The sequence below is a fragment of the Chiroxiphia lanceolata genome, chromosome 1 (assembly GCF_009829145.1).
Source record: "Chiroxiphia lanceolata isolate bChiLan1 chromosome 1, bChiLan1.pri, whole genome shotgun sequence".
In the NCBI taxonomy this organism is placed as follows: Eukaryota; Metazoa; Chordata; class Aves; order Passeriformes; family Pipridae; genus Chiroxiphia; species Chiroxiphia lanceolata.
Genome location: NC_045637.1, coordinates 39,871,831 through 39,932,973, shown reverse-complemented (window position 1 = coordinate 39,932,973; position 61,143 = coordinate 39,871,831). Strand labels below are relative to the sequence as shown.

The 61,143-nt window shown below is 39.3% G+C and overlaps 1 protein-coding gene and 1 long non-coding RNA gene across 5 annotated transcripts; one reads left to right on the top strand and one right to left on the bottom strand.

The window, feature by feature from the left end:
* Positions 1 to 15,967: 15,967 nt before the first annotated feature.
* On the bottom strand, positions 15,968 to 30,141 carry LOC116782001 (epidermal retinol dehydrogenase 2-like). 3 transcript variants are annotated; one of them, XM_032677967.1, is made up of 7 exons: positions 30,013 to 30,141; positions 26,712 to 27,055; positions 22,209 to 22,340; positions 21,147 to 21,246; positions 20,049 to 20,193; positions 19,357 to 19,485; positions 15,968 to 18,754 (listed from the first exon to the last, which is right to left on the bottom strand). In XM_032677967.1, exons 2-7 carry the CDS (start codon positions 27,030 to 27,032, stop codon positions 18,661 to 18,663), a joined length of 921 nt encoding a protein of 306 aa, XP_032533858.1. In that variant the 5' UTR covers positions 27,033 to 27,055; positions 30,013 to 30,141; the 3' UTR covers positions 15,968 to 18,660. The 3 variants fall into 3 exon arrangements, with proteins under 3 accessions (XP_032533858.1, XP_032533863.1, XP_032533873.1); XM_032677972.1 differs by lacking the exon at positions 30,013 to 30,141 and adding an exon at positions 29,882 to 29,998; XM_032677982.1 differs by lacking the exon at positions 30,013 to 30,141 and adding an exon at positions 29,851 to 29,870.
* Positions 29,916 to 37,608, top strand: LOC116782020. 2 transcript variants are annotated; one of them, XR_004355061.1, is made up of 3 exons: positions 29,916 to 30,459; positions 30,677 to 30,778; positions 33,784 to 37,608. It is a non-coding gene; the product is annotated as an uncharacterized LOC116782020 (long non-coding RNA). The 2 variants fall into 2 exon arrangements; XR_004355062.1 differs by having other exon boundaries at positions 33,787 to 37,258.
* Positions 37,609 to 61,143: the final 23,535 nt, after the last annotated feature.

The window sequence follows — 61,143 nt, the reverse complement described above, 5'->3', positions numbered from 1 at the left end:
TTGGGTTTATCTGAAGCTTTTGAAAGGCAGGGAGTTGCATCTGCTGTGGCTGTGAATCTCTTTCATGGTCTTCACCTAACAAAACTTCTGCGCTCGTGATCAAGGGCATAACAAGATTTTGCTAAAACTTCTGCAGGGCAGGCAGGATAAATTTACAGTATAAAATGTTATTCTGCTCTAATACTTTTGTAGGCAGCCCTTAGGTTAAAAGTATCTGCATCTGTAGAGTTAGTCTTCAGAAATAGCCATTAAAAAAGTAATCATAGTGTGAAAAAAGATTGGAAAAATAGTACACTATTGCAGGCTTTTTTTTTTCTTCTTGGAAGAATCTGAGGCAACTGGAGGAAATAGTTCGGTAAGTATCAAAGTAGTAAAAAGTAAAACAAGCACACTACTTCAGAACTTTTAAATTTTTATTACAGCCTATTTGATATGAAGAGGAGGGAAGTACTGCATTTATATTAGCTAAATGCAGTGGGTTCTTAAAACTTCAGTATATGTTTTACTACATATATGATATCATATGTAGTAACTCAAACCATCAGATTTTTGAATAAGTAATTTTTCTCCATCCTTCAGGTTTCTGCCTTGATGATTTCTATCTCAAAATCCTTTTTTTGAGGATTTTCAGCACTATTCTTCCAATCATTACTCACTCTTAAAAGTCCCTCTACCCTTGAGCTACCTCTTTACGTATTTTACTTCAATAAACAGCTATGCAATGCAAACACTCCCTTATATCAAGAGACTTTGGCAGAACACAACAAAATTCAGGATACAACAAAATTGAACTAGTGTCTGAAAACAGAAGACAATTGCAGTATAAGGTGATGTCTAATGACAAAAAAGATTATGCTCAAGGTAGAAATGTGGTACTGACTAAATACAGTAAAACCAGTTCACAGCTGTATGACAACATTACACTTATAGCAGAAATAGGGGCCATCAGTTCAAGCTTGCAGACATAAGTCTTTGAAGAATCCAAATGCTTTAATTGATGATAAAAGATGCCAACTGTTTTGTCAAAAAAAAAGATTTTACAGCATTTTCACAGAAATGGCCTGCTGGTAATATTTTGTTATTGTATTGCATGTGGATCTAAAGGTTTTTTTTTTCTTGCTCTCTGTGGACCTACTTCTAAGCAGTCCTTGGTGGCAGTTTCATGCAGCTGGTGAAGTGAATGTGCTGCATATGACAAGTAGGGTGACATTTTCTCCTGATTTTTGTTAAATAGTGGAATCAAATTAAGTTGTTGCATTGGGCTGTGTTAGTCATACAATGCTTGCTTCAATGCATAAGTAACAAAAGGATGGAATGGAGATAAGAGGATAAATTCTTAAGGTGGGGGGTGCACTATGAATTTGCCATATCCTGCAATATCAGTCTTCAGAACTTCAGCTCTGTTTCCTGATGCTGAGTGGATTTGAACAGGTGTTACTGATAGTCTAAGAAATACTGTATTTTAGTATTCTTCCATTTGACTGCCAAACAACTACGATAGTTCTTAAGTTGAAGATGACAGTTCAAGGTCTTGGGCTGGTCCTATACAGGATTGAAGAATCACTTTGACTCTCAGATTTAAAATGAACAGACCCTTAAGGATCTACACCTGTTGTCTGTCTTCGTGTTTAGACGTCTAGAGCCTGTGCCTGCCAGACAGTTTGATATTAGAAATCCCTGGTGCTTTATGTTCTACCTTGCACTTTGATGCTGACAGTGCTGATGGACTGTTTGTTCCGACCTCAGCACTGCTGGAATTTATGGAATAAATATTTCACTCCCATCAGCCTTGCAGACTGACTGTGAAGTCTGCTAGTGTGTGGGTGACCAGAAGGAAATTTATTTTTCTTCAGGGTGTTGCTTGATGGTCATCTTTACAGTCCTTCCCTTGAGCAACTGCCATTCCATCTCCCTTCTTCCTGCCTCCACCTGGTGCCTCTGTGGGATCCCCACCATCAGTGCTAGTGCAGAGCTCTAGTATCTGGGGCATGTATCCAGCTGCAAAATAGCAAAGGGAAAAGGAGAGAACCTCTGGGCATCTCTCTGGAGCTGCAGCTACACCCTTGTACCCCTTCAACAAATGCTGAAGTCACAGCTGCTCTCACAGGTCAAAAAGACTTTCTATGTTTGAAGAAGCAGCTTAGCTGTTAAAAGCTGTGAGTACACAAGGGCTGTGATTCTTAGAATCATAGATTCTATTTTCCTGGAGGTATTTCAAATACCTCCAGGAATGGTGACTCCACCACTTCCCTTGGTAGCCTGTTCCAATGTTTGACAACCCTTTTGGTGAAGAATATTCTCCTAATGTCCAATCTGAAACTCCCCTGGCAAAACTTCAGGCCATTTCCTCTTGTCCTGTTTGTTACTTGAGAGAAGAGACTGCTTCCTATCTCACTACAAGCTCCTTTCAGATGGTTGTACAGAGCAATGAGATCCCCTGCTGAGCCCACTTTTCTCCAGGCTAAATACCCCAAGTTCCCTCAGCTGTTCCTTATTAAACTTCTCTCGAGACCCTTCTTGAAGGATGTCTAGCTTTTCTGGCCTCCTTTGCCCTTCAGGACTGCCTCCAAAGAGATTGTCAACCAGACTTCTAAACAGGCCAAAGTCTGCCCTCCCAATGTTGAAGGTGGCAGTTCTTCTGACAAACCTCTCCTCTACCCTGCCACCTGCTCTCTTACTCTGAGACTTGAAAACTGTCATTTCATTGTCACTGTGTGCCAGGTGGCCTCTAACCATCATGCCCTTCTAGCATCCCCCAACAGTCCTCCTTTGTTCACAAACAACTACAGTGCCTTCCCTAGTCGGCTCCCTCACCGGCTGTGTCAGGAAGTTTTCTTCTACACGCTACAGGAACTTCCTGGACTGTTTTTTCTCTGCTGTGTTATATTAGGTGTCAGGCAGCTGGAAGTAGATAGAACCTAGAAGGAGCCACAATTTCCTAGCACTTTCAGCTAGGCAATTAAATAGTCTTAATAATGTGCCCATTTTTTCATCCTAGATATGATCACATTGCAGTTAGGTGCTGCAAGTACACATGTATGAGGAGCAGAAAAACACTGAAAAGGCTCACTGGTAGGTTTTTATCTACCTCTGTGTTAAAATGAGTTTACAGGTTTCTGCCCTTTAAATTTTAGTGTTCAAGACCCTGAAAATCAATTATATTAATAAATACTTTAGCACCTCAGCTCTTTTAGGGTTGCTGTGGGACAAGAAGAGTTCACAAAATGCTTTGGTTTTCTGCAGTGTAGAAAAATTCCCAGCCAGGAGTGGTAGAGAGCATCAGTATATCTCCTGGTCTCTTCCAGTTGGCAGCTGGAGGAGGTCAGCCTGCCAGAAAAGCAGGTGAATATTTCCAAACAGCCAGCTGCTCCTTGAGTCACAGAAATTTCATTCTCTGACTCAAGTGGGTACAGATCAGCTCAATTTTATACAGGTCTGGAAATGCAGGCTGATCGTTTCTGGTTGTGGTAGGGAGGTCATTTGTGGCTGATGGTGGCTGGTTGCTAGTTTGCCTCTGTAAAGCCACGAGAAGCTGACATTGTTCCTAAATCAGCCATTTGCTAATTTCAAATGTTAATTGATTAATTTGTTTTTGTTCACATCCTCTATTGGGTCTAGAATTGCTGTTCCCTTGTAGAGAATGATTTTTTTTTTTTTTGTGCAAGATTTTCCTCATGATTTATTTCCAGTTCAGCTTCCATATTGCTAGATTCTGCACCAACCCAAGAGAAATAATATTCGCTTTTCAGTAAGGGATTAATACAGTTGATGAGATGTTTCTGACACAGGAGGTTCACAGATGTTCTTGCACAAGCCTTTAGAAGGACATTCGACATGTGGCGATGCAGTAACATATTCAGCAGATTTTAGGTAAGCAAATTAACTTAATAAACCACTTTTCATCGAACTAGTTGGAGCCAAATCAGGTACTTTGCCAAGAAATCTATGTTTATTAGTGCAGTATAATTCGTTGCTTACAAAGCTCTTTGGCTAAGGCAGGGTTTGTGAGGGGAACGAGCGGTGGTGTTGGGAGGTTTCCTGCCGAAAGAGGGCGGCTCCGCTGGGAGCACAGCAGCAGCGCTCACTGTTCCTTCTCCGGGTCCTTAAGGAGGGGATCAATACTGTGCCACACAACCCATCCCTGAAGCTCGAAAAAAATCATCACTTGAAATGAAAACCAAAGACAGGTGAGCTGTTTGGTATGCCAGTTTGCTGCTAAGGGGGGCTGGACTAGGAAATTGTCACAGCACCAGAAGGCATCCTAGGACTCTGCTTCCAGTCTCACGGTAGTTTCGGGGGTTTCTGACAAGGGCAACCATTCACTGAGTTAAATTCACATGCATAAGCTCTTTTGTGGGTAGTGAATGCCTTGGCATATGCAGAGTTCTTCTTTTAAAAGCCTATATTCAATAGAGATTTAAACATCTCCACAGCAAGTCATCTCTCTGTATCCCCAGAGACTAAGAACCATAGAAGTTGGGCACTTTTTATAATTTAAGTGTGATTTCTCTAAAGGGAGATGATTGCGGAAAAGAAGAATTTTTCTTTTGCCAGAAATCACCTCCCTATATCACTGTCTCTACTGGAAGATGTGTGTGGTATTTGGGATATGCTGTATCTTCACAGTGGGTCTTGGATGTGCCTTGCATTTTGCCCAACACAGAGCCTATCAGGCAGCTCACAGATAGTGTTGACTCTCACAGTATTTATCCAAATGACCTTAAAATTACTTAAAGAAAAAAAAAGGTCAGTCTTTCCCACCTCAGACCCCTGAAGAGTTGCATAAATATCATATTTCTTTAAGAGTTATATAGGAAGAAGACTTTATTTATATTCCCCTTGTTTGTAGTACAGGAACTGTTTAATATGTCCTGCTGTTTCTGGATAGGTAGCACTCTCCCAGTGTCAAACACAGCTTACTAGACTGCCAGTGACAATTTCACACCTTATTATGAAAGTCCTTAGCATGGCTTTTCTCAACATAAGGCATCCAAAAGCTCCTTGTTTCAGCACCTGTGATCCCACTTTATTATTTCTACCCTTATTACATCACCCAACATATGCTACTCTGTTTTGTTAGGTGGGATCCGATAAGTCTTTTGTGATGTTATGTGAAATAATAAGGCAAACAAATATTAGGTGTCACTACTTCAGCCACTGGAATAAGAGTTTTGTTAGCAAAGTGAGATAGAAATTAATTTTATTTTGAAATATTAGCATTTGGTTTTGAGGGTATCTGCTTGCCAAGTTAATTTTATGTTTCTTAATATACATATCCCTTACACTGTACCATCATTTCTTGGTTTGTAAAGCTGAAACAAATTTGGTACTCTTCCTAGTCACATAGTTTTTGTTAAAATGGAGTTTTGATTTGGTTCTCTTAAAATTAGGAGCATATTTTGATTCAATTTGATTGTTTTTTAAATTTTAGCAACTCTGAAAACAGAAAAAACTTCTCAAAGCGACTTCTTAAAAATATCTGGACACTTCAAAATAAATGAAACAACACCAGGTAGTTATTCTTCAACAGCCTCATTGTATTTTAATCTCTTCTTTTAACAGTATTATCCACTTTTTAAAAAGCAGTATTATCAAAATAACTCGATAAAGACATTTCATCATTGCATCCATAAGCTAATCTTGATTTTTTTGAGATACATCTATACAATCTGGCCTAAAAATCTGAGCCAGCAACTTAAATGCATGTGAATGCTCATTAATTTTACTGGTGGATCTGAGCTAAGCTGTGGGCAGGGTGTATCTCTGAGCTGCAGTGTTGAACCCTTCTGGGTGCCTGATGGGGAATAAGTTTTCTTGTGTGAGATGGATGTGAAACACTTGAATTATGAAATACTAGCTACATGTAAGGAAATGTATTGCTTGTGTCAGTGAGTTTAGAGATTATTTTTCTTTCAGATGAACCTCAGAATGTCACAAGTTGCTGTACGTTAGGGAAGCCTTTTGAAATGTTCCCTCTGTGCTCAACAGAATCAAGACTGTTGGAGAAAGACTCAAACGTGATATCCTGCTGATTAGAAGGGGTGTCATCTGCTCCTAAAAACTCATCTAGGAGTGTAGCAAACAACATCACTGAATATTAGCTTCACCTATAGACATCAAAAGAAATCCACAACCTCTAGCCCCCAGAACAGTTAAAGAGTATTTTGATTCAGTAAAGACAGCAGTAGGAAACTAATGTAATTTTTTCTATTCCCAAGAAGCCAGATCACAAAACTGGTACTTTTCTTCCTCAGGTATTACAAAAACCTAATTCTTGAGAGGAAAAAAAAGATATCTAACAAGTCTCTCTGTGCTCCTTATATATCTGCCCTAATTTTTGCCTTACTGTCAAGGACAGCTAAGATTTAATTGACCACAAGCAGAAAAACAACTTCTAAATTCCTCACAAAGACCACATTCTACCAGCTGGTAGAATGAAAAAATATGAAAAACCAAAAAAAAATGCAAGTAATGGCAATTCCAAATAGACCATCTCCAATCCTACTATGAAGACAGGTAATTTCCCAGGTAAACCTATGCTAATGGTTTAATTGTTCAAACTTCTAGGCCTCATTCTGCTAAAAAACAAACAAAAGACAGCCCACCAAAAGGAAAAGTAAAAAAACAAAACCAACCAACCAAACCCTGAGGGGCAACTAGCACACATCTAAGTAGGCATGTCCATGTCAGAGTTCACTGCATGTGTATGATCATGTGCTTATTTTCCCTCTGGTGAAACAATCACATTTTAGCTCTCAAAACTACAAATGTTTTCCCCCTGTCTTTGAGACTTGTTTAAACTATTTGGATGTATTAAGTATCATTTGTGAGAATAATTCAAGCAAGCAGAGAGAGAATGGGAAAAAAAAAAAATATTTTACAGTTTTTACAGACTTGTTTTAGTATTTAATAACTTAATTATGTTTTTATCTTAAAAAAATCCTCTAGAAGAGAGATTTTATTGCCAATGTAAAATCTGGGGTTTTAAAAAAAAATGCAGACCTAGGCCATAGATACTTCACTCTTTTGAATAACTTTTAGAAGTTCATATGCACTTCTAGTATCAAAGTTCCCAAGTCAGCAAGTGGCAAAGTCTGGAGCCTCGATCACCAGTTCTATGTTCCATTAGAACACATGGATGGGGAACACTGCAGCCTGTGCCCTATTTGTGGTAGACATTATGACATTTCAGACAAGGTTTTAAGAATGGAAATATGTGATTTTAGGTAGTGTTTCTTCCTTATATCTGTATAGGGAGTGTCTCAGGGTATGCTCATAGTATGGAAATGCCCAATCACTCAATACATCTTAAATCCTGACCTTTAACTGTTCGTATCACACTCCTGATGTTCTTACACCTTCATTCAAGTTCCTCAAGAACCTGCATCACATGCTAAATTCTGCCTCCTCCTCCTCCTATCTGGAGAAGTTGGGACAAAAAAAGAAGATATGGGAATATTTTGCCTCTACTCCTGTTCTCTTGGGAAACTGAGCTATTTCTGGGAACCTGGAGCCTAGTTCTAGTCCAGTTTTCTTGTCCTGAGGTAAGCCAAAGTTTGCCTTTGAGAAGACAAGTATGTCCCCTCCATTCACCCTCACCTGTGATGGCAGAAACTGTTTTCAACCCAGGCAAGTGCAGTGGATGTTCCTGTTCTGTGGAAAGTACAGATCAAAGTGATTTTTGAGACTTGTTTTGACTGTACCAAAAATGTTCTAAAGCATTACACTGTCTGTGAATTTGTTCATTAACTCATGGTGCAGGAAAAACAATCAACTGTGTACCTTTATCTTGCAAAGTTTGATGGTTTAATTGTTCATTGCAGCACATGGAAAGCAACTAATTATTACCAGTTTTCTTTTTTCTTTAAGTGGTACCTGTCATCAATAAGCAAAACGTTTTTAGATGAGTTAAACTGTAGAGCTGATCTCTCTAACAGCTCACCACTGTCAAATAGGGAGACCCCGCTCCCTTTGCCCCATCCCATTGCCTAGGGACATTTCATCTTTAGCCTTCCACAAGTTCTCACACTTGCTAGATCCTTCACTGAACTGATCACATTGCTAACCAAGCAGCTTAAAGGGTACAGCTTCTGTGTTGTTAATGGCTGCTCTTAAGTAATTTCACACTTAAGCAAGTGATTGTGCAAGCACTGGGACTCATGAACCTCAGGCACCAAGCAGTATCTGGTTACAGATAACCATTTGTGATTGCTGCCCTTCAGTTATGGACATTCAGGCCAGGTGACCTCCCATTTAAACCTGGGTTACCACCAACCAAAGTTATGAGTCAAGACTGCAACAGCTCATATCCTCTATGGCTCACCAGAGAAACCTCTAGCACCAAAAGACTCCAGTTGCATGACAGTGGGTTCAATTCCAATTTTTCCATGTAACTGTTTAACAACAAAAGCCTGCAAAAAAAAAAAAAAAAGCCTGACAAACCAATCTTATGAGTACTGCTTCCTGTTTTCTGAAGCTAAACTCAGAACAACAGTTTGTGTAATGATGATGAACTGTTAAATAAAATTAAGTCCCTTTCCCTATGGACTTTGTAATAAAAATTGTAAACAATATTTTGCAAACAAAGCTGCAGGACTATGGGCTGTCACTCCCAGATGGCATAAATTAGTGGAAGGTTTGTTGTGCTTCCCTTCCCAAGCCATCCACCCCTCCCTGGGTTTTGTATGTGCTAGCCTTGAACAGGGATGACTCAGCTGCTGGTGAATCACCTGCTGAAGTGCTGAAAGTGCTAGCTTGGCTGCATTTCCTCAAGCAACAGTGAACTATCAAGGCAGACTAGCAAGAAAATAGTCTTCTGCAGCTGGGAGAATTTTCCTGCTTGCACATCTCAATGTGCTGCAATTACAGGTGGTTGCACAGATATTACTGTGACTTCAACAATCCCTGTTGAGATGTTGCTTGCTAAAATCTTCCTTGTGCAATTGCTTGTTCATGACAGGGCTTTTCCACAGGCATTGCTCTAAAGCTTTCTTTAACAGAAAACCAGTTGGTTAATAGGTCCTGTACACTATAACTGGAGAAATACTGGTCAGGGATGTTTCACTGTTTTCCTGTTGCTGACATGAAAAGTAATGGAATATTCCAACCAGAGAGATTGTTCCAGAAAAGACATGAGGTCTAGAAAAGCCTTCTGAAATCTTGCTGTTTCAAATTACTGTTTTCTGGATTGATGATGCTGGAGAAAGACAGGAGGAAAAGTAAAAACTGCATGGAAAGCTTTGCTGGACTCTACATCCCCACAGGACTGCATATATCCAACCAGCTGCTAGAGAGAAAAATATGGAGAACCTATTGTCACTGTGTGGTAAGTCTAAATGTCTTTTACAAACAGAGACAGTTTGAGAGATACAAATCAAGGCTGGCTTGCCACAATAATTTTTAACTAATGTGATTGATGGGCCTTTTTGACTATTTTGTTTAGTACTGGTATCTTCTTTGCCTTAATAGTCAAAGAGTTACAAAATCATTTAGGCTAGAAAAGACCTCTGAGGTCATCGAGTGCAACCTTTGACCAATCACCACCTTGTCAACTAGACCACAGCACTAAGTGCCACATTCAGTCGTTTCTTGAACACCTCCAAGAATGGTGTCTCCACCACCTCCCAGGGCAGTCCATTACAATGCTTTAAAACCCTTTCTGTGAAAAAATTCCTCCTGATGTCCAACCTGAACTTCCTCTGGCACAGGTTAAGACTATGTCCTCTCATCCTGTTGCTAGTTTCCTGGAAGAAGAAGCTGGTCCCCACCTTGCTACAAACTCCTTTCAGGTAGTTGCAGAGTATGATAAGGTTCCCCCAAGCCTCCTTTTCTCCAGGCTAAACAATCCCAGCTTGCTTAGCCACTCCTTATAAGATTTGTGCTCCAGACCTTTCACCAGCTTCATTGCCCTGCTCTGGACACACTGCAGCACCTCAGTGAAGGGGCTTGAAGTGAAGGGGCCCAAGACTGGACACAGCACTCGAGGTGTGGCATCACTAGTGCCAAGTACAGGGGGACAATCACTTCCCTGGTCCTGCTGGCCACATCATTCTTCCTACAAGCCAGGATGACATTGGTCTTCTTGGCCACCCGGGCACACTGTTGGCTCATGTTTAGCCAGCTGTCAATCAGCACTTTTCCACTTGGGTTACTTTCCAACCACTCCTCCCCCAGCCTGCATAGGTAATAGCAGTGTATAGTATATAGCAGTAGTGTATAGGCCAGCTGCCAGTTCTCAGCAACAGCAGCACCAGCCTCCCCTGCTGATAAGCAAGCAGACAATGGGAGGAGATTATGTCCAACCTCTTTTGTGGCCCTAAGCATGAACCAGCATGTGAAGTATCATGGTCCCTGTTTAGCTGGTTGACCAGGTCAGCCTTTCCCAACAGATATTTCCTATCATCATCTTTGTCAGGGTCCTCTGAGTCAGAATCCTCTTGCAAACCAATGGTTGCACAATGATGGTTAAATTCTGAGTCATGTAGGATAGGGAAAAGAGTGCCAAAAAGGATTATTCAGGTTACATATCTGTGTAATTTCTCATTGTGACAAAGCCAGAGGGTTCATCACCTGGCAGGACCAAGGTAAACAAACAAGTCTATTTCTATCAATTCTTATTTTTGGAACAAGTCTGATTAATATTAACATTCTTTTGGGGGAAGATTCAAGGATATGGCAGAATCCCCACATGAGCCAGGTTTGCTCATATAATGTCTCAATAAGCCTTCAAACTAGTCTTACAAGAAGCATATTGTTTGAAAAACAGACAGGAGATTTACTCAAAGGCCTTCCTTCCTTCCTTCCAGTATTCCTTCCTTTCCATATATTTTCATGAACATTCCACATCAGTAATATTAAAAAATATTCCACTGTCTGGAAAAGCAGGCATTGGTCTTGGTGCTGTTTGAGGTTCTTACACGCAGAGGGGGTGTTCCAAAACATAACTGCATGCAGAATGCAAATACCAAAATATTTGCAGAAAAGCAAATGCAAGGGTACATACACATCTCTAAGTGCTGTGTAATACTGCCTATTCTAACACCATTCCAGCTTCAGTAGAAAGCTACTGCTAACCTGTGTGCTTAGTTGCATGACAGCACACACAAATCTTAGATACAAACAATTATTATCAGCATTGTACTGACTGTGATTTGCCTTTTCTTGTCTTTCTACCTCAATTTATTTTCAAACCATAAGCCACTTTAGTGTTGAAAGTCTTCATACCACTGAAGCTAACTATTTATCATTCTGTCAACTTTATTCTAAAGTTAAGCATAATATATGAGTATGTAAGTTTACAGGTATTATGTTTTTCTCCTAAGATAATTGCTTTTGTTAAGAGGGATCTTAAGGGATTACAGTCCATTTACAATCAATCCATTTTGCTAATCTTTAAAAACCTCTAAGATAACTGCTGTCAATTTATATCAGTCCTTTCTCTACGCTCACAAAATACAAAGGTTCTCAATATTTTCCATCCAAGTCTCCTTACAGTCCAGCTTGGGAGTGGCAATAGGATGAGAGCCAAGGAATTTCCAGAAATCTTGAAATGCTACTAAGTCATTACTGACGCAGTGCCATGAATACTTACTTGATGAAAGTTAGATGCAGGACCATTCTGTCCCTAATTAGCAGATATTATCAGTGCATCCCGTCAAAAGTCAAAGCTTCTTGCTTGCTTACAGACTGGGGAAAGAAAAAGGGTAGTTACTTCCCCATTTAGGAACAAACACAATCTTTCAGCACTCTCTGACCTCAAATAGTCTCTGGAAGAGACTATTTTAGCTACCACCTTTTCTGAGTCCCTTTCTCACCTCCAGTCATTCTTCATTTAGGTTATATTTGGTTTACAGTTTAAAAGATTAATAGATCTATTGATGTTAAAATATCCTTTAAAAATATTTGTAGGTGTATTAAGTCTGGAGACCAGTCTTGTGGCAGACTGTCTTCCAAAATAGATTTAATGGAATACACAGACATGAAGCCCTAACGAATGCCAAACTTGATAAGTCACCACAGAAGCTCTAATGGTTTACATGTAGGAATGTAAGAATGGACATTGTAGATTTCCTCAGGGTGATTTTCAAAGTGGCAAGATCAAATACTTCAAAGTAGTTAAGAGAATTTGTATTTGGTTGTAAAGGCATAATTTATTGCTTTATTACACCTCCTCCAAAATCCTTAGCCAAGGAATTGGCGTGATCCCTGAATTTCTCCCTCAGCTTGTTCTCTTGATCTGCTTGTACTTTTCATGCTCTTTTCTGACTATTAAGAGAACACTATTAAAAAGGAAACAATCAAATAAACAAATCAATCTATAACTCAGGTGGAGAACATGGATACATATTCACAGTATGTCTTTGTGGCTTTATCTGCTGTAACAGAACAAAATAAAAAACATATACACAGACAACACAAGAGAGGCCTTCACAATGGAAATAATGCAACAGCTCTTTCTATGAATGTGAAAAATCCATTATTTCTGCACCATGTTCTGAAAAACTATGTTTAAAACGCTAGGCTTGTGGCTGGCTGAATAAAGAAAAGAGATGTGAACATGCCACTGTCTCCTTAGTCCAGGTTCTTAGCAGTCAGGGTGCTGGCCCATAAAATGCCTGCTATTTTGAAAGAAATTATTTAATCTGACAGGGAAAGCATTGCACAGGCAAGTCACTATCTGGCTTCAGATGTAAATCTCGAATCTGCAATAGCATACCAGATTGCAAAAACCAGTTGAAAAGACTTGTCTGCCTCAGGAAGGAGGCATATTGCTCCTTCACTCACAACAGCTCTGATCTACCTCTTTCTATCTCTGTACAGGCAGAATACAAACAAAACCTAAACATTATAATTAATATATGTATAATTGAAGCATATATATATATATATATATGTATGTTTATATATGTCCTATATTCCGCTTTTCCAAAGTGCTTATTCTCTTTTAAAAAATACCTCGTTTGAGACTCTAAAACACAATGCTAGTCTACCATTATTTCAGCTCAGGAAATTCTCTAGACCAGTAAAACAGGTCCAGTCTTCAAGAATCCTGTGGACCAAAAGGAAATTTTATGGTACTTCCCATAAGGAGACTATTTACCAACTAATTGCTCATCACTAACATCACCCTTCCCTCTTTCCTTGCATCCTCCATGTATTTAGTGGACTCCCATTTGAACTGGTGAATTAAACTTCCTCACTGTTTTTTCATGCATTCTCCCATCTTTTTCCCCAAGGTGGTTTTCTACTTTGGATACCATAGTTCTTTCCCAAAAAAATGTAGCTGCCTCTCTCCAAATCTAGGAAAAAGTAGATGACAGGACATTATTTCTTGAATGTGAAGTGATTGTTTAAGTGCTCTCTCCCCTTTGAATGGAAGCTGAAAACCAGACCCATTTTATATGGGCAGAGTTAAAACCACAAATTAAAAGCAAAGATACTTTGTTTTTTTTAATTATCTGAAGACTAAGGACCAATCTATAATCCTTAAAATGTTATTATAAATATTACTGTAGATAAAATTATCTGTATCTAAAAGCATGACTGAGGGCAGTCAGCCATTTCATTGGCAATGTGGGAAAAAAAAATTGAATAAACTAGTTTCATAGCTCTTTTCCAAGTCCTTGGCTCAGAAGCAAGGTTGGAAACAGACTTCTGCCTCTTGCTGCAGATGGAGATAATTTCTACAAGGAGACTCTACCTGCTTCAAGTCCTACTTTTTTTTTTTTTTTATGAAATTAACTTGGTATTCTTTTTCTTAGGGAATTGGAACACAGAAATTTCAACTAGATACCTTGTCATTTTACTCCCATCCTCTGTTACAGACTAACTCAATACTAGGGCATGGAAATGACATCCTTCCTGAAGGAAACACTTCAAAACAACACCTCACCTGGCTATCCAGGTGAGATTTGTTCCTTCGGGATACAACAACCTTTACAGATGTGATTGCTTGGAATTGATAGCTCTCTCTTCATTTGTTAGAAGCTCCCCAAAAAATGAGAACAATAACTGCAATAACTGTAGCATGATTCCAATCAGTTTTGGAATTTTATTAACTGTCCATAGTGCATTGTGTGGTTATTTTTCAGGGTCAACCACTATCATGCCAGAAATATGCAGACAGACCAATAAGTAATGCAAAGTGTATTTTCTAAAATTAATATAGAGAAGAATTTCCATGTTAGCCTTTCAACAAGAATTCCCACTTCTTGGCAATAATAATTAAAAACCACGTGCTGAATAGATTCTGCAGCTATCACAAATCACCCTGCATTAATCTCTGAACAAGCTGCTTCTGCAGTGAGGTACTTAATACAGGTGATGCAGATACCTCCCCAGCAGGACTGCACCATTGCCCAGGTTTCATAGCCTAAATCCTGGCACCTTCTGGGCATGAAGTTTATGGTGCCAACAGGCCAAACTTGTTCAGTAAGAACCTCTTTTTTTGCTGTTGGTTGCATCTGCTGACAGTGTTGTTGCTGCTGCTCGTGTTCTGGCTCTGTTGATTCTTTTTTCTATGCTAAAGCCAGGGATGCTGCCTCTGGACCTGAAGACATAGAAAGGAGGAAGTGTCAGAATACGTCTCAGGGTTCTGCCTCTTCTGCATTTTTTCTGTTGTTCTTCCCTCCTGGGCAGGGATTCTGGAACATTACTCCAATACAAGGCCTGCAGAACCACATTTCCTGAGATAGATGTAGTTATTTGCCACCTTGGCTAGAGGTGACATCTCTCAACACAGCTATACCAATAATCAAGGTTTGTTTTAATTGAACAGTAACTACCCAGCAGACCAAATACTGCAAGGCACCTTGGCATAGAACTTCTGCCTTTGTCATACCCTTTTCTTGAACATCTGTGTCCCAATTAAGAGGATGCTCATATTCCTAGTGTGAATGGTGCCAAGGGCAAAGGAAAGAGATGTGAAGATTTTGTCCCCTCTCTTCCCTAGACAAAATGATGTTTTCCTCAGGCATATGCTGTCTGCACAACTTCAGGCTGTGAGCTTGGTGGCTTTGGCAAGAAGCTAAAGTATGGGTCAAGCTGGAGACACTTAGGACTGCAGAGAAAGTGTGTCATACACTGATTGGACAAAAGCCACTGTTTGCAGTGCTCCTCCACCTACTGAAGCATTAATAACACTTCTAAGTGTCACCTGAGAGACAGTAGTTCTGCATTCTCCTAGAATATCTGATAACTGCAGACCCAAACCCACCTCTCACAACTGTCACAGCAAAGAAAAAGTCAGTGAGAGAAGCTATTTTGTTAAAGTATTTGTTTTACAAAGCCCATAGTTTTGAACAGCTGCTTAGTAAAGCACGCAGTCCACACAGGTGTCTTTGGAAGATCAACTGCCCCTAGGAAAAGTTACCAGAAAAGAGGTACCTGCTTAGTTCCTTCAAGTGAGAGCAGACCACCATGAACACCAGCTTCCAAGGAGGTGCATATAGCTCTTGGGTATTATTTCCAAATTCATAAAATAAGTAATAATAGAACTTGTATCTCAGCTGCTGGTTTTTTGTTTGTTTGCTTTCTTCCTCAGTCTTGTTCAGAGAATCAAGTTAATTTTTCTTGGCACTATGTCCTCCATGTTCTGAAGCATTAAAAGAAATACAACAGGCAACAAAATACCATACGTTGTCTTTGAATCACCCTATCACTAATTTTTAAGCCAACACAGCCGTCCCAGCCAAATTTGGGACCCAGTCATTTTTGTTAAGAGACTATTTAATATTTCAAGCAGTGGTCATGAAACCAACAATTCTTTTGTGGGAGCTGTCCGACATACCATTCAGCAGTCCTGGGCTACTGTCACACATTATGCTGTCACAAATGAGTTGCTCTTTCTTTTGATGTTCTATCTTCTTGTTTGGGTCTGACAGCTATCCTTCCATGAGTTTTCTTGCTAAAAGCAGGAGGAAAGAGTCTCTCTTAGCATCAGGAAAGTAGTCAGTCAAAACCATTATTATGCTGGAAGTAAACCATCTTTTATCTCAAAAAGTTCATATGGCAGTTGAAGATCCAAACACTCCATGCAACCTTCTGAACACAGGGAAGCTGTTTGTGCTGTTTGACCTCTAGGATACAGCTCCACTTATCTGTCATGCCATCTCAGGAGATGTGGAAGATCAAAAGCACCACAGGACAGGCTATTATCCTCCAGGCACATGATGTAATTTGGCAGTGACCACAGTATTCAAAGTGGCAGAAGCACACTTATATAAAAGCAATATTTCTGTACTCCTACCGGCAGAGCAGAAATTTTCTAGTGAAGCTCTGTATGACATGTTGTACGTGCTCAATCTTCCACAGAGCTTGGTCTCTAAAAGATACGAATATACTGGACTCAGGCCAGCAAAGGGCTGCAAAGATAATTAAGGTACTGGAACACCTGTGATACAAGGAGAGGACAAGATTGCTGAGATTGCTCAGTCTGGAAAAAAAGGCTCAGGCCCAATGTGTATAAGTACCTAAAAGGAAGGTGTAAAACACAGAACCAGACTCTTAGTGGTATTCACGTAAAAGAAAAGAAAAAAGAAAGTACATTCAATATAAACATAATTTTATTTGTTTTTAAGAAGAGTGTGAACAAACACTGGAACAGGTTACCCAGAGAGATTATAGAGTTTTCAACCTTAGAGATATTTAGAACTTAACTGAACACAGATACTTTCCAAGCTTCATGATTCTGTGAAGTCATAGTCCCTTGGAGATGTACTTCTCTAGCACAGATTATTCAGGTAAAATCCTCCAAGTGGTGTGACAAATCTGAACCTGCTGAGAATCCACAAATCCCACTGCCTGACTCACTGCTTCTAATTTCACTCAGAAGAACATGTCCACAAAGACACTAAAAATGAAAAGCTACTTGCTCTGGAGTTTGGTACTCATACTGTTTACATGCATAACCCACTTTTCTTCCCCTTTGCTCCAGAATTCTGCATGCCTAGTATTTCATAGCCAGAAGGGAAAAATGTGGTCCATTAGTATAAAAAGGTGAGGAGTCTGAAAACACAAATACATCACACAGTTATTAGTGGTGGACTTTGAGAACAGTGAGATGTGTGTATGGACACCACATTTAGACAGCCTCATTTTTTACTTGCTAACTTTTGTTTCCTCAAGTGTAAAATAAGTGGAAATTCTGAGGTAGAAAAGCTGCAGAACTGAGAGTGAAACAAATCTCTTCATCAGTCTGAATTCTAGCTCTCATTGATCCCTCATAAAGGTAAGACTTTTTAACACACTTGTTTTACTCAGTGTTTCTTGCTCATCAGTAGTAAAGTAAATCTTTCTCTGCTAGTATATTTCACTAATTGTATAGACAAGAGAAATGAAATAGTTTCTAGGCCATCATGTAAAGAAAAAAAAAAAGACCCACCATTAAAAAAAGTCACCCTTTTCTCCATACCATTCCAACTGCTGTACCAATTGCTAGCAGAGTACTGTGACATGACATGGGCTTAGCCAGCATTTCCATAAATGACATACATATAAGATTCCTGTTTCTTGTTTTGGATTACAAAAAGCCAAGGGGGCTTTCAGCTTTCTAAGCGTCCCTTTTCAAAAGGGCAAGGCCTCCTCAGCATATGTCCAAAATAAATGGATGGTCCTAAGAGTAAAGGGAAAGTAAAACAAGTCTCTGTAGACACAAGGCAACCTGCCACCCAACTCAGAGAACTAAAACATCATGCCATTACTCAAGCTATGACTGGAATGAGACCATTCACTCCAGTTCCATCAGCATCATCCCTTTCTGAAGTAATCCCAAGAGAAACCCCTATTATTCAATACACCACCTCTGCTTTTAGTAGCTTGTTGTCTTACTTGACAAGACATTATATTGCCCACCTAGACTGGCAGTCTTATGCTTTATAGCTACAAGTTCATTCTTTTTAGGAGATGACAATTTAAAATTGTTCTTAAAATACTGCACCTAAATGATAAAAGACTTCTGTTAAAAAGTTGCAAAGTATGAGCTTTTAAAATAAATTAGGCAAAGTAGATCAGCAGCACAAACACATAATTTAAATCCTTCCCCATCCCTGTTCCGACATCCATAGTCATCTGTGAGTTCAGAGACCACCACCTCCAAATATTAATACATGTCATTAATGTATTTCATTGTTTTTTCATCAACACAGCACGTATTTTCATTTCACAAAAACTTTCATTCGTATGAATTACAATCTTGTTTCAGGAAACTCTTGAATTCTTCAGCTTACCAGGGAATGATACCAGCAGTACAGCTCATCCTCATGGTTCATTGAATGGCAGCAAGAAGTTCAGGTCCACTGGAGCCTTTTCTGGCTCCCTGCTGAATACATGAAGCTTCTTGCTCCGTTCTCCCCGCGAAGTCGCCAATTAGTAGTTCGTGATGGAGGATCATATTTAAGGCATTATAAACAGACATAACCAAAGCAACTAAATTCAATTAATGTATTTTCATAATGAGATGAAAAGAAACCAGTTCACTGGATTAAAAAAATATTTTAAATGAAAGCTGTTAAGTGCCAATTAAAAAGCAACTTTTCTAAATCTTGTTACTAATGAGAAATGAGGCACCCTAAGTTCACAGCTGCTAGAGAAGCAAATGTTTCCCATCACCACCTTTAGCAAGGTCCACTTTAGAGTTGCTAGTCTCTGCATTTTGTGCTTTTTTTACTCCTTCTTTGGTCGACCTTTGAAGGTATCCATTGCATGGAGTACTCCAAAATAGTCCATAAGGAGAACAGTTGCTTTCACTGGTAGAATGCTGTAAGGAAGAAGATAGAAAGGAACAAAACACACATCAGAGGAGCTGTGCAGTTTTATCACAAATTAGTTTTACCTGGCTAGTACTGGCAAAGGCAGTATACTCTTTAGAATATTGACCCACTGGTCCTCTCATAATATCTATTATACTTGTTTGGCAGCCTGAGTTATTAGACAGATTGGTATCCCAACCTGGCTTTTAACAGAGTCATAAATGCCCTAATGCTGGAGCAAGACACCAGATAGGTGCTGGGTTAACGGTTGCACTCAATGATCTTAGAGGTCTTTTTCAACCAATGATCCTATGACATGCAGTTACGGAGCAGCAGGCCCAGTCTCTACAGCCTACTGTAAAACAGCACCCCAATGGAGTCAGCAAGTCACAGTTAGACATTTCTGTCATTGTTCTGTGGTCCAAGGGTAGACTGAACCCCTAAAACAAAACAAAAAAGAAAACGAAGAAGAGAAACCCTCCAGAAATATGTAGAACCTAATGAAAAGTCACAGCAACAAGTAGAAGTCTGTTTGGTACATTTAGTCAAACATGCAGCTGGAACATCCCTGGACAGAAAAGAGAGAGAGGAAAAGAAAGTCATAACTTACCTTTTCAAAGCAAATAATGCATGAAGGATGGTGTGTGGTATCAGCAACAGTTCTTGGTTCTGCCGAACAGCAGTGACTATCTTCTCAGCCACATACTCTGGATCCAGCACAGGAAGCATACGTGGCCACCTGAAAGAGAAAACATCTCTTACTGTAATATAAATTGGTTTGAATTCACATTTAACTCAAAATAAGTCTCCATTTTACAGTTATTCAACTAGAAAAAGAAATAAATACCACAAATCCTATGAACAACGAACCTTCATTATGTTAGAGTGAGTGGACATTGTTATTTTCCCTCTGTATGACCTCTCACAAGAGAAATCAGAGTCCTCCTATTAAGACACACCAGGCTTTTATTCAGTTTATAAATTTTGTCATTATACACACATACTGAGCAAACCTATGACATTGGTTTCAGGAGGGGAATGGGGGTTTAGAAACCAGACAGGACAACTGGAGCGTTTGGCTTCTGCAGAGGAAAGGACACTAATTATTCACATTTCAGCTTAAATGAATGGTAAAGTACTTAGGCTTTTGACATTTGGGTTGCCCAGTCACTGTTAACACCCATCTGAAGCCCTAAAAACAGCACAAGCAGAGAAAAGCCTAGCTCCTGATTTTCATAAAGGAAATAGGGGTAACACACTAAACATGCAACTTGCATAAAAACCTCACAAGAGTTTACTCACTTGGTTTTAACACCATCAAACATTCCTGTGTTTATGACAACAGGACACACAATTGTGGTTTTAATACCAGTCTTTCCCAGACTTCTCATCTCTATATCAATTGACTCTGCAAAACCAACTGCTGCAAATTTACTTGAACAGTAATCTGTAAAATAAACATTAATTGCAGTTTAATATTTAAATTTACAAGTTCAACTTTACTGAACAGATTAACAGTTTTTGACAGAGAACAAAATTTTGCTCTAGTAAGTAAACGGACTAGACACCTATTCTTTTTTCAGTGTACAACAACACAATATAGTATCAAGATGATATATACATAGTGCCTGCAGGAAATTACTGTCCAATAATAAAACACTTCACAAAAGAATAGGAACGGTTTTCAGGATTAAATTACTAATAAAATTTGCCTTTGATGTGATTCATTCCATTACTTTCCCTCTCCTAAATTAACAGTTGTTCTAGACTGGCAGACAGAGGGTCTCTCATTGCATCCTTGCTATCACTTTTCCACTCTCTATGGAGCAATGGTAAATGAAATTACCTTTTCATACCAGACCTTATCTTTGAATCCATGTACTTGCTTCTTATATATCAAACTCAAGTTTTCAAGACTCTCTAATGTGGTTTCAACTTGAAACGCAATTTGTCCTCATTATCACTGCCTTGAGGCTAGATTTCTTTTACTGCTATGTCACCTTATTTCATTTTCCTCCCCCTTTGTATACATTTTCCAGAAATGCCTTCTGAGTTTTCACTAAATCTAGAGTGGCCTCTTCCCTATCAGAGATGCTCAAGTTACCTTTATGGAAACTGAGACCCTCAGTGTTGCAAGTTCTATATGGCTTCTAGATCTTCTAACTGCCTTGGCAGATAAACCTGTTTTAGATTACAGCTGAGCTTCTGGAAAACTCTTTTTAAAAGAAATTGTCTATTTAAGGTCAGCTGCTTTGAAAGTATGACTATTTGCTGTACCTATAAGGAAAGATCCAGAAAACTCAAGTTTAGTTTGTGGGGGTTTTTTTTCCCCCATGAGTATTGACTGCAGAATTTAAATCAAACTAATTGTCTAAATGAACATTAGCTTTAATACACTACCTGAAAGACGAGTGATTCCACATATGCCTGCAGCGCTTGCCATGCTAACCAAGTGTCCATGGTTAGTGGCAATCATTGCTGGGAGGAAGGCTTTGTAAGTCTGCAATATAAGTCAGAGTTGCAATGTAACATTTTACTAATTAAGCTACATGTGATAATATTATGAAATTGCTGGTTTTAGAGAAATTCTCCCTACAGAAGCTCTCCCCCTTCCATTATGGAAAGGGGGTGTGTGGGTATGTGGAGTTTGTTGTTTGAACTCTAACCTTCAGGTATTTTAACAGGGACTTTTCCAGCCACACAAGTACTACCAAAGACAGATGATAACTTGCTGAAAGCTAACTATATAGATTCAGCTAGTTGTGAAGTTTCTTCCAGCTCACCACTGCAACATTTCAAACGAGAATGAAGTGTTCAGTGCAAATTTTCTAAAATGGCAAAAATTGGAATTTCATGTTTTCCTTCTACTGAAGTCATTAAATCTTTGTTATTAAATTTATTTATAAATAAACCAAAACATTTTAATATCTTCTTCACAATTCTTTATGATAGAAACACCACATAGGTGATCTGCCTTGCCTGGAAGGAAGAAAAAGCACATAAGCTTATTAATTTTGAACAAAAGCTCCACGTATTATTAAGAGCATTATCTGAACATGTGGTATTTCTTACTGAAACTATCATAACCACAAAACAACTAGAACACTAACAGAATTGAACATTTCTCTGTGACTAGGGCAGCAACTATTCAGATGGGCCTGTTCATGTCGCTTCATCATATGACTACAATCAGAATTTAGAAGATGGTAAACTTTGGTTCTTAAGAGCATTTCTAAATGTGAAATACTTCCTACCTACACCAGAGATTCTCAAAGGATCCACTCTTCCACCTTTTTTTTTTTTTTTTTTTTTACAGACTTCAGGGCATAGAAAGCAATTTCTTGTATCATTTCTAACTGCACTTCCTTGCATGTTTCCCTCAATTCCAAAAGGCAAAATTAACACTGAAAACATGTTAGAGGGATGTTTTATATATATATATATGGAAAATACGGGTATTACCCAGAAGTGTGCCATTGTGTTCACTTCCATGGTTTTTTCTACAAGTGAATCTGGAGAATCAATAAATGTCTTCCCAGTTACAATACCAGCATTGTTGACTAGGATGCTAACATCGCCAACCTCTTTTTTAACCTAAAACAAAAAGCATCAAGAGATTACAATAAATACGAAACATGCTTTCCAAGTATTATATAAGAAAACTTAACAAACAGAAATATTAAACATTTCAAATAAGTTAAACTTATCCTCTTATGGATCCAAACACCTCAGGTCCCTGCATATTTTCACCTGACACCTTTTTAAAATCTTTGTTTTCTACTGGATTTTCTTTGGAGATGTGGAGTCCAACAGCTCCATACAAGCTTCTGCTTTCAGCACCTCTGTTTCTGGGGACAACTGTTACAGATAAGTGTCTACTGCAGAGAGCTTAACGAATGCAACAAGTATTTTTCTACGGTAAATCCATCTTAAAATCAACAAACAATTCTGGACTAGAAACTGGTACACTCTACCCTAGAAAATAAGCTGGCTAAAAAGCCATACCTATACATTTAATTCAGTAGGAGGAAGTATAGTTCTCATTTTAGCTCCAGACAGAAAACATTGATGAACAGACTCACTTGAGGGAACAACTACAGGCCAGCTGATACCAAGATACTGTACCGGCTCTCAAAAGGAGAATGAAAATATTCAATATAGTATTTGTAGTACAATTAATTCATCTGAGCTATCTGGGAAAAAAAGAAAAAAGTACTCTTTATGTTGTTTAATTTGTGAGTTCCAGATTAAGTGCTGAACATGTACTGATCAGTAGTTTTGGGAAACCAGGTTGGTTTTATACCATTTTGCCATACAACTGGAGATCACAGAACCTTAACTTCTTCATGCTTCTTTTGCTAGATGCCTACAGTGACTAAAGAAAGCCCAGGCAGACCAGATAGGCAAGCCTATATAATAGTATAGAATTAAAGGGTAATTTATCACCTACTCTTTAGTCTAGCTTAACTTTCTCATCTTCCTTAAACTTATTCATGTTTGTTGACTAAGCAAGGGTTCAAAAAAAACAAACTACAAAACCCAGAGAGCAGCTTACACAGAATTAGGATTACACAGAATAACTTATATAACAAATTCAACAGCCAGAGCCACTGTCCACTTCAGTCATTGCTCGAATATTCTTATCTGTCTATTGCTCTCTCAAAAAGTTGTAGCAATTTAAATACTCTGAAGCAGTGGCACATGATCTCCATAGGCAGCCTCAGACAAGTTGTTCCAGTCACCAACCTGAGTATGCACCCCTCAACACAAGTTAAAAATAGCATAGACTCATAAATGTATTTGTTAGTAAGGGATGTTTTAATACTGCCTCATGTCAGATGATCTAGCAATTCTGGAAACCTGGACCAGTACCTCAAATCTACTCTTTGGGGCAAATAAATACCTGAATAAATGGTCATGCTTCTTTTGTGCAAACAAAAAAAGGACAGAGTTGGGGGATGTGGTACGTACAGTTTGTAACTTGGTGACTGGGCCACTCACATTAGATGAGCAGAAGGAACATCAAACAGAACTTTTATCACACCATTTCTAACTGGTGGTGAAAACCTGAACAACCTCTTCTTTTACCACTTGGCTCTGCTGAGTCTTACAAAATATATTCACATTTTGGATGGAATTCAAAGCAGATTTAAGTGCCACACTTTGCAACCCAGACAAATAATTCCAGCTTTACAACACCTCTGTTCATGCTGCTTCCCTATTAACTAGATGTGACAGCTTTCCTCAGCAAATTGGCTGTTTTAATTCACTTCTCTCAGCCCTCCCTTGTGCATGACAGTGCCACGATACTCAGCACAGGCTTCCACACTCTGCTTTGAGGCCAAGTATAGAGACCTTTATCAAACCTTTTCTCTAGCTACTGGGGGTGGAGGAGTGAGTGTGTGTGTATGTGTAAAAATAATGCCAACTCTCCAGAGCATTAAACCTCTCAAATCATGCAGTGCAAGAAATTGTGTTCCAGGTGTTTTAGGCCTCAGCAAAGGAAGCATTATGCAAACAGCTGGTCTGATTAAACATCTTTTTCAGGTATAAACATTTTTCTGTTTGTTTCTGCATTTATACTTAAGCATTTACACTGAAGTTTAGTAGTGAGCAATTCCCATGGTTCCCAAACAGCATTCCAAAATGTGTACTTACTAAAAACCATGAGCACCTCCAAAACTGCTTACAAGAGGTATTAAAAAACACTGGATATTTTATAGGCAGCATGAAATACCACCAGGAAGTGTGTTTCTACTGTTGCTCCTCTGCACAAGAAAGAAGACTCTTAGAATACTGGAAGACTGACTGTAAACTATCATCTTGACCAAAAAGCAAGAAACAAAACCAGCAGATAAGTAAAGAAGTACAATGCAAGAGAGATCCTGAAAGTAACTGTGACCCATGATGCAATTTTGCAGCATGACTATGAGAAGAGGCTTCTGTTTCTTCACAAGTAGGAGGAACAAAAAGCAGAGTTAATTCCATCTTTCAAGATCCTAGATTCTTTAAGTTTAGCTGAACTTGAGGGAGGGGTAGACAAGAGAAGGCCACATTCCTTTATGAGTTGGGTACTTCTGGAACAGGGACATTAGAAATAAATTTTAAGCTATAGCTCTTGATAGCCAAAAGCTGTCCTTGATCCTGTTAGTACAGGAAAGGAACAAGGACCTCACATGTGCAGGGCCTTTTGGTTCTCTTCCCGCTGAAGTAAACTTTTTTCCTGGTGTCTCTGTGTGGCTGATAAAGCAAATATTAAAGGTTCACATAAATTCCTTTTTCACTTTGAGATTTGGCTTTTACTGTGGGCAAAGTTTTCAACCATATCTTGTCCCACCTGCATGAATTTAGTTCACTATAGTCTTGCAAAACCCCAAGTCACTGTGTGAAGCTAAATCACCAGAAGGGGAAAAAAACCCCAGAATCTGGAACCATGATATCATATTTTGCAAAGGATGATGCTGAGCACTGTAAGCCAAAGTCTACTATACTGCATTAAGTAAACAGTGGCACAAGGCACCAACTAAAGTCTTTTTGTCACTTGTAAGATGGGAAAGTTGCTAGCGTGATTCTACAACAGCACCAGGACGTGACATTTCTGGAATAACATTAGTAGGGTATTTTCTTTTCTGGGATCAGCAGGAGGATTATTAGTGAATCTGACGGTTAGTGAACTACTGACAAAGTTATAAGTGAGGGATCATGCACCAAGACCGTATTACAACTTCTTTGCCCCTGTCTAGCTCTGTTTGTATCATCTGTTAGTATCATTGGTGTTACACACAAATCTACATGCGCTTGTCTTTTTTAAATTTGGGCAGAATGGCTCAATTACTGCTTTTCTCCATGGGACTGAAGTGTTAGCCCTCAAGTCTTCAAAACTGAAGGTTAGTTTCCATCTTCTTCGTTCCAGTGTCCTTCACTCTACAATACTCCCTCCTCCTCCAGCCCTCCCAGTTCAGCAGGAAGTACAGCTACAGGCCTGTGGAGAGACATGTGCAGCTACTCTGCAGGGATAGCAGATGTCCAGCTCAGCTGGTGTAAAGGAGCTGCGAGGGGGACCAAGGATGATCAGAATTACTGGAATAAAAAAACCAATAGCACCAGCCTCTAACAAGCTGCAAGTTATGCATAAGCTTCACTTATCAGAAAGCTTGTTGTAATCATTTTCGCAGATAGAAAAAGAAAAAAGGCTAGAGCTTCTTAAAGAGCACCAAAACCTGAGTTCAGCCTTCAGCCAATAGATGTTCCTGAAGGCAGCAGAACTTTTTTTTTCTTTTAAAGAATTTATCCCCAGGCAAACACTCACTGTGGAAACTTTTTAGTCCAACAGTTAAGTTTAGCAAATTTTAAGCAAATGAGAACATGTTGTTATACTGGAAACTGTTAAGCAATTTTAGCTTTTGGCAATGCTACTATGCTGCCCAAAATATCTAACTACATGCTATGTTTACAAAGCTCTTCAGAAATGAAAGAAAGAAATATTTAAGACCTCAAGATATATTTATTAATTCAGACAAAGTGAGTTTGCAAAAATCTATTCACAGCCATCGAATTATTTGAAAATTGTCTAAGCAGTTAATCCTTTTTACGATGTATGGTCTTTAGGGTTTAATTTTGGCAAAAGGCTGCCAGAACTTGAAAAACTGCTTTAGCTTCAATAAATTGATTTTCTGCACTTCACGAGTAAGTGCCTGCTCAGTAATTGAATGAATGATTGAGAAGTTACCCAGCTGAAATGAGCTACTGAAAAAGGGAAACAGCTCTTTTTACTTTTTAAGGAATAAAGATACACAAGTCAACTCTAAAAAACAGAATTCTTGAACTAGATAACGCACAATACATTCAGAATTAATTAACCTTAATTTCTTGCTTTCAAGCCACTAAAAAACTCAATCATGCATCTAACACAGGTGCATACACTCATCTTAGGATAGTGTCAAAGCCGCAAATAAGATACTTTACCTGATCAGCTACTCTGTAGATATCCTGCCTCTTACTAATATCACAGATGTAAGAGTGTACTCTTTCTGCTCCATTTTCTCTGGCCAGTCTGACTGTCTCCTTGAGCCCCTCTTGATTAACATCCCATAGAACCAACGTGGCTCCAAGTCTGGCAAACTTTAATGATAAGCATCTTCCAACGCCACTTGCTGCTCCTGTTATTAATACTATTTCACCACTAACATTCTTCTTCCGTCTAGGCACAACCAAGAACACCAGTGACTCCAGTAAGTAATAAACAAGAAGTCCGATGACTTTTAATGTTTCCAGGAAGAAGTTCATCTTGAGGCTATTTATTCAGATACCTGATGAAAAAAAAAAAACCCAAACATTTACCAAATAGGATAAACCATAGAGAGTAATCAAACGCCAACATTTCAAAACTGAAAACACATTTTCAGGTCCATTCTAAATATTTTCTCTAGCCCACTTTTGGTGTTGTTTCAAAAAAATGTATAGGCTTACACCTGCATATCTGACCCAATTTTTCATGTTCTATCTCATCTCCAGGTTCTTCCTCCAGAATGCAGTACACAATTCATTTACAATTCAGCAGCAGTAAGAAACAACTGCCCTTGTTTGGTTTAGAAATTCCCCATTCCTGATGTTATGGGTTTCATTCTCTGCTCGGACAGAATGTGGACTCAAAATAAAATAGAACAAAAAAAATAATAATGAAAGTGATATCTACCCATTGAACATCTTAAACAGAAATGCATGACAAACAACTTTAGTGCTCATAAGCTAGTACTTTAGTAAGGAAAAATTCTGCTTTTAGAACCACAATGTTTTTTGCTTTGTAGGCACTCCTTGTCATCACAAAATATGTAGAACAAGTCACAGTCTCAACTCTGCCAAAAAAACCCCAAAAACCCATGAGCATAGGGACAATATCCTTATAAGTCTCCAAAACACAGCAGGTAAACAACTGGCTGTCACTCCTAGCTTTTCAACTACCTGTACTACCATTATTGAGGAGAGTTTGCTTTTGCAGTTGAACACAGTGCTGTAAGAACTCACTGCAAAGCTGTTGGGTTTCTTCTCTTCAACCTTCCTGCACGAAGCAAATGTCATAGGCTTGAATCATACCATCTCAGATATGCTTTTAACCTCACAGTCTGTACTCATCCAGTAATGATGAAAACCAAGCAGGCATTTAAGCCCTTGAAGAAATGTTATTTTATTTCCCAGTAATGCTATGCAAGAAACGCACCCTTCGTCAAAGGAGATCTTTAATCTCTTAACTACAGTATGAAGGATTATTATCTTCCTTCTCAGCTAAATGTAGAGTATGCTGGCACTTACACTTCAACCTTTAGCACTATATGCCCACTTTGCTTACATTCTTAGTGAACTTTGCTATCTATGTATATAGGTAATCGTGTTTGACAAGTGGCAGGAAATAAGTAACTTAGATCTCTGCTACTCTGAGCAAAGTTCATGAAAGTTAGCATGTGGACATAAATGTGTTATCACGAGTCAGATTTTGTACATGGGAAACAAGGGCAGTCTTGAAAAGAGATAGGCTACTGCTAGAACACAGCTAGTTATTTCAGAAAGTTTTCTGGCAGAAACATTAGAACATCTTAAAAGTATTCCAATAACAGAAAAACATTTGTCAAAAACATAGTGGGTGGGAAAACAAGTTCTTCTTTCTGGAGAAGTCTTAGGGAGAATGCTTTCTGTTGAATACTTTCTATTCCTCATTAAAATGTGACAAAATGTACATAGAGGCAGTAACACCAGTAAGAAATGGAAGAAATATCAAAGCAGCACAGGAATATTTTTCTAGAAATAATACTGACATGTCCTGTAATGGGCTCTCATAGCTATAGAGCTACTACAGATTAAGCAAAAGTAGAGTTACAAAAGTGTCATTAAATTTCATGTACATATATATATATATATATATATATAAAAACCAGCAAGTTTTTGAAAACACAAGTTCTTTGTTGAGTTTAAAACAGAAGCAACAAATCTTTAAAATAAATGCAATTGCTGAATTTAGCCTGATTACACTAATTTAATGCACCAAACAAAACACCTTCCATTTACATGAAAGGGGACTGGCAACTCTGGAGTAGATAAGGATATTAAAGTTAATCCCTAAGGAAAACTGAGGGAGGCAATTGCCTTCAGAGGCAATACACGATTTGACTTAAACCCAGTTTAGAACTTAGGACAGTAATTCTTTAAATAAAATAATCATATATTAGGCTTGTATAGAACAGACAGACATTAGATTTTTCAGAAAAGTACTGACTTTCACTTAATGAAGTAGAATTGTTGAGGCATACAGACCACAGGATACTTCCGGTTAGAACATCAACTCTACATCCTTCAAAGAGACAATTTCCATTGACACATTTCTCCCCCAACTCAACTTTGACTGGGGCAGGAGTCCTCCATTCTCACTCACTGCATTAGAACTGCTAATTATACCAGCTACTGTAACCAAGCATATCCATACAGACAGTTAAATTTACCAACTCACTTGGCCGATTTTGCATCCTCAACTTAAGCAACTGGGGATTTATTTCCAGGTGAATTAACCGAAGATGCCTTTGGCACATATAAGATCTCAGATCACTTCTGATGCCATGAATTATTTTTTAATATGTCTACATCCACACAGACATAAGTGTGGAAGGCTGTTTACGCAGTAGTGAAGTATCAGAGGTTTTACAATGGCTTATCAGACAGATCTCGAGTGCAGATAACTTTGCTAACACAGGCTTGTTGGTACCTGCGACAAAACTCACAGCCGACAGGCTCTTGCAGACCTAACAGACTCCTAAAGACTATCATCGCTCACAAATCACAAGGGCAGGACTGAGGCTGGCAGCTGAACGGCAAAACACCTTTGCTAGTCGAAGGGACTAAAGGTTGATCACGCAGGCACCTGAGCAGGACTTGGCATGCATGAATTTTTCTCACTGCGTCTGGAGGGTTGCGATCCCACAAAAATATAGTGGTCCTGTAGCGAAGACTGTCCAAGAGCTGAGGTGCAGCAATACCGTCCTCATCACCCGGAGGATGTCGGACAACCTCACTCTCACTTAGCGTCTGCTAACCCGATCAGCATCATAACAAAACCTAAGGGCAGCTTTCAGCTGCGGTAACCGGCTCACTACTCGCTTTCAGGCCGCCTTCCCGGCACTCGCCGCTGCCCGGGCCCCCCGCTCCTCCCGCCGAGCGACCGCACAGCCTGTCCCGTCCGCCAGCGCCCGCCCGCCCAGAACTCCCCCAGGACCGTGGGTACCTCCGTCTGCCCGGCGTGGCACAGCGGCTCTGATGAGGGCGACAGCAAGGCGAGGGAGAAGAAAAATCTGCAGGGCGGAGCGGAGCAGCCCTGCTTTTATGTCGGCAGCCCGCCCCGGCGCGGGGCTGACCGGATGCCCGGGGGCGGGACGAGATGGAATGGCATGGGATAGCATAGTATGGCATGGCATGGCAGGGATGGCATGGTATGGATGGCATGGCCCCTCTCCGCTCCGCTCTGCGGCGGCAGACAGCCGGGCCGGGGGCTGCGGTTTGCCAGGGCCTGCCGGGCGGTGGGACAGCATTCAGCCAGGCGGGGGGAGCGGGCGGAGGGGTGCCTGCCCTCCGCGCCCAGCACGGAGCTGTGGGGTCGCCCCCGGAAAGGAGAGCTGCGGCCCCGGGGGGCAGTGAGGACGCTCGGGCCCCTGGGCTGCTCGCTGAGGCCGCGGTAGGGCCACGGACTCAGAGGACGGAGCAGCTTTATGGGGCAAAGGCCCTCGGGGCGACGGCCCCATACTTTCCCTTTGTTGTTGTTGTTGTTTTGTTTGTTGTGGGTTTTTTGGGTTTTTTTGTTTTGTTTTGTTTTGTGTTTTTTTGTTGGTTTTTTTTGTGTTTTGGTGGTTTTTTTTGTTTTTATTCATAATGTCCTTTTGATTTTTATGAAGGAGAGATTTTTCTGTTGGAGAGATGACCGACTGGGAGAAGATGGATTTCGCACAGCTGGTCTAGAACGAGTGTGGGTGCTGGAGGGCTCCTACTGAGCAGAGGTGGGTGCTGATTATGGCTTCAGAGGAACTCTGAAGAAAACTGTTGGGCAGTATTGGGCTTCAGACGTGTAGGATTTATGGAAGCCTGTGTGAACAAGTCACTACACATGTGGTGGTTGTAACTCCATGTAGAGACCTGCACACCTGGTTGTTGTGAAGAGATCACCTGACCTGTAGGGCCAAACCCTGTGTGAAGCCATAATGTGTAAAAGGGGTTTCACCAGGGTGAGTGTGACCCTTTCAGGGTGGTGTCCTCTCAAGGGAATGAACAACACTCCAGCTTGCAAAATGTCTTCTGGCTGTGGTCAGAATAAAGTCTTGAGTTTGCTAATTCAGTGAAATGCTCTGCATTTACTGCTACATATGCTTGAATCCCTTAGGGCAGCATTGTTTTGGAAGGTTTTTTTAATGTCATGCTCTTCCTTAGCCAGCAGAACTCTGAAACTGTAAGGTACTGAATATTCACAACTTCAAGGAAAGTTTGTATGAGGAGATGTTTAGTACCCACGAATAAATAGAAAAAAATATGACTGAAGGCATTTGCTTGGCAAATCATTGTCATGATCATTAATATGCCTCCTTTCCAGACTGGCATCTTTGTGTTGTTGTTATACTTCTGTAGAAGTATGAGAACACAGCTTTTGGAGTGTTATTTTCATCTGATGAATTAAGCAAATATTTATGAAACACTAGAATTAATATACTGCTTAATAATGGCTGTGAAACAGCAATTAATAATGTAAGCTACCTTGAGAAGCTTTGAAAATCTGTTGTTTGATCCAGTATTCTTCAAAGAAAATTTGAAAACTTCATGTGCACAACCACTTTGAAGGAAAAAGGATGGAAGCACACTTGGCAATACATACTGTAGAGAGCAGGTTGCTTTAGTTGCTTGCTTGCCTTGAAATAAATGGGTCCCCATAGTCAAAAAGAGTAGAGGCCTGTAAGGTGCTGTGCTATTTCAATAGATATGTTTCTTGCTTTGCCTACACTTTAAATTATTGTTGAAAGAGGTCAAAAGGTCTTTTATTTCAGGTATGCAGCTTTGGATCAGAGTCTAGGCTCTTGACTATAAACTCTGCTGCACCCTAAGAGCTAAGAAATAAACTGCTGGATTAGAATATTTTAGTGGGAGTTAATGTATTGTATTAATACAGTACATTCAGGAGGCTAATGATAATCAAACAGTGACACTGGTGGCTGCTCCTTTCTTTTTGTGGATTGTATTGTTTAGAGTGGCTTGCTTAAAAACAGGAAGCATAAAAGACCCCTATTCATTTAATTTTAAAAAGGTTTAAATATGTGCTTTATATGAAAACTTGGTAAGTAATAGCATTTAACATTGAGGCTGACCTTATGATTGGAGTTGGAGGATAGAAGGTGGGAGACTTTTCCTTTCCCCAGCTTGTACAAAGATTTCCTGCATGTAATAAACTCACTGAACAAAACTTGCTGAAACAAAACTCACCAGATAGCTCGACTTTGCGAGTCTATGTTATGAAAAACTAAAATTAGTTTGTAGAGAAACCATTTTTAAGATGTCAAATGAGCGTCTTCCGCAGTTTTGGGTCAGAGAAGACCCAAGTGGAATCATTACTCTTGATTCAGGTCTAGAAATGGAACTACGCTAATTTGTATCAGATAAGGATGTCTCCCTCTTGCCATATGTTACTTTTGGACCAATTTGTGAGTGCTGTCAGCATTCCAGGAGTGTACAACCCCAGGAGATTTGTGTTGTTTGTTTGTTTCGTGTAACATCCTGGTGGATGTTTCCAAAAGAACCCAAGATATTCAAGTCATAAGAACACACTGAGAAACTTTGTAAGTGCTCTCACTTTTGCTTGTCTGAAGTACTTGTGCTACGTAAGTGTACTGCTAATCTAGCCATTTTTTACTGAGGACTGTACTGTATTTTGGCCTACCTTAACTTCAAGAAAACACTTCTTGCCATTTGTTGTAAGGCAGATATTGGCAACTCTGCTGGAACAGTAGCAGAGGTGTAACCTAAAAATAGCACTAAAAATAGCACTAAAGTGCTATTTATACTTCATGTGAGTCTTCGGTAGAAGCTTTATTACATTTGCCTTACTTCACCACTATTTAATCTTGTTTATGGATGTGTCAAACAAATGTGGATAAAGCAAATAGAGAGTAAGGATCGGTCTGAGCTGGATAAATCCAATTGCATGGTGACTAGGATAGTCATCCTCACTTTAGAGTAATAAAACCAAACAACAATATCTTGTCATGCTGTTGCAGCCGTATTTTCTTGAGTTCTCATACTACTTTTTTTTCTACCAGAACACTCAAAATGCGATAAATGTTTTGATATTAAAGCATCAGTTATCCCCCATGTACCCCAGGTGCTGAAGTGGAATAGTGTAATATGCTTGTAAACAGTCAGATCTTTCTGCTTTCTTTGAATGCCTACTGTGAAATTTGTAGAATCCTAAGAAGACCTCATTGCAGTCTTCAACATCCTCACGAGGGGAAGAGGAGAGGCAAGTACTGGTATCTTCACTTTCTTGACCAGTGACAGGGCTCGAGGAAACAGCAGGAAGCTACATCGAGGGAGCTTTAGGTTGGATATCAGGAAAAAGTTTTTCACCCATAGGATGGTTGGGCACTGTAATGGGCTCCCCAGGGAAGTGGTCACAGCACTAAACCTGTCTGAGTTCAAGACATGATGTGATTCTTGGGGTGTCCTGTGCAGGGCCAGGAGTTGGACTTGATGATCCTGATGGGTCCCTTCCAACTCAGCTTATTCTGTGGTAAGTGGCACTGTCAGCTGCTTCAGCAATTGCAGGTATGTCATTGCACTTGCAGCCTGAACAAGCTTGCTCTTAGTCACACATTGCAACTGCTCACAGAGAAGTGGGTCTTCATTTGAAAAACTAATGCCTTGCTAACAGAAGTCAAATGTCTCCTGTGTTGCCTCTGAAGGAAGCAGGGCAAACACCACTGAGCCAGAGTTCTTCAAAATTGACGTTTTTTTCTTATTCCAGCAGAAGAAAAACAACTGAGGCAAAGGAGATTCCAGTCAAACAGAAGAATCATCATTCTGAACACAAAAGACTGAGTTGAATTCTGAATTTTCATTTAACATATGCATTTCCTTTGAGTCATATTTACCATCTAACAGAGGTTTATTGAATTCTAGTTCCCCCTATCATCAGATTTAAAATAGAGGAATTAGAGAAGTGACAAACTATTACCCACTGGTGCCCCATTTACTACATCTGGGAAAAGTGCCAAGTCCTGTTTAGTGAGGGTGAGCAGGTGACATATGATGCACTAACATCTGTTCAAAGTATTTACTACATAGCAAATGTGAGCAGCAGCTTGGTGCACTGAATAGCATCCCTTGCAAATCAAATTGAGAGAGGGACAAATTCTCATCAGAAGAGGAACATGCCAGCACTAAGTATCATCATGACTTAGCCTTTGGATGCTCAGGTCCCAGAGTTCACTCCCTGTTAAACTGTGCTTACAGTATGATAGTCAGTGTCAGGACCTGATACATTGTTTTTCATTCCCTGAGCATTTTACTGCAGTGTAGTAAACCTCCTCAGAACAGATAAGTAAAGCCCTGCAAGAAAATATTTTGATATGGGCTAGCTCTGTAATCAGATTTGTCATATGTTCACACAGCACAGAGGATTGTGTGGGAAGAGGAGTGAAAGCTTGCAAAACAAGACTAACTTAATTGGAGCTCCCATGGGATGAGAAAGTGTGGAATGCACTCTCTTACCTCTCACCTTGGCAACAGGTAGTATGATACACAGGGGCGTGTGTGAAATTATGTTCTTTACTCATGCAGGAATGCCCATTATGTCAGTCCTGTAAGAAGGCAGCATTGGCTGAGCTTCCATCTGCTTCCAGAGCTAACCCACTTTATTCAGAACAGTGAGCTGAATTAAAAAAAAAAAGGTGCATTCTAGTGTGATACAGAAATGTTACATCATATGCTCACATAGTAAGTATGTGACCAAGTGCTCTTATAAATCAGAGCTTTGTCTAGGCAGTGCATGTTTTCTGATCCCTCAGTTGGATTTTATTTGCAAATGCACAAACTGTAACTTTGATGCACTATGAACACAGATAATCAGTAGCCCACCACAGTAAGGTGCAAAGAGATTGCTGTTATGTAGCTCTTGGCTCACTGTTTTTACAGGCTTCCCTATCTGTGCATGATGTGTTCCCCATAGTATCCTTATTTGTAAGAGAACCTGCCTGTACTGCAGGAGGAAGTATCTCACAAGAGATTTTTCTGATTTTTCTCCTTTCTTCATGAAAAAAAGCCCAAACCAAACCCTGTATATTTGTGAATGGTTACTTGGGGAGTTTGGGCTGAAACATCATTTACAATACAGATGTGTACAGGTTGTTGGGATGGATTTAAAGAGAGAAGTTGAAAAAAAAAAAAGTAATTTGTAATCCTTGCTGAACAGTAAGCAGAGTCAGGCAGCTTCCTACTGTCTGGAACTTAGAAAAATTTCTTCCTAATAAAGAGTAATGCAAGGTTTCCGACATGGAAAAATTAGACACAGCAGGGAAGCAAAACTAGCAAAAGAGATCGGAGGTCTGGGAAATGAGGCAGCAAGGCTGTTAACCAGCTAACAGAAAGAAAAGTTAGCAAGATTTTAATTGATTAATTGAATATATGTGAAAGCAGTGGTGGGAGAGTGTATTCTAGTACAGGAATAAGCAGGGATTGGAGGAGAACATGGGATGGAAACAGCAGGGTAAAACCAAAGAACTAACTTAAACCTCCATGTGTTGGAGGGAAGATGCCAGGTAAGGTGGTCATGAATACCTCATATGGGCTTGCAGATCTGTGCCCTGATGGAAAACTGGAGCAGCCTTTCATGGTAGGGGCTACAAGTGAAGATAAATGATAAGGGGAGAAGGAAACAAAGTAATAATGATTCTGTGCCAGAGCTAGTCTTCATTTCTCTGCTTTTCCTTCTTTTCAGATTCTGTTGCTTTTTGTATCATTTCAGATGCTAAATAGCCTGGGGACAGTGAGGTGCAGAACTTCTAGCATACTCTAATGTACTCTGTAACACGTGGCCACTAATTCTCTGCGTGTTCAGGCTCATTCCATACTTGTATCACTGTGAGCTACCATTAAAATAGGAAACATCCTTCACTCCCATGTCCTTTCATTACTTAGTTTTTTTATAGGCCTAAAGTAGATGGGAGTTGTCAGCTCTGCACCATACTTTCTAGGATGTCAGCTCATGCGATTATTAAGCATCAGAATTTTTTGCTATTCTGAAGTGCCTCTCAACAAGGCAAAAAGTACCCTCTGTCTCTCAGTGAAACTTTGTGAATGCCAGAACATACTTACATGTCTTGTGATGCTCTATTTGCAATGCTCTATTTTGGATTGCTGTATATTTCTTACTTGAGATAATGCTGCAAATGTCCGTGATGGAAGTAAAAGCCGCTACATTTCTCTGCACTAATTGTTGGCCTGCAAATTGAAGAAAAATGCTATGAAAGGAAAAACTGCTGATATTTTTATGCTAACTTTTATGTCCTTGATATTATAGTTAGTTGCCAGATGCAATGACATAAACCCTCGAGTCTCTGCTACATGGAAAAGTGCAGCATTGGTGCTTTTGGGTTTTAATTTGCCTTTTCTCTACAATTTCTAAATTATTAGGGTATTTAGTTGCACAGGAAATCCACACATAAACATTTTGATGAAACTGTTTTCTCAGAGAAATGTACATTCACGAACATTGATCATGAAGAATTTACAGGAGTGTACTGGCTTGGACAAGGTTTCACTGTGTTCCCCTGGTTACTTCAGAAGAGCCTCAAACCTGCTACTTTCCGAGTGATCCAGCTGATATCTGATGAACCAGAGATTAAATAACCTTTGCTTTGCCAGGTTTGAATCAAACTTAAATGTCACTCTCCCTTATCTGCAAATTTGGATTTCTATACATAATAGTTTATTTAGGCTGAACAACTCCCCAAAAGAAGATAAGGGTGTACAGGCCTAATTTCCACACGGTGGTTCTGGATGTGCCTCAGGGCTACCCACTTGTGCTGCGTGGTACACATGACATGACATGCAGTGCAAGCTGCTGTATTCATGATGTAAAATTCTGATCTAAACTGGGGAGGTGATTTGTATTCAGGACTTTGAGGTCTTGAGTACTGTCGAGGCTATTGCAGTGCACTGTGGGTTAGAAAGTTAGGGAGTTCAAGGAAAATTAGAGAATTTAAGGAAAAAGACATTTCAAATATATAAGCAGGGGGAAAAAATCCTGTCCAGCTCTTTTAGTCACATTTCTCAACCTTTTTCTAAGTTGTACTATATTTTTGTTGTATATTAGTTATTATATTTACACTTGGATGATTTTGGTACATCAGCTTGCCGTCATTTGTTTGAAATGCATCCAATACATTTTTCCTACAATAAAATGTTGTAATTTTGTGTATTATATATGATTCTTCTTTTAAAATTCCCTGTTGTCACACTTCCGCTCTGATTGTAATGCCTATGGCTGGCTATTGATGGATAAAACTGAGCACCATGTTGTTTGGTGGCAAAGGGCTGATACATGTGATACCACAGCAGCACAAAGTGGTATGATGAAAAAAATCTGAAGGAAGTTTGTAAAGAAAGAAAACCTGTCCAGGAGATTTTTACTCTCAGCTAATCCTAAGGAAAAGCTTGTCACAGAAAAGTTTTTGTAGTCCTTTATTGTATTTGTATTATCTTGATGTATTGTATTATCTTTCATTGTGTTTTATACTAGAAAACCTAGAAACACAGTGCTCAATTAAAACATTTTTCCACAGCTGACTTCAAACAGCCACAGGAGATTTTGATTTTGTGATCTTATTTGTCCAGACATCACTTGCTAAGTGTGAAACCTCACCCACAGAAATCCTAAGAAATCATCTCAATATTACAGAGGCAGAACTTTTTTCCACATTTTGGTTCCATTGGAATGCAGGATATGATCTTAGCACTCATAGTGTCATTTCTCATCTATGTGAATATGAAGTAAGTCCCTTATATTTTCCGAAAGGTCTGCATTTCTCACTATTGCTCATTTAATTTCTGAAATATTTTTCTGTACTAAACTTGAAATCTCTTACGTGTTAATTCCATCACTCAAAGCCAAATAAAACCATTCTTAAAATGCTTACCCATTTAACTTCCTGTAGTTAAAGGATAGTTCCACTAACCTTATCTTTCTCAGCCTCCTTCTTCCTGTTCCCTGAAAATTACACTTGGACAAAACATGATCACTGAACCTGGTTTTAGACTGGACTTTGTTTTAAAATCTATCAGGTTGACAATTGCTTGCTTTTTAAACCCAAATCAATGGTCTCTGAAGTAGGGAATGAGTTTGGAAAGCATTGGGAAGTATGTCAGAATAACACGTGAAGTGACATAAACGTTTTTCAGGGAAGAAAGGATAAGAAAATAGAAAACAATAATTACACCATCATGCACCCACATCTTTCATGCTGAGTGAGGGCTAATTCCCATGCATTTTACTCCCTCTCGGATAAGATATAGAACAAAGAGTGAGCAGGTTGGTTACACTGTGCAATAATTTTTGCTTAAGAGAAATTTCAACAGCTTGGTAGAGTTGAGAGGGGAGAGATGTGATGGAGGAATAGAATATCTCAAATGGTGTGAATGAAGTGAATGATTATTCAGTTCCTCACAATACACAAGTATGTGATAACAAGTGACTGTCATCCTTAAACTATAAATGAAAGAAAAGAAATTGCACTTTCCCTCAAGACCCTTAGTCCTGGAAATCAGACTGATTTTCATGCCAAAAATTGTAATCCTTTTAAGCAAATTGTTTATAAATATATAAATACATACAGAAAAAGGTGTACTTAATAACCATTGTTTCCAGAAATTGCCTACTAGAAGTCCCATTTCAGAGACCCAACAGTCAGCTATGTATGTATGTAATAATTATTGGACATTTTACAAAGTGATTGTGAAGAATGTTGTTATTGCTCAGAGCAGCAGTTTAAAGAAAGAAGCATTTCATTTCAGAAAGCTAAATTACACAGCTGATCTGACATGACTGATTCTTGTACCTATACAGTACTGGCAGTGACATCATTTGTTATGGAATAACAGCCATACTGTGTTAGTCAAAACATCTACTTAACCTTGTATTTTACTTCTCAGGTAGCCAGCAGCACGTATGTAGGCAAACAGTGTAAAAACAGGGAAACCATACAAGTGCTCTTTCCCCAGTGTGTATGGACACATTCAGTTCAGGGACTTCCCGAGCCACAGAAAATAGTCTTGCGTTTAATGGTCCTGACGGATAAATGGAGCAAATGTAATTGGCGTGCTCATGCACTACAGCAGTTTCTGAATGATTATGGAAATGTTGCTTTTCTGCCTTTTGATCTCTGGATAATCTGTGTGGATTTCCCCTTAAAAAAAAAAAAAAAAGACCTATTTTATGTAGGGTGCATGTTTTGGTTTGGCCATGTTAGTACGTCACAGCTACAATTAAAATTTTAGGATTTTATCTATCTTACCTGCCTTTGTAGGCATTAGAGTATAGGCACATAATACTTATACTGTGCAATTAGGGGAACTATTAATTATTGAAGGTACCACTGAACTGGAAAACAATGTATATCAGCCTATCTGCTGCATTTGAAACTGATTTATGGATTGTTTCATCTGTGGATCATGCCCAACATATGACAACAGTAACTAAAAAAAAGTAAACTTCTTCTCACTGGGCTTAAATTTGCCATATGGGGACATGTACCTCCATTGGAAAATTTCTAGACACCTGCAAACTGAGATGGAAAAATATATTAAGAAAGGAATATCAGTAAGGAAGGTGGGAAAAAGCTTCCCATCATGTTCAACAGAGATCTTCATCCTTTCATTTTTATGTTGGCTTTTGTTTTTTTTTAATTGACTGATCATCCATAGTTCTTAAAGAAAAACAGCGATCTACTAACTTCTGAGCAAAGAAAATCCACTGGCTTGTGCACCAAAGGTTTTCAGTTAGAAGCAACCAAAACCAAACCTGAGCTTTGAAGATTCCATTCTTATTTTCACGTTGTCTGTATTTGTTTGTTTGCACTCTCAAATACTGGTGGGTACAGTTTTGGCTTTTTGTTTACATGATTTCATAGACTGCCTTTCTGTGTTTGGCACAACATTGGGTAATAAAACATTGGTCAGGAAGGTATGGCCAAGGAGATAGCCCAGATGCCAACCTCACATTACCAGTCTTTCCTAGAAAGTCTGAAAAGCCATAAAAAACAAAAAGATGCGTGATATATCTGCCAATCTCAGGTTATGTCAAAAGTGGTGTAACAGCCACAGCCTCACAGTGACTAAACTATTTGAAACAAACGCCCACAAACACAGTCACAGCCCGTAGGCATCACGATCCTCCAAGAGCTGTTCCGCTCCAGGATGTCTGTGAAGTGATTATAGAAATAATAAATTTAATAAATGAATTTTAAACCCTAGCTCGGAAGTGCCACAGTCATCCAGAGGAACGAGCCGCTTCCCCTGCAGAACGAGCTGGGGGCCAGCTGAAAACCCACTCCTGCACTAGCTGGCGGTCACGGTGGTTTTAGGCTGTTGGGCTTTCCTCTTTAGGCTTGCACCTACAACAGCAACAAAAAAACCCACCCCAACCAAACCCCACCTTCCTCCGCAGTACCACGCCGCTGGCGCTCCGGGAAACCGGGAGGGGAGGCACCGGCCCTCCCAGCAGCCCCACGCCGGGCCCGCCCGCGCTGCCGGGAAATGTAGTGCGGGCCGGGCCGGCGGGAGCGAGCGGGGGCGGCCCGCGGGGCCGTGTGGGGGGTCCCCGCCGTGCCCCTCGCCCGCAGCCCCCCCGCATGGCTGGGCAGCACCCGGGGCGCGCCTGCGGGGGCTGCCGGAGGGGCTCGGGCCTCTGGTGCCACAAAATGGCACCTGCTGGTTCGAGCGTGTGGGCTCCGTGCACGGCTGAGGCCCGGCCCTGAGGGCAGATGAGCCCCGTTGCGGCAACGGCGGCACTTGCGCAATGAGGGCTGATAGAGCAATAGGCACCTGATACAGCTGTATGGGCCGCGCAATGTTTTCTCTGGGCCTCGAGCTTAGGCGTGCCCCTGTGTGAGGACGTTTCCATGGGTGGGAAACACACTTTTGCGCTTACATGTGAGCAGGTTTCCACCGTGCACTCTGGCAGTGCCAGGTTTCAGTGTTACAGGCCATGTTACAGCCAGACCTGCTTCTCCATGTTACAAGGACTGGAGTCTCTTTTTCCAAGTCTGTGATGCTTAAAGCTCAAGTCATCCACAGTTCCTGACTTCCCACCTTGTCTTCCGCATAGCTTTTCCTTTGTCGGTGGTGTGCTTTCCTCAACTCTTTTGGGATCAGAAGCAGATCACAGTCCCTTCTCCCTCAGGAGAATCTTACCTACTTCCACCAAGGAGATCCTTAGCCAACCTATAGTTACTGCATGTTGTAATTCTATCAGTCTTCCAAGCACCACCTCTTTGACATTTGGACGCACCTCATATACACACCATTTTAAGGCCAGATTCTCAGCTCTTCTCACCACTCCATTTTTGTGCGTTACTAACTACCACACTCCCAAAATCTACAGTCCTTCCTACTCAGCAAGCTGCCCACTGTCTTATTCTTTCCACCCTTGACTATTCAATGTTGGTTTTATTTCATCTCTTTAAATCTTAAAAATCAGTCCTTTACTTGTATCATTAAAATAGTATCTATGTCTCAGTCATTCGTAGTTGACCTCAGAAATCCAAGGAAAGACTTTCCACAGAGGAGGTTGCCCAGACACTTGACTATCAGGACAATGAAATATGTATGAGATTATGAGAGGCTGGTGGCAGATCAGTTCCTAATACAGCAAAGCCAGAGAACCTCTTAAACATCAGGGATGTGGGAACAGAAAATGCATTGTTAATGACCCACAGGATCTGTTTCTTTCTTCATTCCTCCTGTTAGGTCTGGAAAGCCGGGACAGGAGGAGCTCTGATGCACAGGCTAGCCATTCCCTCAGCTAAGCCTCTTCTCTGAGGTGAAACAACAGTAGTCAAATCTGGGATAGTAGGAACGTGCTCAACCAGCCAATCTTACACAGGTCAGGACTGCAGGATAAGAGAACTTTCTGCTGCATGGGCCCGAAAAGGAGCTAGTGGGGAGCAGCAGTGTTGTAATGACACCTGTGCTGTTTGACTTCTTTTCCTTGGCACTGGGAATGTGCTGGCCTAAATGATGCCGATCATGAAGTTACCCACTGTAACCTACTAGAAGGTTACTGTGAAGTGCAGAGCTTTTCTCACAAGACATTATGAGAGAACTCTTTCAAAACCCATACAAATAATGTCTGACTTATCTACTCTTCATACATCTTCATGAACATTCAAATATTTAGGTCTGTCTCCATAATTTGCTAATATTTGTTGTCCACTTCTTCATCAGTTCTGTTTCTGTTGTGTCTGACTTCCATGTGACTCTTTCTGCATGTAATAAATCATGAGTGAAATTTGGGTGGGAGGCAAAGTGCTCAAGAATAATTCACTCAGTGACTTGCTTGCTTTGTTTGGGTGTTTGTTTGTTTGGGCTTGTTTATTTTACAGGAAGAGACCTGTGTTTCTTCATCTGCTAAATATTTATTCTGCCATCACAGTATTCAGATGTGATAGGAAATCAAACTCACTGGGGTTTATTTCATGTATTTCCCTCTAAACCTCCTTCATGTTTGGCAAACTTGCTTTGCATGTGGAAAATTGAACTGTAAACACTTTGAAACTAGCTTGTCTTCTTAACTTTTCCTCTGAATCATTTAACATACTCCATTGAAAAGTTTGTAATACTGAACATTATTTTCTGATGGCCCTATAATAAAACAAAGATAAATTAAAAGCTTCCTGAGTGTCCTTATTCAGACATAGTTGCTGTTTGAAGAGGTGATGGTCATTAGGTGTTGCTGGAAATGACTGGACCGTTGAGTGTACAAAGGTCAGTACAGTACAGAGGTTTCAGATTTGACAGGTTAATATGATTCACAGAACAGTCTCATTTTAAAGAAGATATATTTATGCTAGTGTAGAGAAATTTCATCTGTCTGTAATTCTAATACTGCTAAATCTCCTATGACTGTGAAATCTAAAGTGAAAAACCTATGCAGTGAAGGGCATGTGACTCCTTGAGCAGTTGAGCCTGAGTTGTCTATCTTGAACCAGTGCTGCCTGGTTTTCTAATGCCCTCACTAATTAGTCCTTCCAGTGGAACCATTATTTGTCTATATGTTCTTATCATCTTGTCTCTGGTGTCCCTTTGTAGAAAGTCCTTGAAGCAAATTTCCACCTTTCTTTAGTTTATCCTGTTTCTTCTTTATCAATGTATCCTGTGAACTTCTTCTTGTGTGTCCTGCCAGCTCCTGCATAGATGTAATTATGCATTCCTTCATTTGTTTAGGACTTGTAGCAACCACAGTAAAAGGTACACACCAAGATATTTGATACATAATCAAATGACACCTCAATTTGATTTATTACCAAGAAAAATAGGACAAATGTAATAGGGAAGTCACGGGCTTCTGTATTTGAGCAATTATGTATGTGTGGAATGGAGCAAGAATGATTGTCATCCTGCTATGTTCAGTCTTACCTAACCTCACTATAGTTCCAGTTGCCAGTGACAATCCTTCATGGCCTGACAGAACTGGAGTTGAATGGAAGACATCAGAGATGAGAAGGCTCAGAAGTAAAATATGAACTGGAGCTCCCTGTGGGCAGAAGTCAAAAGGCCGCCTCAGAGCTGGAACACTTAGTATGTTGCTTCATACAGACAAAATAATTTTATCAGCAGTAGATAGATTATACTGTATCAGCAGTAGATAGATTTATTTACCTCATAAACTTCCCCCATTTTCCCATGTCTGTTCAGATTTCACTTTGTCTGTTTTGCAACTCTTAGGAGCACAGTTGCAGGTCAAAACTAAAAATGGCTACCACCTTTGCAGATGTTATTTTCCAATATTCCATGTCAGTTTCAAATGCAATCATATTTCTTTATATGGAAAAAAATATTATACTTTTTTTGTACTCTACAGAATTGTTTTCATGGCTAAAATACAAGCTTATTAGGCTTATGACTAAGTTTACAGCACATAAGAACACTATCCATAAGCTCTTATAACCAGAAAAACAGGGCCAACAGTGCATCAAAGACTCACAAGAAATAAACTCTTTCAATTTTTCTGGATGTGATGGTCATATGAGGGAAGAGACGATTGCATACAGAAGGGTGAGGAAGAAGTGGCTGAGCTTGTGATTTAAAAAGCTTGGCCATTAACTTGATAATCCTGCTAGTTTCACTGCAGAAAAATATGTTACCACATTGTCAAAATTGCTCTGTAATGTCTCATGCTCTTTCAGGATGTGCAGTTCAACAGCATTCTGATCTCTGAAAACCAAAGTGAGTAATCTAGGTACATGCTAATGTAACCTTAGCACTTCCTCATTGAACAGGTAATAATCACTTGCAGTTGTCTGATAGTGTCCAGTTGTGTTCCCATTTTTAGATGATGCTGAACTGAGGTGTTAGGGGATTAGCTGGAACAGCTTTAAACAGTTAATTAGGGCATGAGATGATTCATCCTTCAATAGAAGATGAAGGGTGAAGGCTCTCCTCTAGATCCTCTCTAACTGGAGATCACAAAGATGATTAGAAGGATGGAACACCTCTCCTATGAAGAAAGGCTGAGAGAGTTGGGGTTGTTCAGCCTGGAGAAGAAAAGGCTCCAGGGGGACCTTATGGCAGACTTTGAATATTTAAGTGGGACTTATAAAAAAGATTGGGACAAACTTTTTATTAGGGCTGTTGCAATAGGACAAGGTGCAACAGTTTTAAACTGAAGGAGGGTACATTTGGACAAGAAATAAGGAAAAGGTGTTTTACAATGAGGATGGTGCAACACTATCCTCAGTGGTTGCCCAGAGAGCTGATGGATGCCCCATCCCTGGAAACATTCAGCTGGGACAGGACTCTGAGCAACCTCATCTAGTTCAAGATGTCCCTGCTCATTGCAGGGGAGTTGGGTTAGGTGACCTTTGAAGATCCTTTCCAACCTGGACTCTTCTATGATTGTGTGATCCACCCCATTTATATGACCAACTAAAGAAAAGAGAGACTCCCTAAGCAGTCCGGAATGACCAAAGCCAAGTTTTATACCATGTATCAGTGGTGGATTCCTGTAGTCTTGTTGGAACTGCTGATGCACAGGGAAGAGTATGTCATGGGGGTCCATGGGAAGCCTGTGAAAGTATAACTTTGTGTAAGAGTTATGTGGCTGTGAACAAAATAACAATTTATAAAATTTAACAGGGTTAATTCTGGGTACAAGAGTAAAAGTTTGAGTGCACAGCTGTGTGGGATACTTTGATTTAATGTATCTCATGTAAACATAGATTTAGCAGTGAGATGGAATCAGTATCAGAGTCTCAATTCTAGAACAATATAATCTGCACAGACAAAATACATTTTTTGTGAATTAAGCTACAGATGCTCAAAGAGAGCGGAATTAGGTGATTTTGGTGTGTATCAACTCATTATTGCTCATCTTCAGAAGTTTGAGTGATAGTGAACATAGTTGGTGTGTAATCCTATTCCAATCCTTCTTCTTCCCTGTACACTTCTGTATAGTAGAACTGGGCTAATGATCAGACTCCAGTATACCTAAAATATGTCAGGTTCAGTGAGAGAAATAAAAAAATTGATCTAACTGCCAAATCCCTACAGCATATTGGCACATCCTCCTCCTTTCCTCTTACCTTCTCACCTTTCCCCCAAATACACCATCTTTAGGTCAGGCAACACTCCCAGCTTATCCTCTTTAATTTCTGTTGAACTTTTCAAGTGGAAAAGTTACAAATGTGCAGCAGATGCTTTCCATGTCACATTTTCTGCTGCTGGACACACCATAGACATCAGTTTAGTTTAGGGTTCAGTAGTTCTGGTCTACCTGAGGTACCTGATGTGCTGCATCTGGAGACACCTCTTTACAATGGCATGATTAGCTTCATTATTTTTCTTTGAAAAGGAAAGGGTGTGACTCTTCTTGTATTCAGCCTAGTGAATTTATACCAAGATCTAATCAAAAAAGAGAATGCATCGCAGCAGTTAAATCACTATGTTGATCAGGATAGACCAGTGCTTTTGGTGGAAGATGAGCCCAGATCATTGACTGCTCAATAATTTATGCACAGCTCTGGTATGTTAACAAAGAGCTTGTGATCACTATAGTCACCCAAACCATGTATAACCATATGGGTATAAAATGCTCTTAAAGGAAATAAGAAGTCAAGATTTTCTGGCAGCAGTCTCTGTAAAGAGCAGAGCCGAAATCCACAATTTGCTCATGAGAGCTCTGTTTGTCTCTAGTGAAGAGACTTATTTAAATCTTATGAAAGCGGAATGTGCTGCAGTTTTGCCCTTCCCAGTCTGAGGGTTAAATCTGCATTCCCTTCGATGTCTTTCCAGCTAACATGAAAATAACTTCCATGTGTCACTTCTCTCTTTAAAAATAGTTGGAGTTCCTTCTAAATTATGTTCAGTATTCAGAATATACCTCCAAACTACAAATATCCTCAAGCACTTGAATGTAGTTTTAATTTCTTGATTTCAGTGTGTTCTTCAGAGCTACAAGACCTACTCTGTTCTTTCTTCAGTGCTAGAAACAGCAGTCTGCAATATGCGACCATTGTTTTGAACTCCCAACACCTTTCTGAACATTAGTTTTAATAGGCTTTCATGTTATTGTTACATAGACAAAGCAATGAGGAGTACGGTCAAATCCCTTTATGGGGAGCACAGTAAAAGGACAGCTGGTTCTTAGTATGTGTTGATAGCCCAGGACTCTTGTCTCAGAGGCCTGGTTTCTGACCACAACTACACATTACTAACCAAGATGTCTTTTGGCTGCCCTGCTGGTAATATCATCAGGAATATTTGGCAGAATGGCATAGAAGTTACATTTCCATACATTTGGGAAGAATTGTAAGAGAGAAGAGAGTTGAACTGAGGGAGATGTAGGAAGAATTGAGTCACTGCCTGCTCCAAAGCAGCCAGCGCTTGGCCAGTCCTCCAGGGCTGTCTGGAGAGGGTGCTCTCAGTTGCCATCCAAACCGGCTGGAGCTATGGAGAGGAGACAACATGGATGTGAACTGAGTAGACAGAGCTAGGCATACAAGGGTGAACTGAAGGTGTGGCAGGGTCCTGCCTTGGTAGGGAAGAATTGGAAGAGTTGGGAAGGCATATGAGAGGGCAGAAAGGGATGGTGCTGCTAGGGGGATGGAGGGTGTTGTGCTGGACCCACTAGCTGTACTGCCCATGGAACAATTTATAATTTAGGAGCTCTGATTGCTATTCAGAGAAAGACATGAGAAGAAAACAAGGGTGGTAGAGAATAGCTGTTGAAGTGGGATTTCAATGAAGGGTGCAAGATCACATTTAAGGCCAATATTATAGTTTGCAGGCTCTTTCACCAAGAATGTTTGTGTTTCTTTGAAGATGAGATTACTAGGTGTGACAGAGCTGTCTGTCTCCATGGTAGCAGAGCAGGCTATGGAGGGGACAAATGCAAACCAAAGTTTTCATTTTGGCTAATGTTTTCTCATGGCTTGCCTGCACTAGGACACTTTGGAATGTTAAAATGAAATAAACTAATGCACATATGCTAAGTTGCACTAAACTTCTACGTGGATGGTCTCATTCATTGTAACTTAGGTCACCATATATTAGCCTACTGTGAAATAAAACTGCCTTTCTTGTAAATCAAAATGTAATAAAGCCCCACTTACATACGTTGTCTGGTTAATTTGTCTTGACAAGACATTTTTCTTTAGTGCCCTATGTAAATGAAGCCTTAAGTAAGACAGTACTGGACTCAAATTATTGGGCAACAAAGATCATAAGCTTAGCTGAGGGTGATGTTAGGGCATGATAGGATCAGACATCAGCTTCTCCTTAGGAAGCCCTTGTTAACACAAATATAAAAATATATCCTTCTTGATGCAGGCAGGCACATCTATTATAGGACATTTCAATCTGACTTTTTGAAAAAGTTTATAGTGAGGCAATTCCGGAAATATTTGGGGGCTTCATATTTCCTTGATCCCCGCCAAATTGGTTTCAGGCCTCATTATTGTAGAGAAACTATAGGACTGGTTGTCTTATTAGCTTACTACCAATAGTCAAAGATTGAGTTTACGTATCAATTATCTTCAAAAATCAGCTCGGGAATTTTGGGGACATCCATAATAGACAAATATACTTAACTGGCAAATATTTTTCACGAATACATGGGCACTTTTTTCAGTGCAGAAAGTCACGGTGAAAGTGTCAATGATCTTGTCTTGCAGGATTTATTACATGATGTTTGACAAGGTAGAATGAATATGAAGTCTCATCAAGATAAAATATTATAGAAGTGACTCCACTAACTGGCAGAGCTCAGTATTTCTTATTTTGTGATAATGGGTAGATACATGACTTTGTATATGTCTTAAATACTTGCATTTAGTTTGTTTTGGTCCTTGAAAATACAAAAAGCTGCCAACACTTTGTGACAGTGATCCCAGCTATAGGTAGTCTTGATTACCCAGAAACCAAGAAGTGTTTCCCACAAGAACAATAAATAAGATAATTAAGATCTTCAATCAGTTAAGAGTTCAGTTTACACTTTTCATATCAAAAGAACCTCCCTCTCTTTATCTGAAAGGGCATTCCCACAGGATGATGAATGTAGATGACACCCTCGTTCATAAGCGGGGGCTGACTGATTCCCAGAAGTCAATTATGCTTTGAAGGTGGAGATGTGGGAGAACCACAGGAATCAGCTACAGTTCTTTGAAAGATCCAGAGCTGAAGACTCCAAGGATCTGCTCTGTTTTTCAGCCCATATATCTGTTTGGACCTGGATGATATTCACATTCTCTAAATAAAATGTTTCTCTAAGCCCCCAGGAAAATAAGGGATAAAATCCAGGAGATTACAACTAAGAAAAAATTGTTGCAATGAAAAAAGCAAGACAGAATCATTGAAAGAAGAGTACCGAAATAGATTATACGCTGAGGCCACCTACTGGGTATTGTTGAATTTGCAGAATAAATGGTAGAAAAACTGGAGAGTCAGTTGGCAGGACTCCAAAACAAAATAAGAGCACTGTCTTCCTCTTAAAAACAAAACCAACCAACCAACCACAGCAAAACAAAACAAAAATATAAAGAGGAGGGGCGGACCAACCGAAAAAACCCAGAGGGAAAAAAAAATATAAAATGTTTTGGAAGCGCAGAATTTTTTAACTCTTTGAGAAGTTTCAGAAAAAGAAACAACACTCGTAACAGGATTGCTTTTCTTTTTTCTTTCCTTTCTTCCTTTCTTTCTTTCTTGCTTGCTTGCTTTCTTGTTTGCTTTCTTCCTTTCTTTCATCTGGATTCTACTATCCTAGCTGGAAAGCCTGTCTTCATCTTTCTCCTTTGTAAAATCAAAGTAGGTTGTAGTAAAGGAGTCTAGAAGACCACTCATAAAACAGTTAATTCTGGGGCTTTAAACTCATCCCATTCAAGCCAAATAGTAGAGTATGTCTACAATAATATGGTAGGAAAGGTGCATTTTTATCTTTTAAAGTGTTATATTAGAAGCTGTGACTGACCATTATATACTCAAGTTATTTGTTTTAGCTTATTTATTGCAATGAACTTACTATCTGGATTTGTTAATGGCAATGTAAAGCAAAGTTGCTCTGAGAAGAATGTAGCAATAAAATTGGTATGCTTTGTAAAAAGACATTGCTGTTACCTAATTCTGTGAAAATGAAGTTTGTTTTTCAAGTTTAGTGTTTATTCCTTGGCTTTAAGATACCACTGTTTGTGAGCAAATTCATCAGTCCAGAAAAGTCTTTGCACCTTATAAATGTCTGTGCAGAGTCAGGGGAATATGAACAAATGTAATACACTTTCAGCACTGCCTTGAGCAGAGCTTTGTATAAGTGTAGCCTGGTGGTAAAACTGAAAGATTTAAATGAGTTGAAGGTTCTTGATCTTTTCTACCACTTGACTTGCAAAAACCTGTCTAAGAAATAAACTATTTTTGGAAGATGGAATGCCATCACCAGAAGATACCTATCTTTTACGCACTTCTTCATTCCTTTTCCTTTCCACAGCCCTTCCCTCTGTTGGTATGGAAAAGTGTGAATGACTAAAGAATGTATAGAAGTCTGGCCACTGATTTCAGTGCAAAATTCACAATGAAACATAATCTAAGCAGAAAACTCTTAATTCTACCACCTGTATCAATACAACCTGTAGCAACTAGTTATCATAAATGTGCTATGGTAATACCAGCTTTTAAAGGAATCAGGAGCAAAATATCAAGGATTTGGCAGAGGAAGATTTTCCTTCATTTCAGTGTGGAAGGTGGCATTAAGCTGATTCAGACATTAATGTGTTGCAGGTAGTGCTATAGGCTGCAGGAGGAAGGAGGTTCCACACAGGGTCCTGCTAATGATTCCCCACTGGTGGCAAGAGCAGTGCTGTGGCCCCAGTCCTGCTCTATGAGCCCTTGTGCAGCTGGTGGGATCATGGCATAGGAAAGATGTTGTGGTGCTCTGCTGTAAACATGTCACAGATGAGCTTTGGTGTGTCAGAGGGTGAAAGGGGAGCAGGTAATGCTGTGTGGAGCTTGGCTCCTCTGAGAGAAATGGTTTTGAGTGGGATGAAAAGGTTAGCTTCCAGGCTGGCCCTTCTAGGGACTGTAAGAAGAACTCTTCTTTGGTCATTGCTTAATACATCAAGATGAACCGAGTTATGGAATTTAGAAAAGAACTGAACTGAGTGGAAAATTAGAAATTCTAGCCTTCATGAGAGGGATGGCCGAGGCCTACTGGTGTGATTGCCCCAAGTAATAGCATTGGACACTCCTTTCAGCCTATATGCACAGATCAGTTAGACATGAAAAACTCAATTCAGTAGGAGGACTTTCCATCCAGTAGGACAGGGCAAGAGACCACCTCTATCCAGCAAGAACTTGGACAGTTTTGGCCTCAGTTGTCATGACTTCTGCTTCTGGTTGTTTCATAACTAAATAGGAGTGGAGAAAGAAGACCTCAAGAGCTTATTTAACAATTAGAATAGAACAACACGGGCATGTTACAGACATGGCTATATTGATGAGAAGAAGTCTGAGCAAAACCATGCTACCTGGACAAATGATACGGAAGAGGCTCCATTTTTCATTCAGAGCATCTGAGCAGTGTCCTGTGCTTGCTGATGCTGAAACATCAGAATTGGGAAAAGCACTGTCAAGGCTGAAAATCTGCTGTGTGGTTTTCCAGGCATTTCACTGCAGATTTATGGTCGGTAAGCTTGGCTTCTGAATTGCAGGGATGTATTCAATTTTTTCCTGGCTTCAATATGCTGCTGATCTTTTATGAACTATTTTTCCTTCAGAAAATTTTCCAGTTCCTAATGAAAGGATTGTAGATTTAAGTTCTTCTGTTTTCTTTCCTGCTGAAAATAATATGCTGGCCTTCAACTGGTCTGCAAAGATCAAATCTAGCTTTCAGCATATATGTTACTTGGTATTTACTGGAACCAATTATTGATGTGATAATGTAGTCACAGCCTCATACAGAATAACCAAATACATTCACAGTCTCAATGAGTGGCTTTTATCTTCCAGAATTAGGTGAAGAACACATTGTCATGTCAGGGAACAACTATCTGATCTCTTATAATGAGACTAGAAATTTGTACAATGCTTGAGCACTGGAGAATACCCCACTTCACACAGCTTGTGTGGTAAATTCAGTCTTTAAAATGACAGTAGTAGAGCTGGATTAATATATTACATGGAAAATCATCAGAAACTTGGGAACTACACTTTGAAATTGCAAGTATTATTGAATCAAAATAATGCAGACACTTATACAGGAAGGTGTCTACCATCTAAAATACCTTAAATTACTGTTATAGTTAAGAATTCCAGTCATAGCAATTTTCTTCTTTTAGTGTTTGTATTTGATTCATTGTAGATAAAAATATTTGTGTTTTAGTTGAGAGGTAATTTGCAGCACAGAAACATAGCATTTGCATGATGTCAAATATAAAACCTTTTCATGAAATAACTTTTTTGTCTAATAGGTTTTGCTCTCGCCTGTAATTTGTTGGCCTGGATATACAGTCAGTTTACAAAGTTTACAAAGAAATAGTGTGTTGGTGGAATCAAAAGCTTTTCCCTGATATAGCCTTTCCTAAATGTACTTAATAAAAATAAACTTTTATTTATTTAGAATTGTCCTTTTTCCTCATACTATTTATTAGCATAAATATTTTTTTCATAAAACTAGTATTTATTAGGCCAACTTTCATGCATAAACTGCAGAAACTCATTCCAAAACAGGTTGTGCACTTAAAATATGAATGTTGCAGTACTGTCTTCTTAATTTAAGGAAGAATCCTATACAAAACTAAATTGTCATTAATTCTCATTAATTTATAATGGGTTTAACCATCATAAAATACCTACTGGAACACCAGAATAGAAATAATAGAAATAATACTATTAAATATGTCTGATGTTATTCTATCTTTCCATACACTCTGATATTAATATGTGCATGGCCTAAAAGAGTATGTGATTGATCATATCTTCCCAAGAAAATAATATTCATAGATTCTGATTTTAATGACACTGTTGAAGACCATTGCTGAATCCCATTCATTGTTTGAATATGTGGTGGAAAAAGCAACCTGTCCTTTTTTTCTGGACAAAAAGATGTGCTCCTCTATCAGAAAAGGGATACTTACAGGTTGAGTAGCAGTTCTGTTGGGTGTTGCAGGGGACAAATAGGAGTCAAATTTGAACCAAGATTGTGTTCTGGTGGATAGTAAAGCAAACTGCATAGTGGGCTGCACTGTGAGGAGCATTGCCGGCAGGTTGTGGCAAGTTATTTTCCTTATCTAAGAGTAAGGTGCAATAACCACAAGACTGTGGTCTGGGATGTTCAGGAGGGACACTAGAAAAAACTTTTATTACACTGATAGTGCAGCACTAGAGAGTGAGTCCAGGGAGACGGAGGAATCTCCTTCCAGTTTTCAAAAGCCCTGGTTGACCATGTAGTGCTGAGTGGAAAGCTGGGTGAGAAATACCCAGATATACCTTCCAGTCGATGTGCCTGTGATTCTGTGATAAGTCTTGTGAAAAAGAAAATTCTGCCTGCCTGAAATGAAAGCTGGCAAAGTTCAACTGTGCTTAGTGCAACCCATGAGTATTTTTCATGTGATTTAGGAATTATTCCAAACACAGTGACATCATTCACACAGCTCTGGATTGTACAATGGTTACAAAGAATCTCTGCTATCATTTTTGGCTGTGGATAGATGTCTACCTGGCACAAATTTAAAAAAAAACATCTATGAAGCCCCTACAGTCCTCATCCTGGGTTACTTGTGGATGTGTGCTGTGTAAGAAGAATAGAAAGCACCTCTGCACTGTTTTCTAAGTAGTTCTGTAGCACGTGGCTCATGAGTCACAAGAAGGAAGTGATCAGTCACCACAGCCTTCCCTGTCTCCCCTGGGACTGTGAGAAGATGCATCATACTCTTAGTTTTTGTCTTCATCTATCAGCATCTGCATCTGTGTTAGTAAAGAAGAGAGCATCAGAGTCTGAGCACTCTCCTGTGCCTGTCTATGCTCTGGCATTATTAGGGGGTTTTGTCCTTATCAGTCAGCACTCTCCTGAACAGTGCGTTTCCACAGTTTTGAGGAGAGTACATGCCAGGGATCATTCCCCAAGGCCAACCCTTGTTGAGGAAAGGAGAATTTAGGTTTGTAGACCTCAGTGACTTGGCATCCTACTTATTATTTGTTGCAACATAAAAATGTCAAAAAATGTATATATGTCTGTGAGGAGTAAAATAAGATAATGTGGTTTCTGAGGTGTCTCACTAGAATAAAGAGGATTTAGTCAGTGGCAAACATGGAAATGTTGCAAGTAGATTCACGTACCATAAAAACTACTCATCTAGTGTCTAAGATTATTTAGGAGCTTGAAGCTGTTCTTCTCATGAAAAGAAGCTGTAATGAAATACATATTTGTATCTATATGTATCTATAGTACCATTTGATGTTTCCCAGATGTTTTAGAACAGATTTTCCATTCACCTTCATGCCACCCTTGATTTCTTGACCTTCTGTATTCTCAGCTGTCTCCTCATCAGGTTTATTAGTCCTAATCTGTTTTACCTCTACTTTATAGGAAGGCCATTATGTAGTTCAAAATTATCCTTGCCAGGTTTCTCTCTACTCTTTCATTTCTGCACTTTCAGTCACGATCTTGGTATTCATAATATATATAATTGACTTTACCCAGTGGCATAATGACATTTTTTATCTTTTTTTTTTCAGTGTTAATTTCCAAATAATTCATAACATCTCCCAGAGTTTTTTTTAAAAAATCATTATTTAACACTGGTATTTGATGTTTGTGTTGATACTTTTATGTAACTACCTATTATATCTTTAAAGTCTCACTCTCTAGTAGCAATAGCCAATTTGGGGTCATAATTAGATTTGTTTGCAAAGTTAGGGCTGTATTTTTATGTGTCATTTTACATTTGTTTACATAAAAGTGATTTTCTCTGCTGTATTTGTACTTAGTCACTCAATCTCCTGAGGCTCTTCTGTGGTTCATTTTCAGGCCTCAGGATGCTGTATAACCGCATCACCAGCACACCATGTCTCCTTCTGAGTCACACCTTTTTGTGGTTGTTTCGGATATGATGAACACTTTGGATCTGAGCACTGTATAGTTTGTGGCAGCTGGCATTTACTTCTATTTTTTTTTGGAACAACTGTAATGGCACAAGGGCTTTTCCTGCTAGCCCTTGTCAGTGTAATTTTTTTTAAAATCTTGTCAAATGTCTTTTTGAATCTGGATAGACTATGTTAACTGTTTCTCCCTTGTTTGTAGGCTTCTTGATTCCTTGAAAGAAGAACAATAGATCTGTGAGGCAATCTAGTAGCTTTCCTAGAGTATATTATATTCTGTCTTTATTCTGTATTTCTCAAATCAGTCATTTGCAGGAAACAAATAACTGCCACGAATTAGCATAAGTAGAGATACATTGAAGTATCTCAGTCAAGAAATATTGTTGATAGAAGTTGTATTTTGCCGTCAAAAAATTCCTGAGTTCTTATGCAGAGACAGATACTCATTAGTAAAGAGATATTATTACTTTTTTCTGTTCCATTGCAATGGAGATGTGCAAAATATAAAGCAATACTACAGAAAATCTGTTTTGACCAAGCACTAATTTGTTCTGTGTGAATAAGGAAGGAAAGGACTGTCATGGCTGAAAAAAGAATTGGAAAAAAAATACTGACAGACTCATTATATTTAACTACTAAATTTTCAATCTTCATTATGATCAATTACTGAAGAAATTGAAATGTCAGTCATTACAGAGCTCAGGTGTGGATGACATGTCAGGTCCCCTTGAGTTCCCACAAGCAAGCACTTACTCTACAGAAGAAATGGGATTACTTGACCTCAGGCCTGGCTGCTGACCTACAGAGCCATTGAGTTTGAGTGGCTAAATGCCACTAAGATGAAAAGAAAGGTCTATGTAGAGAGAACTAGCATGTGCAGACCCTCTCATCTCCTTTCACAGCACTTGACATGGTCAGCCATGAGAATAAGTTGTTTCTTCTAAAAGAGAAGGATGCTGGGAAATGTATTAAGTTGCTTTGAGTCCTTTCTGAAGGCTTGCAGTGATGAATAATTGCTAGATATTATTGGGCTGCTCACATATGGTGTTCAAGAATGATCTTTCTTGGGTCTTTTTATCATCAAGTGAAACTGAGCAGGTGACATAAACTGAAGTACTAGAAAAAGGTAGATGAGACGCTGCTCTCTTACTTACTCCATACAACCATGCTGCTGTTTCTGTCTTGTTGGCTCTGTACTTGGACAAAGTTAGCCCAAGGATGAAAAACATCTGTGTGAAACAGAACCCATGCAAGAATCATGATGTGAGGAAAGCCATTCTAGGAGTGCAAAATACAGTCTACATTGAGTTAGTCGCTCCACATCTGTAATTGATCAACTGAATCTATAATTTAGAATTCCTTTTGCATTCCTTGATTGTGCTAAGTTTGGACATAGCATTACCCATGAGTAATGCTTTCTATAAGCTTTGATTGGCCAGAAGACCCTATCCCATGCTCGCAGACGATGACATGTTACTCAGTTATTCATGCTTCACTTGCTTCCTGGCTGGACTACAAGAGTCTGATGCATTTGGTCACCAGGCTTTCAGCACTTAAAACAATTCACCTAGAATAAAAAGCCCTCAGCCATGCTGTTTATTTTGAGTGTATCATCAGACCTGTTCTCAGCTGTCTACAGTCTCTTCCCACAAAGAAGTCAAAAGCAAGATATGGTTCTTCTCATCACAGCAGGGTTTTCCACAATGGCCAAAAAACGTCTAGAGCTTAGTGTTGACAACTGCACTCATCTGTCCATGCAGACCATTCTCTTTGCTTCCTTTCTTCACCTCAGTAGGGGTAAATGCTGTCATAAATGTTGTCTGTCTAGGAGACAGAATGTTCTTGGAGGCCACTCCCGAGTCTGTGAAATGAATATCCCGGGATATAAGGACAGTCACAAACCTGACCTTCCATTCAAAGTTTGAGGGACGTTTATTTGACCTTGTCTAGCAAAAACACTGAAGCAACATAATTGTTTATAATAAAACCAACTCTACCAAACAGATGAGACTTCACTGACCATGCATCTTCCCTTGGGAAGAAGATGAGAGAATAAACAGCATGCAGCAAGCAGGAAGTCATGCTGCTTAATGTACTTTGGAATGACACTCCAATGCCATGCTGGTGAGTGAGGCATAAAGTGAGGGAGAAAGTTACTCAGAGCTTAGTTTCCATGCTGTTTCTGATGCAACCTTGATACTTGCTTCTTTGAACAAGTAAATGGTGTTGGGAAAGTAAACACACCCTTTCCTTCGAATGCGTTTGTTTCTGCTATTCGAACATTTGTCATACTGTCATTGGACATAACATGCAAACGCAACGTTTTTCTCTCATTGAAGTTTTTATGATTGGGACCCAAACCCTGCAAAAACAACCCTAGGTCTCTGTGCTCATCCCCAAACTCTTTATCCATTGAATTCCACTTTTTACTACTCCTACCACCTGCCAAATTTTTGTCAAGCTTAAAGATTTTGTATCTATTAAAAGAGCCCTTAGGCAGACTTAACAAACACATGAATGCACAAATTAAAAAAGTGATTGCCATATGGATAGGAAAGTGAAAAGCCAAATACTAATAAAGCAATAAAACTAAATGAAGATAGTTTCCATGTATTTGTCTTCTGCCTTTATGAGAATTCATCCTCTTCTATCTCTTGAAAATTCAGCAGAAACCTAAAAATACTTTACACTCCAGTTGTAAGGCATTTTAGTGACAAATAGAGTTATGTGCATTCAAAAGAAATATTTGCTGTGGAACCAGCATCTTGGAAACCCTGTGACAGAGATTCCTGTAAAAATTTCACTGAAGACATGAGAGTAAATGAATTTCCCTATCTCAATTTCCATAATATATAAATAAATATAAACTTTATCCCTCTACAGGGACACTTTTTTTACTGATCATAGGTAATTTTAACCATTGCAGACAGTGCCTTGAAAACAAGAACTATAACTGACACCACATTCTCCCTCACCCCCCAAAAATATAATCAAGTCTAGCCACTGTTAACTGAAGCTTATTTTTTTTTAAACTCTTAGTAAATTCCAGAGTCACAACTGAATCCTTCCTGGCACTTTCTCATTCATTGTATGTTCTTGTACTTTCCCAGCAGGTCTTATCATGAAGCCTGCAGTTGCCTGATGTGCTAGGAGCTACTATCCCATACTGACCCAGTCTATTGTGTTTGCATGGCACCTTGGCTTTACAGCTTCTTCGGGTATGGGACTGAGTCTGGGAGGGAGAAGCTGAGGCATGTGTTAGTAGAAAGCAGGTACAGCTGATCAGATGTCTGTTGCCCTTCACAGAGGGAAAGATCTTGCTTTTGCAAGGAGCACTTTCTCCAGGCATCCACTGCTGCAGTTTTCAGACATAAACAAAATACTGAGAAACTGCAAATTTGTTTCAGAAGTTTCCGGGCTACTGGTTCTTTATTCTTTATTTGAACTGTGCGTTGCATTGGGACTGTGTTCAGTTACTTTTATGCATCTAGGATACTCTGTGACAGGAATTATCATTCTCTGTATTTAAATGTGAAATCAGTGTGCGTGTTATTTGACCTTGTGCATAAATGTGTACATATCTGCACACAGTGATTTGGAATTTTCAGCTGAATGCCATAATGCAAGGAATTTCATTTTTATTACACTGTAATTTGAGAAATTACAAGTAATTAGAAAAACAAAGACATTTTTAGAATATTCATTAAAAATAAAAATTATGATTAAAGAGAGGGAACTTCAAGGCAATAGTTTATGTTTTAGGATGTGGGATTTTTTTAAAGTTTATTTTACACCTAAACCCATTGAGAAAACTAGTTTCTAGAGAGGAAAGAAATTAGACCTGCTCCATAATATATTATTCCTTTTTTTAAAAAAAAATTGAGTCCTCATTTAATTATAATCTTGTTTGGATTCAAATATTTTCATGGCCTATTGTTTGAAGGCAGTTATCTAGCATCCTCCACAGCTCCACGTATAATCAAACAAAAGGTTAGAAATTACAAACAACAAATACCCAGCTATTTACTGAACATAAAGCACAGTTTACAGAGTTTACACATAAATTAATTTAAAAATATCTTGTGTGAAAGTACTTATTTTCCTGTTTTACATGCGATCTGTAAATATATACTAAAAGGACTTATTTTCTTTTACCACTTTATAATAGAGCTAAAAGTCCACCTACATTTAGGATGAAACTCAATGTGAGTTATGTGCTTTTAAAAAAAAATAAACAGAACTTTATTTGTGAAAGAATAAAGAGAACTTTCACGGCATCATTTTGTTTAAACAGACGTTAAGAATAAGATCCTGAAAAATCTTCATTATCACACAGAAAATATTACCCAAACAAGGACTAAACCTAAGTAAATAATTAATTCTGATAATGACTAGAGAAGAAGTTTAAATTACTAGTACCAGTGTTTTAAAGCTGTCTAGTTTCAGTCCTTACTTTTCTGAACAATAGTGTTACCTAAGTGGTAGAAAATCCCAAAGTAATTAAAAATAAATGTTATCGTTTTTCTTAGTGCAAAATTGAGGTGGCAAATACAGACTTCCTGTTAGCCCATGAAACTGAGGAAGTCACATTCTTCTTCCTCATCCCCCGTAAACCAATCTAAAATGAATGTGGTTAAGTCATGGTCCACTGTATTTCTTTATTTCTCCATTTTTTTTTTAATTTTATATTTACAAAGTTGCTCAGGAGGCAACAAAAGTAGAAGAATTCATATGTCCCAGAGCACAGGGTAGATGTAATAATTTAAATTGCTAAATTGTTGGCATTTAAGATCTTCAGAGCCATTTTCTTTCAGTCGTTTCTCTTTCATCATGTGAATTTTCAACAAATTGAAGATTTCACTCAATGAATGATCGTGAGGTAAATGAAAGATATGAACATCACTTTTGGAGGTGCCAAACTGAAGAGACATTTCTAGTTAGCCCTGAAAATATATGTTCATCCCACGATATCTGAAAGCCCGTCACTATATCTAGCTGCTCCCTGTTAAATTCATCACATCTAAGTTAATATATACTTATTGCAACATGCTATTTAACCATTACTATAATATCATCTCCTTTAGTAACAAGTCAGATAATCTTGCATTTACATTTCTGACACCATTCTTCATGATCTGGCTGACCTCAGTCTGCAGATGAAGAAGGACCCTCACTTAAATCATGCTCTGTAGTTGAGAGAACAGTCAGTAAGAGAGGCTTCTAAAACAGGGAATTGTTGATTCCGCCCTCAGAGGGCATTTTGCCAGAGCATTGTGCTTGAGACTCATGGAAATTCTTGGACTAAATATATGCATGCATGGGACTGGAAAAATATATATAAAGCATGTGTCTCTATAGGAATCCAATTCAGCTAAAGCACAAGATTTGAAAACACTTCTTCCTTGTGACTCAGATTGAGTAAGACCATGAGCTTGACAGTCTATCTTATTGCACATTTTTACCAGATTTGTAATAATGAATATTTGCTAATCAATATTTGGCAGAGAAGAAAGAGACCATGAAGGGGAAAGACATGTACTTAAGTGCTGAAGTGCAAGCCTGCTTGCATTTTTCCACTTGAACTTCAAGCTTGATCTTTCTCATGGTGTACTCTAAGTCTAATGTAGAAAATGAAAATGTGCACCTGATAAAATAAGAAACGGGGATTTCAAAAATGTATAGAGTTTCACATTCAGCTTTCCTTATTTTAAAGAGAATTTTTTCAGTATTTATTCTACAGTCTCACAGAGTTGCCTCTCAATAAAATATGTAAGAACAGCTGCAGACGTGGTGAGATATTAACAATGAATAAATAACGCTTACTCCAGAGTCTGGTGAAATTTATAGGACTTTTTCCCATAGTAACTGGGTTGTTCAAATGTTTACTAACTCATGCTATGTATAAATATTCGGGGTTCTGCACCTGTAAATGCATGCCTAATGTGGGCCAGCTGAAGGCAACTGCAGTGTCCTGCAGTGGTATGGACACTGTTCTGGGAAGGCAAATGTAATTCGCACGTTCACATGCACAAAGAGGGCTCAAAATTTCAGTGGTACTTCAGGCTACTTACCTGCCTTCAGTCTTCTTTTCCTGGTCTTTTCACTGCCTGCAATTCTGATTATTGTTCTCAGCAAATTCATTAACTACTAGGTGTTAAAAGATGAAGATCATGGCTCATGAGCTGTACTGCTGGGACAGTTTGATGAAACCCAGATCATAGCAACATTTCCTGGGATATCATCTGTCTAGGTAACTAAAAAGGATGCTAGAATTTCTGGGAAAGTAATTTTTTCTTTCCTGTGCTACATTACACATCAGGAGCTACAACATCCTGTGAAATACTTGTGCCTTCCAGTGGAAACTGAAGAAAAAGCCTGACGAATTGCAATGACATTTGATGGGGTGTTCAGACTGAATCTTAATTTGACTGGGAGAAAGCATTTATTTTTCAAGATGGAAGCACATAGGGAGCATACAAAGATTTTATCACAAGAGAATTACAGATTATCTACATGGTCACTTTGGTTTGGA

Excerpts from the sequence above, each read along its gene's own strand:
- LOC116782001 (XM_032677967.1), bottom strand. The coding sequence starts at position 27,032 with ATGAACTTCTTCCTGGAAACATTAAAAGTCATCGGACTTCTTGTTTAT. Across the intron at positions 21,247-22,208 it reads ACACAATGGCACACTTCTGG|ACTTACAAAGCCTTCCTCCC; the intron begins GTAATACCCGTA and ends CTTATATTGCAG. Across the intron at positions 19,486-20,048 it reads TTTGATGGTGTTAAAACCAA|GTGGCCACGTATGCTTCCTG; the intron begins GTGAGTAAACTC and ends TTTCTCTTTCAG.